Source organism: Dryas octopetala, chromosome 2, assembly GCF_963921425.1.
Source record: "Dryas octopetala chromosome 2, drDryOcto1.1, whole genome shotgun sequence".
NCBI classification, from domain to species: domain Eukaryota; kingdom Viridiplantae; phylum Streptophyta; class Magnoliopsida; order Rosales; family Rosaceae; genus Dryas; species Dryas octopetala.
The window spans coordinates 9,980,218-10,052,306 of NC_141367.1; the positions used below are offsets into that span (position 1 = coordinate 9,980,218).

Here is a 72,089-nt window from a genome sequence, read left to right on the forward strand (position 1 = left end):
TCTTTCTTTATTCATTCTTTATCATATTACCAAATTATAGGGAAGACATTTTCTAGATAGTCTCTACACCTTTAAGCAAGAAAAAATATCTAAAATTATCCTTATGTTTTTTCTAATCTGTAACATGCCAGTATCAAGTCTGTTTAGTTAAAATCTTTGAGAAATAAACTATTAATTTGATATTGCAAGTTTGATCTGAAACTGTAATCTCTAAAAACTGCAACTGAATTATATTGCTTTGGCAGTGCTAATCAATTTAAATTTAGGATTAAGATCAAGAGATTCTATAAGCATCATATATGGCAGTCGATTGCATATAAACAAAAAAATTGCTTAAATAGATATATTCAGTCATGCAAATATGCAGACATCGCAGCATATGACAGAATAATATAATGAGATAATATTAGGATAATATTAGAATTTAAATCTCATTAATTTTAAAGTAAATTACTCTAAAATCCATTTTACAGCTCTAAATGATAAATAAACTCACTTAAAAAGTTACAATAATAAATAGATTCAATTTGTATAAATAAAGCCCACTTTATATCTTCTTCCTTGTTTTTTTTTTTTTTAACTGGAAAAATTGCCACTGTCCAAGTGCTCGATGAACAGTACCGAGTGCTCGGTGAACAGTATCGAGTGCTCGGTGAAAGTTCCTAGCACTCAGACCGACCTGTCACCATGTTTTGCAAATGAGTCGGCCGATCATGGGCTTTTTAATTTTGCACTTTAAAAAAAAAAACCAAGTTCATATCTTTCAGCTATTATCATAAATAAAAAACAAAAATAAACCAGATTAACCAAAACCATACTGATCAGTGTTAATAACTTGTTTGTATATCACATATTCATACTGGACATGTCTACAAAAATTTCACAAATAAAATTTGACTATCAAGTTCCTAGTTACGCAATAAAACCCACCAAAAACCAATCAGACAAATATATATAATCTTTTGTCTTCCAACCTTACACGAAAAGGGTACCCAAGGTATCTTTATGCACAATATGATGAAGAAAAATGTGTATGGTGGAATAAACACATTCAATTCGCATGTGGTAAGAAAACATGCATATATATAATCAGAAATCAACAACAACAATTTTAGTAACTAAATACATATATATTATTGAGGAAGAAAAAGTGGACAGATTTCATGGAAAAATAGCACATCCAAATGAAAGAGCCATAGGGAACAGCTTCGATGCATCAAATAAGTTAAAAGCATGGAGTAGAAAACAAATTCAAATTTTGGCATTCTAGAGCTACAGCCTAAGATTCTTTGTCAGCTTTAATCTTCAATCAAGAGCCACTGCTAATTCTTTTGACTGAATTGCAAAACTTTTATGCAAAAAATATATATAAATATATATATATATATATATATATATTACATGTGTTCCATCAGCTTATGATCATCTTGTTGAGAAATTCAGCTTTCTTAGGTAAATATTCCATCACTTCATCCTTGGTCACCCAAACAAAATCCTCACACTTCCCAATTTTCAATTTATTGGTTGCAATCACTTGAGACTTGAAAAAGAATTGTTGACAAAAGGGAGAAAATGAAAAAAAAAATTACATTAAATTTCAAAAAAAGAAAAAAGAAAAAGAAAAGAGGAAGCAGTCCTTAATATTTTGTATTTGATAATAGGAATCATAGGCAGCAACAAATAGACATTTATTAGTTATGGGCTGAAGCCAGTATAAGACAGAAAAATAGATTTCCAAAAGCATACCTTAAAAGATGGAGAGTCTGGCACATTGTGTGTTGACTGTATACCCGTATGGGCCATAGGAGCATTTCCAACAAAATATGTGTGGGACAGATCTCCTAGGACAGATTTTAATGGAAATTCTGCACACTGAAAATTCATGGGATTTATATGGAAGAATAAGGAGAAGAAATAGAAATATATGGCATCATATACCAGCCATTACCTTCAGCAATGTCTCCTCAGACTCATAAACGTTTTCCGAAAAATGCCACACTGGTTTCCCACTAGGAGATCCAGATGTGTTACCATAGAGAAGAAGATATAGTCTTGTGTCAAGTGCTCTCTGCAATGACCTAATGAACAAGAAGATTGTAAGAAGGGTTATATAAAGAATATGAGGATCCCACAAATTTATAAGCAATAAGAATTGATCAATAACGTGGGAGTTCTGGCGCATGATTTCAAGGAGGCTAACAAAAGAGATGTATGCTCGAATTCACCGTCAACCACTCCGAGGTGGGTGTGCCCGCCGTCAGGTTGGGTGAAAGTTAATGTGGATGAAGCAGCTACGACCTAGTCAGGTGTCCGAAGTGTCGGAGTCGTGATCCATGATGAAACTGGAAAACTCATGGCGGCCAGAGCAAACCAAGTGCATGTTGGAATTAATGCACTCTAAGTGACTTTTTAAAACATTTATATTTATGGTAGCAGCCATGTTAGCTAGAGCAGACAATGCATGGCTCATCTTTAGAATTCCTAGGCAAAGTCCTTTCAGCTTTCTTGTAAAGAAATCTCTAGAGCTATATGCTTTTATATTTATATTAGATGTAATTAATAGTCAGTAAGCTAATTAATCAAACACTCAAGAGCTCTACTGTAGCAACTCAAACCTTTGTGTTCTATGCATAATTTTTCTACATAAATCTCATGTTTTGTTTCTTATTTTCATTCCTCATCCAACAAATTGGTACCAGAACAAGTTCTTTCAATCATACTGGGAGAATAACAAGCTACATCGTAGGATATGTCTTCAAAAGAAGGCGGATCAGTTTCTTTCTCTTTTCTTCCCATCTTTGGAGGAGAAAACTATGATTTTTGGAGAGTAAAAATGAGGACTTTGCTTCGGTCAAAAGGAGTTTGGAGCATTGTTGAGAAAGGCTTTAATGAACTAGCAAATGAAGCCGAACTTACACAGCAACAAAGAGAATGTATGAAGCAGATGTGATAAATGATGCTAAAGCTCTCTCAAAAATTCAAAACGGAGTCACCTCAAACATTTTTCCAGGAATCACAACAGCTCAAACCGCAAAGGAAGCATGGGAGATCTTAGAACGAGAGTTTCAAGGAGATGCCAAGGCAAGAACTGTAAGGCTTCAGACTTTCACAGGGAATTCAAAAATCTCAAGATGAGTGAATCTAAATGCATCAAAGATTACTCATCAAGAGTAAGTGAAGTTGTCAATCAAATAAAAACATTTCGTGAAGCAATCTCAGACTAGAAGGTTGATGAGTGTGCATTTTGCATCACTTTATGATACTAATTCCTTAACCTAGAGTGTTAGAACTCGATATTTTGTGTTTCTTGTCTTGTTTTTGTGTTTTCGGGTCAAATGAAGCAGAAATGAGAAAAAGAAGCAAATGGAGCCATTTTGGGACATTTCCTAGTCAAACCAGGAAAACGAGTGAAATCCTGGTCAAACCAGGAAAAGTGCAGAAATCCTAGTCGACTGAGGATTCCTAGTCACACTAGGAAACATCAAGTTCAGAACCATCATTGCGGAGCCAGAAATGTGAAATCCTGATTCGAACAGGAAATCCTGGTTGAACTAGGAAACCTAACCCAACTAGGGAAAGGAGTCCTAATGACACTAGGAGACCCCAGGGGCAATATGGTCATTACGAGAAGTCGAAATGGATAAAGAATCTCTCATTTTCAAGGAATCCTAGTTGCACTAGGAAATGTTGGTCACAGTCAACTCTACAAAGTCAAGGTTCCAGAAGCTTCTAGAAGGTGGTGGACATCCATGGAAATGAATGGAGGAAAGAAATGAATTTGAATTCAAATGCAAATGAGGGGCAAAATGGGAAGTCAAAAGTCAAGGGCCCATGGGCCTAAGGGATGCCGAACCGAAGATGGGCCATGCATGCACATGCAGGGGCCCAAACCCTAGCAGCCTAAAGTCCATGCGTAAGGAGCAAGATGGCAGCTCATGCATGCGCATGCATGCCATGCAAACCCTAGCAGCCAAGGAGCCCATGCGCAAGACCCATGCACAAGCCTAAGATGCAAGCTCAAGGTGGCAGCCCATGAAGTGAAACCCTAGCCCACCTTGTGCAAGCCCAATGCACCTAGTCCAAGATGGCAGCCCATCACGTCAGCCCTAGCAGCCATGCAGCCCAAGACCAGCAGCCCAATGCGTCAAGACCTGGAAGCCCATGCGCAAGCAAGGAAACCCTAGGGCCTTGCGTGACTCACTTAAGCCCAAAGCCAAGCCTTTGCCGCAAGCCCATAGGTCTCCTAAACCCTAGCTGCAGCCGCACCTTGTTTTTCCTTGCCTCCCAAGGATTCCTCCCTTACACCTCTATAAATACATCATGTTCTCTCAAACTTCAGGACTTTTAATTCCCATAATTTTCAGAGAGGCCGAAATCAGAGAGAGAGAGAGAGGAAGGGAGTGGCGTGGCAGCAAGGAAGGAGGACCCTTTGCCGCAAGCCCTAGCTCACCCTAGCCGTGAGCCACTTGCTTGTGTAGGGGTCCCTTCTCTTCCTTGCTCTGCTGCAGCCACTCTCCATTGTTTGCTTTAATTTTTCTTCTAGAATTCTTCTTTTAATTTGGTTTTGTGTTTCTGATTGCATTATTAATATGGATTGGGATTTTATTTATGTAATTCAGATTTCGTTTATTTATTTTAGTTTTCTGTTTATTATTTTAATTATGTAGGTTCATTTATTCTATCTTGCATGTTAGTTGTAGGTTGATTAATGGATTTGCATGCTTTAACAAATCGTTTATCCGTCTCTTGGTCTGTTAGTTTGATGTTTGCATGTATTAAATTTCCACTATCTATTAGAACCCGTCACTAGTTGTTTGCATCCTTTGACTGGCCACCTTAGGGTAATTGCATCTAGTTTATTTGTTAGGTTTAGCTGTGAAATAGTCAAAGACACTAAACCACAAGTAACAAGGGAATAAGGGATTATTCTTGGTAGTGGGGTTGGGCGACCTCTATAAGGAAATAGTCAAAGCTTATATGTTGTTCATGTTTGACGTTCTTACAAAACTTAATGACTCCTGCATGGGTAACAGCTGTCTTAGCTTGAACTAGGGAACATGTAGGTTAACTGGCTAAGGAAGGCCCAAGAAGCTCTTAGTTTATGCATTAGGAGAACAATTGCGAGAAAGTAACTAGCCAAACCTTTTTAGCAGTCAAACTTTAATATGTTGTGTTCAAATTAACTGTCATTAGCCTTGGATGGTTATTGCATGCTTATCTGATTTGAAACTGAAAACTTAACATTGCAAGATAGAATAAAGGGTGTGTGCGTGTGGTGATGTGTGCGTGTGTTTCCATCTTTCCAAAACCCCCCATTTAGTTATTCTAGTGATTAATTGAATTGATTTGTTGTGTATTAACCATTCCCTGTGAGATCGACCTCGTGCTTGTACGCTTTGCTATTGATGCGATTCGTGCACTTGCGAGTAAACTTAGAATGAGATAATTGCTTATTTTGTTCTAAGAAAACACATCAACAAAGGTAGTTGAGAAAATACTAATCAGCTTGCCTGAAAAGTATGACCACATTGTTGCTGCAATAGAAGAATCCAAGGATATCACCACTTTATCAGTTGAACAATTGATGGGCTCTCTAAAGTCTCATGATCAGCAGAGAAGACTTAGACGAAATGACCAAGTTGTTGAAAGTGCTTTCCAAACGAAGCTCACTTATAAGCCACATAAGTTCTACAAGAAAGAAAATCCAAAGGGTAACCAACAGTTTGGAGATCAAAGAAGATGGAAAAAGGGAGTCGTCAGCAGGGAAGAAGAAACTAAAAATGACAGATGTATGACTTCTGATTACAATAAACCTCCTTGCAAAATTTGCAATAAACCAAATCACTCTATTGCTAGCTGTTGGCATCGTGGAAAACCCAAATGCAATTTATAGTAAGAAATTTGGGTATCTTGAAAAAGATTGCAGATTCAAGGCCACTAACTAAGCAAATTTTTCTGAAAGTAAAGATGATGATGATGAAGATGAGAACCTATCATTACAAGAAAAAAGAGTTTGGGCGACGAATCTCGTTCCTCTTCCAAAGTTGATTTTCGTCACCCAATGTTTTGGGTGACGAAATGTATTCGTCGAGAGTTTGGTCGCCCAAGCCATGACGCCCAAGACTTTGGGCGACGAAGAACCCCTCGTTCAAGAAAAATCAACAAATAAAAATTATGCTAAAACGATCACTTGTGTATGGTTTTAAAAGCCAAACACTTCACATCTAAACATCAATTCCTCAGTTAAAATCGACATCATAAAATAATTAAAATTATGCAATTTTCATAATTCATTAAGTATTAAACAACCAACTCAAAGAATAACTAGAAAACAAGTATAAATTAAATTATAAACTTTCATAAACATTTTCAAAAATAAAAGTCCATTCACAGTGAGAAATATAGCTCCGATTCTCCATCGGATCGTCATGCACCTCGGTAGTGTCACCTGAAAATAAGTTGGATGGAGGCCAGAGGTGGTTGAAATCCGGGGAGATAGAGGGGGGTTGCAGCTGGAATTTCTGCATGCAGGGGAGCTGCCCAGCGAGGAGGAAGGCCAGGCTGAGCTGATCGGCCAAAAGGGAAGGTCGCTGGCAAGTCTAGGTGGTCGGAGAAGGTCGACGCTGGCTGGTTGTGGTGGTGGCTGGTCGATGTGTGACAGGACCGCCCCCGGATTCCACCCTGAAACCCGGAGAGGTCCTGCGGGAATCCAAATTCAAGGAAAATCCTACCGAAAATTCGGCAGAACCTCCCCTGAAAATGGACTAACCCAGAAATTTTAAACCTGTTAAAAACACTTCTAAACAGCAACCACCTCTACCACAACCAAATAGGGTCTCAGACCCAACAATTTCACAGAGAATCCAACTTAAAATTTTTAGAGTGGTTATCAGAGCTCCTATCCTATTACAAGGAAATTTTATATAATAAAGTGTCGCCTACAGAGTCCGACTAGGGAGATGGACGCGAATGCCTCGACGTTATTGGCTCGACCTCCACCAAAGCCACTACCTGGGGGACAATTTAAGACAAAACAAAACAAACCGTGAGACAGGCTCAGTGAGTGGACACTTAAATGGAAATGAAATCAAGTCTAAATATTTTTAACTCTAAAACCTCACGTCGCTCTTTGAACACCCCCAGTTTTAAAATCATTTTCAGGCTTAAGAGTATTGTAAAACTAAACCAAAGCACCAACTCTTTATCGAATAAAACTTCAAACATTAAAAGTTCTGAGTAGTTTATAAATTTAAAATAAAATATCGAAATAAGACTGTATAATACATTTGTAATAAAATAATTTAAACTGAAAACTTCTTTCTCAAGCCACTCTCAACATACGAAAAAAATTTATAAAACTGTTCAACTGAAACCGTCATACTTAAAAACCTTTTTTTTTTCTGCCATAAACCCATCACTTAAAATACTTAACAGTTGAAAACACACACCAGTCAGTTACCCGGAGAATCTGTCATACATGCGCAGAGCCGAGAATCTGTCATACACATGCAGAGCCTAAAAATCTGTCGTACGTGCACGCAGAGCGGCCCCCAAAGGGCGAAACATCCCGACACACGGCCCAAAGCCTATATGTGCATCGTGATGGGTCCCAAAGACCTATTAAATCTGATAACCTGGAGGGTACTGCAAAGGTGGTTTGAAAACCATTTTTCCATAAACCAAATACATCCTTTTTCCACCAAAAATAAATATCAAGGTACTTCCCCAAAAGAAACTTAAATTCCATAAGCCAACATACGAAATCCGAATTAAATTCAATATACATAAATCAAAATAATACTTTTCGACAAATTTGAAATATTAAATGAACCTTGTATATAAAATGAGAAACTAAATTCTTTTTCCAAAACCCAACAACTCACTAAAATCAACATGTAAATATATGTTTTAAAAACTTTCTTATAAAGCATTTGAAATCCGAAATCTAACATTTTTATCAAACCCCAAATCAAATTCAATTAACCAAGATAAAAATGCAAATTTCATAAATCATTTTAAGGAAGTAATGTCCACTCACAGTGAGAAAATTCTAACTTCGATCCTCCGCCGGATCGTCACGAACCCCAGTCGTCTCACCTAAAGAATAAACCATAAATTTCAATTAGTCTTGACTCGATAATAATTAAAGTGTGTACAAGAATTATTGAACCTAATTGCCACGCCCATTTATCAATTAACCCGAGGATTTATTTACTTAATGCACAATAACCCCGTAAGCACTACTTCCTTCTTCGAATCTCCTTGGCTCAATCCACCCTCAACCACAACACCAAAACACATCATAAACTAAAGAAAATCAGCGGAAGGTCTTACCTTGATCGGAAAATTCTTCCTAAGATGAATTTTGTATCGGCAAGGTCACAAATTTATGTCCAATACTTCTCGGCTTCTCCAACAACTCCGGACCTAGCCAAAACAACAACCTACTTAGAAATTGCTCTTGGAGCAAATCTAAATTTCACGTTATGACAGCGGTGAGCACGACTACCACTAGTGCCGCCCAAAGTGGCCATTTTCAAGGCTAAAATAACCAAATAAGGATGACTTCAACAAGGCCCAATCAATTTCTCAATCCTAAGCATAAATTGAAATTTCTAGAAATCAAATTGTCCCAAAATAACAACAATATTTCGCTCCCAATTGAAAATCCAACTTGAAACCCGAAATGGCCCTAAAACCCCAATTTTAATTCTCTACAATTACTCAAAATAAAACATCCAAAAAAAACTGGGAGATTGGCAGCCCATACCTTAATGAGAAAACCCCATTTAAATCCTCGAAAATTGGTGGTGAAAACTGGCCGGAAATTGGAGGATGAGGCCGGCGGTTTTGAGGTGGTTCTTGAGTCGTTTCCGACCCGTGGGAGCTGCTCGGTGCAGGAGGAAGGCCAGGCTAAGTTGGTCGGCTAAAGGAAGGGTCGCCGGAGGTCTCAGGTGGTTGGAATGGCCGGCGACGTGAACGGAAATGGTGACTAGGTGCAGAGGTTGAGTGCGCACAGAGGAAAAGGGAGAGAGAGAGACTAGGCTCGGGGGGCTGGTCGGCACTGGGGGGTGCGATGGGTGGCCGGTGATGGTGGCTGACGGTCGCTGGTGGTGGCTGGTGGTGGCTGATGATCGCTGGTGGGGGCTGGTGACGCGCGCAGGGGAGGGTACGGTGAGGGAAGAAGATGAAGAGAGAGGGAGAGAGAGTTCTAGAGAAAGAGAATGAGGAGAGAGAGAGAGATGGCTGATTTTAAATGGTGGTATTTGGGCTTGAAATTACCCAATTGCCCCTTTCTAGAAAATTCTCCACCCTTCTACTAAAATTCTCAAATTAAACACTGTTTTTGTCTACGCGTTTGGAAACTAGAGTTCTAATTCACCGTCTCGAACTTAAAGGCTACAAATTTTGAATTAAAACACCCCTCTAAATGCTAGAATTCCCTTCCAAAACTTTGATAAGGTCCGTCCGAAAGATATATATATATATATATATATATTTTTTTTTTTTTTTATTAAAGAATTAAGACTTGGGTTCGGGTCGTTACAACCTCCCCCCGTTTAGAAAATTTCGTCCTCGAAATTTGTACCTGTCATGTGAAGAGTTGTGGATATTGAGCTCTCATTTGTTCCTCCGGTTCCCACGTCGCCTCTTCCACTGTGTGATTTCTCCATAGAACTTTAACCAGAGGAATGGTCTTAGTACGAAGGACCTGTTCTCTACGGTCCAAAATTTCAACAGGTTGCTCCTCATATGACAAATCCTCTCTCAACTCAACAGGCTGGTTCTCCAAAATATGAGAAGGATCCGGTCTATACTTACGCAACATAGACACGTGGAACACATCGTGGACCCGAGAGAGCTCTATAGGTAAGGCAAGTCTATATGCAACTGGACCAATTCGCTCCGAAATCTCATATGGTCCAATGAAACGAGGACTTAACTTCCCGCGCTTCCCAAAGCGCACTACACCCTTCCAGGGTGATAACTTTAGGAAAACTTGATCACCCACCTCAAACTCAAGATCCTTCCTGCGTGTATCAGCATAGCTCTTTTGTCGATCTTGAGCCGCCTTCAACTTGCTCCTAATAACTTGTACTTTCTCTGATGTCATTTGTACAAATTCCGGCCCAATAAGTTTCCTCTCACCGACTTCGTCCCAACAGATAGGTGTCCTACACTGTCGCCCATACAAGGCCTCATAAGGAGCCATACCAATACTCGAGTGATAACTATTGTTGTAGGCAAACTCCATCAATGGTAGGTGAGAATCCCAATTGCCCTTAAACTGCAATACACAAGACCTCAACATGTCCTCCAAAGTCTGTATAGTTCTTTCTGATTGTCCATCGGTCTGTGGGTGGAAGGCGGTGCTAAAATGTAACTTTGTACCCAAAGCCCGCTGTAAGCTCTCCCAAAACCGAGAAGTAAATCGTGAGTCTCTATCTGACACAATAGTCACGGGGGCACCATGCAATCTCACAATCTCATCTACAAATAATTTTGCCAGTTTGTCCAAAGAGTGAGTCTCACGAACAGGTAGAAAATGCGCAGACTTAGTGAGTCGATCAACAATCACCCAAATACCATCGTGCCCACTCTGAGTACGTGGGAGTTTGTATACAAAGTCCATGGTGATGTGCTCCCACTTCCACTCGGGAATCGGAAGTGGCTGCATGAGTCCTGAAGGCTTCTGGCGTTCCGCTTTTACTTGTTGACAAATCAGACATCTTGCAACAAATTCTGCTATTTCTCTTTTCATTCCTGGCCACCAATAATGTTCTCTGAGGGTACGGTACATTTTGGTGCTGCCCGGATGCATGGCATAAGCTGAACTGTGAGCTTCCTCCAGGATCTCTCTCTTGAGCACCTCATCTGCAGGCACACATAACCTCGTACCCATGACCAAAACTCCGTCATCTCTGACCGTATAATCAGCTCTCAACCCACTTCCCACTTCATCCCTAAGCTTCATCAACACGGAATCCTGGAGTTGTGCCTCTCGTACCTTATCAAGCAATACTGGTCTTACTCGAAAACTAGCTAGCAAGGCTCCAAAATGATCTACACCCAAGGTAGCTCCTGTAGTCCTCAACTCAACTAATAAAGGCAAGCGTACCGCCTTAAGATGTGCCAAAGAGCCTGAAGTCTTTCTGCTAAGAGCATCCGCCACCACATTAGCTTTTCCAGGGTGATACTCTATAGTGCAATCGTAATCCTTGATCAACTCTAGCCACCTTCTCTGTCTCAAGTTCAATTCTTTTTGAGTGAACAAGTATTTGAGGCTCTTATGATCAGTGAAGATCTGACAAGTCACTCCATATAAATAATGCCTCCAAATCTTAAGAGCAAACACGACTGCAGCAAGTTCCAGGTCGTGGGTCGGATAGTTCAACTCATGCTTTTTGAGTTGTCTAGATGCGTAAGCAACAACCTTACCATGCTGCATCAACACACAACCCAGGCCTTGACGTGAAGCATCACTGTAAATCACAAATCCACCGCTGCCATCAGGAAGTGTCAAAACAGGAGCAGACGTCAGTCGGTTCTTAAGCTCTTGGAAACTCTGCTCACACTCATCAGTCCACACATACCTCACTCCTTTCCTGGTCAACCGTGTAAGGGGGGCTGCTATCTTGGAAAACCCTTCTACAAAACGACGGTAATAACCCGCCAAGCCAAGGAAACTCCTCACCTCAGTTACACTAGTCGGTCGCTCCCAATTCATGACTGCCTCAATCTTCTGTGGGTCGACAAAAACACCCTCAGCTGAAATCACATGTCCCAAGAATCCTACTCTATCCAACCAAAATTGGCACTTGCTGAACTTGGCATACAACTGATGCTCTCTCAAAGTCTGCAAAACCATCCTCAAGTGCTCCTCATGATCTCTGTCGCTACGAGAATACACCAATATGTCATCAATAAAAACAATGACGAATCGATCTAGGTAAGAACGGAAAACCCGATTCATGAGGTCCATGAACGCTGCTGGGGCATTAGTCAGCCCAAATGGCATGACCAAGAACTCATAATGTCCATATCGAGTTCGAAAGGCAGTCTTGGGTACGTCCGTCTCTCTAATTCGCAATTGATGATAGCCCGATCTCAAATCAATCTTAGAGAATACCCTAGCGCCCTGCAGCTGATCAAACAAGTCGTCAATACGAGGTAAGGGGTATCGATTCCGCACCGTGACTTTATTAAGTTGTCTGTAATCGATGCACAACCTCATAGTTCCATCCTTCTTCTTTACAAACAACACAGGTGCGCCCCAAGGAGAAACACTAGGTCGAATAAACCCCTTCTCGATTAATTCCTGTAATTGAGTTTTCAACTCTTTCAACTCGGCTGGAGCCATTCTGTATGGTGCCAAAGAAATAGGTGTCGTGCCAGGAACCAAATCAATAGCAAAGTAGATCTCTCTCTCTGGAGGTAAACCTGGAAGGTCGTCTGGAAATACGTCCGGAAAGTCTTGTACCACCGGTATGTCCTCCAGTCTCACCTCACTAACTCGACTATCAATGATGTGGGCTAAGTACCCCGTACATCCCTTTCGTAACAGACGTCTAGCAGTTAGAGCTGAAATCATACAAGATGGAAGGATTCGACGCTCACCATGAAAAACAATCTCCGGTCGCCCTGGGGGTCTGAATGTCACTATCTTCCGAAAACAATCAACAGAGGCGTGGTGAGTAGCAAGCCAATCCATACCCAAAATAAGGTCGACGTCAAAAATATCCAAGGGAATCAAATCTGCCTCCAGTTCATGACCGTCAATTAAGATGGGGCAGCCCCTAAAAACTTCACAAGCTAAGAGTGAAACCCCGGCTGGTGTAGCTATAACTAACTCAGATTCCAACGGGGTCGGCATCCTATCGGCAGATAAAGCAAGTCTACGTGCAACAAAAGAGTGTGTGGCACCAGGGTCCATCAATATATGTACATTTCGTCCAAAAATAGAAATCGTACCCATAATGACGTCCGGTGAAGCCAAAGCGTCCTGCTGTGTCATGGCGAAAACTCTGCCCTGGGATCTGGGACGTCCTGGCTGACTCCTCTGCTGTCCTCCGCCTCTGCCAGCATGACTAGACTGAGCGCCACTACTAGAAGTGGCACCCCCAGTCTGAACGGCCCCCTGACCCTGACTCTGTGCCCCAAAAGTCTGTCCCTGATGGATGGCGGGCCCTGCAGCTCTCCCATCACTCTGTCGCGACCTCGGACAATCCCTCCGAATATGGCCCATCTGTCCGCACTGATAACAACCAGCACTACCCCTCTGACAAGGCCCACTATGAAATCTACCACAACTGCGGCATTGGACATGTGAACTCCCACCAGTCTGACTCTGATGTCTGCCCAAAATTTCCTTGTTTCGGGCTGAACTACCCCCTGCAGGATGACTCGAGCTCTGACTGTACCCAGATCCTCCACTGCCCCCAGAACTCTGTCTGTCAACTCTGAATCCTCCACTCCCAGAAGAACCAGAGCTGAAACTACCCCTCTTAGATGGTCCCTGACTAGGGCCACCCACAAAGGTACTCTGGTGAGGGCGACGTCTCACCTCACTCCTATTCCGCTCCGCTAAAGATCTCTCCACCCTCATGGCAGCATCCCGTAATGAACTAAAGGTGGAATGGTTAGCTGCAGTAACCACTGTGCGAATAGAGTCTCTCAGACCCTCCTCAAATCTCGAGCATCGGTCTGCCTCGTCTGCCACCAGTGCTGGGCAAAATCTAGAAAGTTCAGTAAACTTTCTCTCATACTCTGCTACTGACATAGACCCCTGTCTAAGCCTCAAGAACTCAGCCCTCTTCTCATCACAATAAACTCGGGGATAATACTTCTCATAGAAGACTCTCCTAAATCTATCCCAAGTGATGTCAGCTGCCGTGAGTCCCAAGCGCTCGGAGTCCCACCAGTGATAAGCGTCACCCACTAGCAGGAAGGTAGCCAAGACTAACTTTCGGTCATCAGGGCATCCCATAACCTCGAAGATCCTCTCGAGTTGTATCATCCACTCGTTAGCCACACTGGGATCTGAAGTACCCGAAAAATTTGAGGCCCCGAGCTTACGGGCACGCTCAATGCTGTACTCTCCCTCAGGAAACGCTCTAGTACGAACAGCAGTAGTCACTGCCTCGGCTAGCCTATCAATAGACTGCTCAAAACCTTGTGTCGTCTCATCGACACCTTCTGCTACCCTATGGTGGGTCCCCGGTGGTCGGCCACGTCGTCGAGGAGGCATGATACCTATAAGAAAACAAAACTCTTATCAATAATGGGGATGCACATTCAGTGCAGAACTGAGGAATCTAAAACCTAATGCTCTGATACCAAGTTGACAGGACCGCCCCCGGATTCCACCCTGAAACCCGGAGAGGTCCTGCGGGAATCCAAATTCAAGGAAAATCCTACCGAAAATTCGGCAGAACCTCCCCTGAAAATGGACTAACCCAGAAATTTTAAACCTGTTAAAAACACTTCTAAACAGCAACCACCTCTACCACAACCAAATAGGGTCTCAGACCCAACAATTTCACAGAGAATCCAACTTAAAATTTTTAGAGTGGTTATCAGAGCTCCTATCCTATTACAAGGAAATTTTATATAATAAAGTGTCGCCTACAGAGTCCGACTAGGGAGATGGACGCGAATGCCTCGACGTTATTGGCTCGACCTCCACCAAAGCCACTACCTGGGGGGACAATTTAAGACAAAACAAAACAAACCGTGAGACAGGCTCAGTGAGTGGACACTTAAATGGAAATGAAATCAAGTCTAAATATTTTTAACTCTAAAACCTCACGTCGCTCTTTGAACACCCCCAGTTTTAAAATCATTTTCAGGCTTAAGAGTATTGTAAAACTAAACCAAAGCACCAACTCTTTATCGAATAAAACTTCAAACATTAAAAGTTCTGAGTAGTTTATAAATTTAAAATAAAATATCGAAATAAGACTGTATAATACATTTGTAATAAAATAATTTAAACTGAAAACTTCTTTCTCAAGCCACTCTCAACATACGAAAAAAATTTATAAAACTGTTCAACTGAAACCGTCATACTTAAAAACCTTTTTTTTTCTGCCATAAACCCATCACTTAAAATACTTAACAGTTGAAAACACACACCAGTCAGTTACCCGGAGAATCTGTCATACATGCGCAGAGCCGAGAATCTGTCATACACATGCAGAGCCTAAAAATCTGTCGTACGTGCACGCAGAGCGGCCCCCAAAGGGCGAAACATCCCGACACACGGCCCAAAGCCTATATGTGCATCGTGATGGGTCCCAAAGACCTATTAAATCTGATAACCTGGAGGGTACTGCAAAGGTGGTTTGAAAACCATTTTTCCATAAACCAAATACATCCTTTTTCCACCAAAAATAAATATCAAGGTACTTCCCCAAAAGAAACTTAAATTCCATAAGCCAACATACGAAATCCGAATTAAATTCAATATACATAAATCAAAATAATACTTTTCGACAAATTTGAAATATTAAATGAACCTTGTATATAAAATGAGAAACTAAATTCTTTTTCCAAAACCCAACAACTCACTAAAATCAACATGTAAATATATGTTTTAAAAACTTTCTTATAAAGCATTTGAAATCCGAAATCTAACATTTTTATCAAACCCCAAATCAAATTCAATTAACCAAGATAAAAATGCAAATTTCATAAATCATTTTAAGGAAGTAATGTCCACTCACAGTGAGAAAATTCTAACTTCGATCCTCCGCCGGATCGTCACGAACCCCAGTCGTCTCACCTAAAGAATAAACCATAAATTTCAATTAGTCTTGACTCGATAATAATTAAAGTGTGTACAAGAATTATTGAACCTAATTGCCACGCCCATTTATCAATTAACCCGAGGATTTATTTACTTAATGCACAATAACCCCGTAAGCACTACTTCCTTCTTCGAATCTCCTTGGCTCAATCCACCCTCAACCACAACACCAAAACACATCATAAACTAAAGAAAATCAGCGGAAGGTCTTACCTTGATCGGAAAATTCTTCCTAAGATGAATTTTGTATCGGCAAGGTCACAAATTTATGTCCAATACTTCTCGGCTTCTCCAACAACTCCGGACCTAGCCAAAACAACAACCTACTTAGAAATTGCTCTTGGAGCAAATCTAAATTTCACGTTATGACAGCGGTGAGCACGACTACCACTAGTGCCGCCCAAAGTGGCCATTTTCAAGGCTAAAATAACCAAATAAGGATGACTTCAACAAGGCCCAATCAATTTCTCAATCCTAAGCATAAATTGAAATTTCTAGAAATCAAATTGTCCCAAAATAACAACAATATTTCGCTCCCAATTGAAAATCCAACTTGAAACCCGAAATGGCCCTAAAACCCCAATTTTAATTCTCTACAATTACTCAAAATAAAACATCCAAAAAAAACTGGGAGATTGGCAGCCCATACCTTAATGAGAAAACCCCATTTAAATCCTCGAAAATTGGTGGTGAAAACTGGCCGGAAATTGGAGGATGAGGCCGGCGGTTTTGAGGTGGTTCTTGAGTCGTTTCCGACCCGCGGGAGCTGCTCGGTGCAGGAGGAAGGCCAGGCTAAGTTGGTCGGCTAAAGGAAGGGTCGCCGGAGGTCTCAGGTGGTTGGAATGGCCGGCGACGTGAACGGAAATGGTGACTAGGTGCAGAGGTTGAGTGCGCACAGAGGAAAAGGGAGAGAGAGAGACTAGGCTCGGGGGGCTGGTCGGCACTGGGGGGTGCGATGGGTGGCCGGTGATGGTGGCTGACGGTCGCTGGTGGTGGCTGGTGGTGGCTGATGATCGCTGGTGGGGGCTGGTGACGCGCGCAGGGGAGGGTACGGTGAGGGAAGAAGATGAAGAGAGAGGGAGAGAGAGTTCTAGAGAAAGAGAATGAGGAGAGAGAGAGAGATGGCTGATTTTAAATGGTGGTATTTGGGCTTGAAATTACCCAATTGCCCCTTTCTAGAAAATTCTCCACCCTTCTACTAAAATTCTCAAATTAAACACTGTTTTTGTCTACGCGTTTGGAAACTAGAGTTCTAATTCACCGTCTCGAACTTAAAGGCTACAAATTTTGAATTAAAACACCCCTCTAAATGCTAGAATTCCCTTCCAAAACTTTGATAAGGTCCGTCCGAAAGATATATATATATATATATATATATATTTTTTTTTTTTTTTTTTTTATTAAAGAATTAAGACTTGGGTTCGGGTCGTTACAATGTGTGGTGTGCGCAGGGTGGGTTGCCGGAGAGAGAGAAAGAACACAGGGAGAGAGAGAGAGAGAGAAGAATGAGGAGAAAGAGAGAGAGTGGGCTCGGGGGAGGTGGTCGGAGTCGGGGAAGGCTTGTCGGTGGTCTATGGTGGTGGCTGTGGCAGCTGGTGGTTGCGGGTAGGGGTTGTGGGTGAGAGAAGGAAAAATGGAGAGGGAGAGAGAGAGAGAGAGAGAGTGTGGGTCCGAGGGAACCAAGAGAGAGAGAGAGGGGGCTGATTTAATTAAGGTGTTTGGGTTTTTGAAATTACTCAAATCCCTTTTCTAGAAAAATCTCTACACTTCCCACAAAATTTCCAATTAGAACACTGTTTTCGCCTACGCGTTTGGACACTCGAGTTTCTAGTTAGCCGTCTCGACCTTAAAGGCCACAAATTTGAATTTTTAAAATGCCCCTCTAAATACTAGAATTCCCATTCAAAATTTCAATAAAGTCTGTTCAATAAGATTAAATTTTTATTTTAAAAAAATAAGACTTGGGAGTCGGGTCATTACAAAACATTACGCAAACAATAGAATTAAAAGAATTATTATAATATAAATCACAACCAAGACCAATCATTTCAACATGTTCATTAAGCGTCTTTGGTCATAACCCTTTCCCTTAATAGGTTTGCAACATAAGCTTTGTCCGTATAGACACCCGTTATTTTAATTCTATTATGTGTAGCATCCTTAGAATACCTGTCGCTCTTGAAGAAAATGACAGTTTCGGTATCAAAATAAATTCTCAGTGACTTGGTAATAGGATCATAAACACTAAGTCCTAAGATAAATTTCGCAACTCCAATTCATGAATTGTGACCTTAAAGCATGCCAAAATTCCTACATTAGATGCATAAGGAATCGTTCCTATGTTCATATGTTCCAGTTGATCTTTAAGAGATTGCATAAGGCTAAACATATCCCCTTCCTAATCTAGAGCAACATTGAAGGAACATTTTCCTTACCGAATCTCTCAAAAACTTGTTTCAATATGCTTTCTAAGGCAAACATGAGTATCCATGTGATCAGTTATGGAATATTTCAATTCCTATCACTTTAATTAGTTGCCTCTCATCAATTCAAAGTTAATAGAGAGAAATCAAGACAATTACTAGCAAGCAAAATATTATCCATATACATAATAATAAATATAAACTTACTCCCACTAATCTCTAGAATATCACAGATTAACTGTCTTCATTAAACTAAAGGCAATTAGGATATCATTGAACTTAAGATACTATTTTTTGGGAAGCTTGTTTAAGTTCGTATATTGAATTCTTAGTGTACAGATAACACGTTTCTTTCTATCAATGGGGAGCCTTCAAATATCTTTGTAGACTTCTTATTCTAAACTCCCACTCAAAAAATGGTTTTCACATTCATTTGATGCAAATATAAATCATATTGAGCCACCAATGCCATAATGATCCCCAATGAGTCCTTCTTAGCTTCAGAAGAGAAGGTCTCTTTGTAATCAATGTCTTCTTTCTGAATATAAACCAATAAAGTAACCAGTAGTCGTTCTAAAATCCAATTTCTTTTCATACATATTATATTATTACTTCTGTTGTGCGACCCTGATATGCAATTACCTTAAACTAAGTTTCCTTCGTATCCATAGTTCAAAAAGAGGTTTTGAACTACTTTAACTCAGTTTAATACATATGTAGTGGTCTTAAGATCTTGCATTCACAATGATATAGGTAATCCTAACCATATATATCCATAATAGTTGGGTGTACATTACATACTATTTCCAAGAGTTTGGAAAGGAAACCAAAACATTGACCTAAATCATCATATTTTTCATAAAAATCACAATAAGATGAATCATAAAAAGGTTCACAAAAGTCTGTATGAATCATTCAAGAAGCTTTAAATTTCTTATGGCACATTTCTTGGTGTGTTTGGTTTGTTTTCCATAATACAATTCACATACACACACCGAGATTAATAAAATCCAAGTTCGAAACAACCCCCATTCCTTATGAATCTTTTCAACTTTTCTCTAGATTAAGACCCAGTCAATAATGCCACAAGAATAAGGAATTTGAATCTATTAAGCTATGTTTAGTTCCAACATTGAGATGCAGAGTCAAAAGAGTTTCAGTAAATATAACATCAAACTTTAATTATTATAAACCATCACTACAAGAATTAACCCCTATTGTGACTGGGTGAGAAGAGACAGATCTGCATCTGTCACCCTTGTTTACTTAATGGGTACTCTTATAGTTACAAGTTGGTTTTGATGCATATGGACACTCTTACTTGTTAGTATTATATATACTAATTCATAGATTAATTTTCAATTCAATATAAGAACTCACACATCCGTTTGTTGCTTTTTATCATTTCAGTTATTGATTATTTTTAACACTTTTTGTGATTTACAATAGCTGAGTTGACACATGCGGGTCCCAGCTATAATGAACCTCCTTTTTTTCTTTAACAAATATGAAATACCATCTCTTTACACTGTTGGATCCGACTCTTAGTTAAGTTGAAAGTTGAAACCCACAAATTAACTCAACTGACTCTTTGGGTTTTTCATGATAAAAGCTCTCAAACCCTCTGGGCAAAAAAAAAAAGCTCTCAAACCCTCTCGATCCCTCGATCTGCTCTCTCTCATTCTCTCTTTCTCTCAAACCCTCTCTGCTGGTCTATCTCCTTCTCTGGTGCTCTCTCTTTCTCACAAACCCTCTCGATCTGTGCTCTCTCTGTCTCTCTCAAAGCCTCATACACTCTTAAAATTAAAATGCCCAAATCGAACTCCACCTCCTCCCTCAAGAGATTAGGAAAAATCACCGTCCTTTCAAAGCTTTGCGTGAGTTGCAGAGCCTTTGTGTTACGCTCTCACCCATTATGGTCCTTTCATTCCCATTGCAAAGGACCCATCAGTATTGTCCTCTCTGAACATTGTGGGTAACTGCCTAAGGTGCGTCTGTGCTTTTTTCTTAAGCTGATCTAGGGTTTACAAATGTGTTGATGATTTAAGGTTTATAAAGCAATACTAGATTTTTGACTTTTTTCATAAGCTGATCTAGGGCTTTTATAGATTTCATTCTCATTTGATGTTTTTTTAATTTTTTTTTTCAATTTCTTTCTCATTATTTGAAAATCTGAAGGTTATGGTTGAGGTTTAAATTTATTCGTTTATGTTGGAACTAACGGTATCAGTGCTATTAAGAAATTACACTACTGCTAAATGCTTTTATTGTATTATTATAGAAATTCTGTGAATCATTTTTCAAAGTTGTATTCAAAACCTCATCTGTAATAGACATTACCTACTCAAACACATAGCTTACAATTATGTGTATTATGGATATAGATCTACAAATTTTGACTCATGGATATCTGAGCAGCTGAGAACGATGAGCTTTGGGGGAAACAACCAAGCACAGCTTTTATTTAAGCAGCATGGATGGGCTGATGGAGGCAAACTTGAGGCTAAGTATACATCAAGAGCTGCTGAGTTATACAGGTAGATACTTTATATATCAAATTGGATACTTCATGTTCTTTATATCAATTCAGTTTTGATTGATTTCGATAGTCCTAATAAATTAGCTAAACCCATTGTATTTATTCAATTATTTTATCTTAATTTCTCTTTTTAATTTCTTGTAGCTGCTATATGCTAATTATTATGCATGTTTTGTTCTCAACACTCTCACTCTATTTCAGGTAACTTCCAATACAATATCAGTAAAATTTAGCCAATTATGAATGATTATTGCAATTATCATTTCAGTAAATGTGTTGTTCTTCTGTATTGAGAACTAAGTAATCTTATTTTTTCACAGGTTTATCTAGATGAAATCAAAGAAGTGGCTGGTCCAAAAGTTGGTGAGTCTCTCTCTCTCTCTCTGTCTCCCCACACACACAGAAGTTGAGCATTACAATATGAAAGTTGGTTGGACTTTTTTAAGAATAAATATTTAGCTAAAAGGATTTTGTTTATATTGGTAATTAACTTAGTTTTATTTTAAAGTATTATCAACTTATTATATGAAGCTTAATCCTGGATTGTCATATATCAAAATTTTCACCCTTATGTTGCTCATGCTAAATAGATACTTTTAATGTGTTTTCAGCACTTAATCCCAATAAGTGGATTGAATTTAAGTTGCAAGACACTTCAAGGGTTAGCCACAATACTCAATTATTCAGGTATAGTTCCTAGACTCTATCTCTCTCTTTCTCTCATTCGTTTGCTTACTCACTCATGAGGTGAAATGGGGGGTGGGTTAAAAATTAAGTTGCAATTTCTATAACCAACTCAATCTGGTCATTTGAAATCCCAACCATTAATGACTATGTTATACACATGCAATTAGATGTTTTATATTCCTAGTAACAGATTTCTTGTAGTTTTCTCCCAAAATTGGCAGATTTATGTTTGATCCTACTGCCAAGTTCGGTTTAGATGTTGCTTCATGCATCATTACGAGGTATACTTTGCTGTTTATAAGTAACTCTGCTTAATCATGAAGTTCCAATTTATAGGAAGTGTATTACTGAAATTAACTTTTCTGATGTGTTCTTCTAACTCTAGGGCTCCAATAGGACAAGATGTTGGAGGGAAACCAAAATATGTCATACGCCCCTAAGTCTTTCTGTCCAAGTGTCAATATGCTTGATTTTAAATTTTGAACATTGTGGGTAACTGCCTAAGTTCTGAACGGTCCTTTTTTTGTCCAGTCTCTTAGTTGTTGAAAACAGTGACTGTAGTTTTTCATGTCAAATTGGATACCTCATGTTCTTTATATCAATTTAGTTTTTCATTGTTTTCGATAGTCCTAATAAGTTAGCTGCTATATTGATTTCATTGTGTTTATTCAATCATTTTATCTTGATTTCTCTTTTTAATTTCTTGTAGCTGCTATATGCTAGCTAATGATTAGGCATGTTGAATTCTCAACTTGCTCACTCTATTTCAGGTAAGTTCCAATTATAATATCAGTAAAGTTTACTCAACTAAGAATGATTATTGCAATTATCTTGTCATTCTTGTATTTAACAAATGAAATGTTAACAATAAAATGAAAACTATTTTGTTGATCATTGTAGTTCAAAGAAGAATCATGCAAAACCCAAGAAGAAATCCATGCAGTATGAATGGAGCTTTTACAAGTGCGTTGATTTAAGATTACATTGAACATGAAACTGTTTGTAATTTATTTAGTTTTTTAATATGTTCTCGATATCTTTTGTTTTTTTGTTTTTACTCCACTTTTGATGTAGTTGAATTTTGGTCCTAATATTTTTAATCAATTTCTGATGTTTGTGGCGTGTATTTAGGAGTTTGTTATGTTTTGATGAAGTGGATGTCCATATTTTTTTGCCTAAAATTCTAATGGAAATCCATTTGCCCAAATAATAATTTAATGCTGCAATTTACTTCAACCTAATTAATTTTTTTTTTTTAAAACTGGTTTAATGCATGGGACTGATAGATGATTCTAATGAGTGTTGCAATCACATGTGGACGCATTACAACATAAGTCATGTATGTTGCCGACAAGACCTGACTGCTGCCTGACAACTTGGCAGCCAAATTAATAGATAAAACACTCTTTCTGGAAATAAACGAAGGACGGATGCTCTGGGGGTTGGGATAGTGCTGTACCGACCCCATCCTGTGCGACTGTCATTGCTTTGGTCGCTGCACTGTGGCCATTGCTGGTTTGTGATTGATAACAGTCTTTGCTAGAGAGAAAGGGGACTGTTATATATCAGAAGCAAAAGCATGTTATTGTTGTAGTGCATTAAATAGAATACCAAAATTAACGTAAGAGGCATTCTTAAACAATCTGAAACATTCTTTATGAAACTTCAAGCTAAATATGTTAGGGTTAGATACAAAAAACTTAAATAAGTTTCAAAATAATTAGGAACATAAGTGTTTGGAATAAAATGTAAAAGTGTGGATTTTAAAGGATCACTGCATCCAATTAGCAATATAAATTGTATCACATAATTCAACTCACCAAGTATTAGAGCCAGAGAGGTGATCAAGGATGGAGGAGTAAGAAGAGATATGGGAGAGAGAACACCATGGGGAGGGAGAGGAGGAATAGAGGGAGAGTTTGGTGGTGGTCTCGCCGCCTAGCTCGCTTGCGTGACGCCGAACTGAGGAGAGAGAAAAAAAAAAAGGTTTATGGATGATTGGGGTTTGAGAGATTGGGGTTTGGGGCCTTTAGTCAATTGGAGAGGAAAAAAAAAAAAAAAAACAGGGTTTAGGGCCTTTGGGCAATTGGAAAGAAATGGTTGATTGGGGTTTGGGGCCTTTGGGCAGTTAGGGTTTGGTAGGATTAGGGTATTAACAATTTAAGCTTATAACTTTATATAACTACTAACTAGTTTATAAGTTTGTATATAACTATATATACATAAACAATGTTAGCTAGGTATATATAACATTATAGAGTAATTAATATATAATAATAGACTTAGTGTATAGGTTTAGGATCATACAAAATATATTTTAGGGTCTAAAATATAGCTAGGTTAATATTAATTTTATTATCTATAATGTGTATAAATATGTACATTGGAAGATTAAGTACGTTCACAAGAACTTGTTGGCCTAGTGGGTGAGGTAAAAAATAAAATAAAATAAAATAACGTACAAAAATCCAAAAAATCAACATCAAACTTCTAGATTCTCAGTACACCTCAAACTTCGAGATTGTGCCTGATTTTCAACTTGGACCAATACTCCAACTCGAAGAATATCGACTTGTTCGTCCAATTTAGATGTGCAGGTGACCTTGGCATATTTCGTTCTTTGTTAGAGGAATGTTTACCAATCCGGCCAAATTCTAAGTTATTCAACTGCCTCAAGATGTCATCACCAGATAATTCTTTAGGTTTCACGCCCATCTCCTTTTTTCTGTCAAAGGCCTCTTTACTGTGACGCCATTTATGATCCATCGACAACCATCTTCGGTGGCCCATATAACATACTTTACCACTGTGCCAAGCGGAAGTTATATCGTTATTACAAGTAGGACATGCCATATAACCCTTGGTGCTCCAGCTTGATAGATTCCCATAAGCTGGGAAATCATTTATTGTCCACATGACTGCCGCATGTAAGGAAAACATTGTTTCGGTGGACTTATAATATGTCGGCACACCATTTTGCCATAATTCTTTTAGCTCATCAATCAACGGCCGCAAATATACATCGATCTCCTTGCCAGGGGATTGCGGTCCCAGAATTAATAGCGTCATAATTGTGAATTCTTTTTTCATGCATTTCCAGGGAGGCAAATTATAAGGAACCACGACCACTAGCCAAGTGCTGTAAGATGTGCTCATATTTTCGAATGAATTAAATCCATCAGTAGCAAGTCCTAATCTGACATTTCGTGGATCTGCTGCAAAATCCGGATATATCTTGTCAAATTCTTTCCATGCGCTTCTGTCTGCAGGATGTCTCATCACATCATCCTCAACCCGCTTATCTTTGTGCCATCTCATGTCACTTGCAGTATGTGTCAACATGTACAATCGTTGCAATTTTGGCTTAAGTGGGAAATAACGCAACACCTTTTGCGAAATCTGTTTCTTTCTCTCTACAGACTTGTTTTTATATCTCGGCTCATTCACAGGGCATTTATCCTTCCCTTGGTGTTCTTTGTAAAACAATACACAATCATTCTTGCATGCATGAATCTTTTCATATCCCAAACCGAGATCTTTCAACACCTTATTTGCAAGATAATGGGTTTCAGGTATATGATTGTTCTTTGGAAGCATTCGTTTCAAAATCTCCATCAACTGATCATAACTTCGATTCGAATGTTGATTAAGTACTTTCTAATGCATTAACTCCACAACAGCAGTTAGCACTGAGAACTCTTCACAACCAGAGTACAATTCCCGCTGAGCTTGTTTCAATAATCTCTCGTACTTATCAAACTCTTCTCTTTAGACTTCGGGCAACCCATCATCTTCATCCATATTATCACTCTCTGTATCATCCTGATTGACTTCGTGATCAAACGATGCATATGGATAAGCATCGTTTATTATGCCCATCACTTGTTCATTATCATCACCAACAGATTCAGTAGGCTGCAGAATTGTTCGAGTATCCGAGGAAGTCGAAGCATAAACTCTCGGTTCACCATGATATTACCATGTCGTATAGTTGTGTGACATCCCATATTTCACCAAATGAATTCTGACTTCACGCACTGTCTTCCATAAAGTGTTGTTACTGTCACGCCCCGAAACCCAAGTACGTAACAGAGGCACCTATCTTGAGAATACCTGAGACTACAACAACCAATCCCCCGGTGTTATAATCCCAAATATCCACAAAATAGGTTAAGCCTTTTGGTTTAGTAAAAATGGGTTGGATCAGAGTGCATGAGTTTGCAGCGGAAAATTTATTCCGAAATAGTTAATTTAGAATTAAACCAACCCTCGGAGCTACTATTGTTTAGAGTAACTTCAAAGAAACTGTTTATATAAACTCGATAGTTTAAAAGTAGACAACCCAAGGACTCAGTGTATATACAAGATATGACCAAGGGTATATAAAGATAGTAAAAGGACACCAATGACCTGCCCAAGGAAAATATACTGACTAAACAGGAACACATGAGTTGACAAGCTCGAGACCGCACCACCACCCCCTCAATCGAGGCCGTCAAAGTCCACACGCGCAGCACCTGAGAAGGAGAAAAACAACAATGTAGGGGTGAGCATCACATACGTTCATTGCTCCCCCTCAGGGAACTCCCTGCTAGGTTTGAAAAATAGTTTGAGGTAATTTAAAATCAAATGCACAACACAAACCAGTTGTCAAGCTTTGTAAAACGAGTAGCATGCTCATACAATTTTCAAAATACAGTTTTTCGGGCCCAAGTTCATAATCATACCTGTTGACCAGCCGTTAGGGCTAACTACCCTCTCACAAAAGCATAACAAAGTCCTGCAGTCATTTGACTGGGACATGGTAGCGAAAGTGGCCATTTCATGGTTGTACCGCCTAGACTTGCCTCCCAAGAAGGAAAATCGACCAGTCCGTCCGTACAACCCCTCATGAGGTTTTGGGGATCGAAACCCAGGGTCTACCGTAAGGGACCTTTCACTCTCAAGTCAAACACAATAACAATCTCACGAGAATATGCATAACAGTCATCATTCTCATCATTATAAAACCAAGCAGATATGCCAATCAAAAACATGCATCTTTATCACACAGTATTTATTATATAGTACATGCAGGAAATCCACTAGTCAGAGTGTGTTGTCCCCCTACCTAGGGTCCAAAGCTTTTGCTTGTTTTCGAGTACAAATCACAATTTGCCACGTCGCAACGATCTCCTTTAGGTAACTGGAGTTCCTAGTTTGACAACAACTGGTGTTAAAAACGGTCTTCATATAAATCGATGACCTTGTCTGTTAAGACCAGGTATAATTCAGAGGTTTGGCACTAGCGTAACTGCTAGGCTTCTCTGAATTCTTAATCCGATATGACCTTGCACCCCGAGGCAAACAGTCATGTCAGACCGTGTGGTTTCTATATCTATTTTAATTCATTGTCGAGGAGGTTGATCAGATATGAACCTACAACGTGACCAGGTCAGTGCATGGGGAAACTGAGGGAGCTCTGGCTCAGTACCCAACGCCTGTATGCTCATGGACTGACCTTAGTCATCACGTTATTTGGTTACCACTGATATGGCCTCAATATTTATTAAGTTCATTTGATAACAACAGTTAAACAGCGTTCCGTCTATAACCACAACTTAAATAACAGCAGGTTAAATAAGCTGGGTTAAGGGTATACCTGTTGAAGACTTCCCACGGGCAGAGTCTCGGTACTACTAGACTTGCTAAGTAATAAGATTAAAATAGTCTAATTAACAAGAGATTAATTTAACAAAATTTTAGCAGAAATTCGACAGGGATCAAGAAATTACCTATGGAGTTCAGAAATGATTTTTTTAAAACTTCACCAAAACATAGCCTTCACACTACTAGAATTGAAGAGCTCGTCGCCACGATCGCGTAGGCGAAATCGGATCCTCGATCGGAGCTCCAGAACTCAAGATAAACTCGAAACAAGATTGAAAAAGAGAGAGAAAGGAGGAGAGAGGAGAAAGAAGCTCTCTCTTGGGAAGCGTGCGGCTGAATTGGTGAGGGATCAGCTGGGATGTGCGGCACTATTTATAGGGAGAGTGAGTGAGTCAACTCGGTTGACTCATCCGAGTTGACTGGGTTGACTCAAGTCAACCGTCACAAAATGGGCCAATGAGGAAGTGACACGTGGCATGTGCACTAACACTTGGCTGCACATGCAGCCATCAGATCTTGCTGCCATGCAGCGATGGACGCTCCAGATCGTGCCACGTGGCGCGATCTGGTGATTTCCTATTTTATTTTTCTTTTTCATATATTCCCCAACTTCAAAAATTAATTAAAAATAGCTCGGGACTCAGAAAAATATCCCGAAAAATACTACGGACTCGTATCGACTAGTACTAATTAACTATGAGGTCAAATTACGAATTTTCCCTTTAGAAAAATTTCGAAAATTTCAAGCTCCACAAACTAAGAAAATTTAGGAAATTTATAAAATAATCTCCCGGACTCGGAATAATACGAGACTTGCACCGTTGGGTTCGTGAGTAAAAGTACTACCTTTTAAAGGTCTAACTTGGGTCAAAACCCTAGTCAAAATTGGTCAAACAATTTAAAGCTCAAGGTGAACAAAATTAGATTTTCTAACAAATAAATTCTATAAAACCTTTTTTGAAAATAAGGAAAAATCACAAAATAAATTTGAAAATTTTCGGGTCTCACAGTTACAATTCCAGCATAGACACTTTATATTATTCTGAGCATTGACATGTTCCTGTGCAACTTGAATAAATAACTCGATCCCATACAAATATTCATCATTAACACGATTCGTATTACGTATCCACTATCGGTCTATGATGCCTGTTTTCATATTACACGACAATTAGAAAAAGATTTGTCACCCTTCTTCGTCTCCTTATGCCTCCGGTAAGGGCCCTATCCCATTCGAGAATGCACATATGTGTCGTGGTTGTTGGCTCGCACGACATAGTTTCGATCTGGGAAAATTTTAGCAGCAACTCCCTATGGTTCTCTAAGTGCACGACGTAGATATTTAAAACAAATATCTGGTATGCACTCGAAGAACACATAGGGAGATGTTGCCAAAATTTTCTCAAATCAAAACCACGTCACATGAACCGCTAACCACAACACATAATTGTGCACTCCCAAACTATCCATGGGTAATTTGGACAATTCAAGAATCATATTGAAGCGCAGTCACGCCCAGCGTCCATGCGCGCGTCCAACAGACTTTCGAACGGGTCTAAGGTGAATTTAAGTTTAGTGTACAAAGTTATTCACTGATAACTTCGCACGACTAGTTGAATGTACAAAGTTATCGACTGATAACTTCGCACAGGCGATTCGTGCCACATGACCTAACCCAGTACTCGAAGAGTGCTGGACTACGTCATCGGGAATTTTGCAATTACAACTAAATTAAATGTAACATACAAACTAAACTATAATTAATCTAACAATATACATATAAGCATACAAACAAACTATTAAATTTTAGCATTTAAGAACATACAAACTAACTAATCAATTTTATAATTAATTTTAACATACAAACTAATTCATTAAAAAAGTTTAATACAATTATATATGAAACATTAAATACTAAAACTTAACTAAAAGATAGATTAAACACATACCTCACCAAAAATGCAATTATCTTTCACAACAAATGCAACACTATCCTTCCTTCACCAAAAAAATAAATCATTGTCAAATATTTGCCCAACATCAATCTAAATTCAGATTTCACAACCAAACCACTAAATAAAAAAAAACCACAACATTAACTAATTACCACTAAAATCAGAAATTTCACAACCAATTTATGCAAAATCCACAACAAGTGCAAATTGTCCAATCCTACAAAAGCAAAATCCACAATATTAGAAAACATAAAAAACAGAAAATAACAAAACTTAATTAAAATAACATAAATTTAAAAAAAATTACCTTGTGTTTCGGTGAGTTGGTTTCGGGTGGGCGGGGGGGGATTGGGTTTGAGTGGGGTGGGTTTTCGGGGGAGGGTGGGTTTCGGGGGGGTGGGGGGGTGGGTTTCGGGGGAGTGGGTTTTCAGGAGGAGGGAGGAGGAGTGGGTGGGTTTTCGGTTGGAGGGGGTGGGTTTCTGGGGGGTGGGTTTTCGGGAGCAGGGAGGAGGAGGGGGGGTTTTGGGTTTCGGGGGAAGGATGAGGGAGGAGAAGGGAAGAGACGGCAGCCGAGAGCAAGGAGGAGCGCGGCGAGAGCTGAGAGGGATTGAGAGTGAGTGAAGTGTGAAGTGTGAAGTGTGAAGTGAACCCAGAACTGGGTTAGATTGAACGACTTTGGGCGACGAACATGATTCTGTCACCCAAAGAACCTTTAGGCGAGGAATTCATTATTTCGTCGCCCAAAAAGCCTTTGGGCGACGGAATCATGTTCGTCGCCCAAAGTCGTTAACTTTAGGGCACCGTTTCATCCCGCCACAATTTCAGAATTTGGGCGACGCACCGTTCGTCGCCCAAAGTTGATTTTTGGTATGAACCACGATCGTTCATACGTTCGAGGTCCAATACCAAACTTCTAGATCTCCAATTAACCTAATTTTTTAGAGGAATGATCTTTGAGTGGGAAACTAATAAATGAACGGTTCAGATCGTTAAAAACACAATCGACATATAAGGTTCTACATATAAATCAGTAGATTTTACACTTAAATAATAAAATTCTATTAACTATTTCGTTCAAACCTTGTCGATTCAATAATTGTGAAGACAATAACGTCATTACAATAATTATAGTCGTTCATCATCTATGTTCATACGCAAAGATCATCCCTGCAAAAAATCCGCTCAATCAGAGTTCATCTAGCCATTCGATTATGATTATAAAAACCATGATCTTTCATACACACTAAATGCTAAACCTAACTTCTACTTCTCCGATTGAGATAATTTTTTGTATGGATGATCTTTGAGTGGGGGACTAGCCAATAATCGGTTCGGATCGTTAAAAACATAATAGAAATCTGAGCTTCTACATATAAATACACTTGAAGAGTATAATTCTATTAATTTTTTTGTAGAAATTTTGGCGATTCAATAGTTTGTGAAGACTACAATGTGATTTTAACGATCGGAACCGTTCATTTTATTCGTTTATTTTGGAAGATCATCCCTGCAAAAAATCGGCTAAATCGGAATTCATCTCTTCCTTCGATTAATATTAAAAAATTCACGATCGTTCATAAGTTCAACCACCGTTACCTAACTTCTACATCTCCGATTGAGCTAATTTTTTGCAGGGATGATCCTTGAGTGGGAAATTAAAAAATGAATGGTTCTGATCTTTGGAAATACAATCGTATCGTATGCTATTACATATATAAAATTGTAAACAAAAAAGTATTAGTACTTTGGGCGAGGAACTACAAATTATAAATTCGTCGCCCAAGGTCCCTTTGGGCGATGAAATGTTAAGTTCCTCGCCCAAACCATTATTATAAAACGATCATTCCTACATTCGAGCTCCGATACCAAATTTTTACATCTCCAATTGACCTAATTTTCTGCAAGATTAATCTTTGAGTGAGAAACTAATAAATGAACGGTTCGGATCATTGAAAACACAATCGACATATGAGGTTGTACATATAAATGAACGGTTTTTGCACTTGAAGAATAAAATTCTATTAACTCTTTCGTTACAACCTTGTAGCTTCAATAATTGTGAAGACCACAACGTGATTATCACGATCAGAGCTATTCATCATATACGTTCATACTCAAAGATCAACCCTGCAAAAAATCGGCTCAATCGGAGTTCATCTACCCGTTCGATTATTATTATAAGAATCAAGATCGTTCATACATCCTAAATGCCAAACCTAACTTCTACATCTCCAATTGAGATAATTTTTTGCATGGATGATCTTTGAGTGGGGCACTAAGAAATGATCGGTTCGGATCGTTAAAAATACAATACGAAAGTGATCTTCTACATACAAATACACTTGAAGAGTATAATTCTATAGTTTTTTCGTTGAAACTTTGTCGATTCAACAATTGTAATTTCAACGATCGGAGTCGTTCAATTTATTCGTTTATACTCAAACATCATTCCTGCAAAAAATCGCCCAAATCAGAATTCATCTACTCCAATGATTAGTATTAGCAAATTCTTGATCGTTCATACATTCGAGCACCGTTACATAACTTTTACATATCCAATAATCCTAATTTTTTGCAATGCTGATCTTTCAATGAGGAATTAAAAATTGAACGGTTCGGATCGTTGGAAATACGATCGCATTGTATGAATAACATACATATAATTGTACCAAAAAAAAAAAAGGAATGACCCTTTGGGCGACGAACAAATTCCTCGCCCACAATCACTTTGGGCGACGAAATATTTTGTCTCCCAAAGTACCTTTGGGCAACAAATTTAGGTTTTCCTCGCCCAAAGGTACTTTGGGCGAGGAACATGCATATTCCTCACCGAATGCATTTCTCAATTAATATTTTGGCGTGTGAGTTGAGGCGACGAGATCATTTCGTCGCCCAAAGTAACTTTAGGCGAGGAACATGTTATTCGTCGGCCAAAGTCCGTCGCCCAAATATGTATGACATTGAGCGACCAATGTTCTTTTTCGTTGCCCAAAATTACTTTGGGCGACGAATATAGGTTTGTCGCCCAAAATTTCGTCGCCCAAATATGTTTTTCTTGTAGTGATATAACTACTAACTAGTTTATAAGTTTGTATATAACTATATATACATAAACAATGTTAGCTAGGTATATATAACATTATAGAGTAATTAATATATAATAATAGACTTAGTGTATAGGTTTAGGATCATACAAAATATATTTTAGGGTCTAAAATATAGCTAGGTTAATATTAATTTTATTATCTAAAATGTGTATAAATATGTATGTTGGAAGATTAAGTACGTTCACAAGAACTTGTTGGCCTAGTGGGTGAGGTAAAATAAAATAAAATAAAATAACGTACTAAAATCCAAAAAATCAACATCAAACTTCTAGATTCTCAGTACACCTAAAAAATCTAAAATAATTTTCAGATAGACAAAAAAAAACAAAAAAAAAAAAAAGAACCCACCACTCCTACACCGCACAGCCCCTCCCTCTTTCCCACTTTCATCGGCAGGGCTTCTTTTCTAGCAATATCTCCTCGCCAATCCGATGATCAGCACACACACACACACACACACTCTCTCTCTTTCTCTCTCTCTCACTCACTCATTCTCTCTCTACGTGCGCAATTTAGGGGTTCCACATATCTGTTGAATGTACTGAATGAATATACCTGGAATGTGACCAGGAATGTAAAACAAGAATGGTACTGGGGTTACAGAGAGGATTTCAGAGTGATGAGAGAAAGAAGAGGATGATTCACGAGAAAGGCATGCTCACATGTGCAAGATGCACACACCAGCAACCATATATTCCATTACAAATTCTGTTATACAAAACGACATAGCATTGATCAAATATGACCGTTGCCACACATGAGCCTATGAGCTCTTACAGCAATGCAAGCACTACCCTATGAGGCAATGCCAACTAAGCAACTATACTTTAATTAACAAACTAAAACATGAAACTTGCTTATCAGGCAAATGCCTTAACTAACTCTAATACTCCCTTCTAAGGATTTGACTGATAGCACTCCAAGTTGATTCCTCAATTCACAGAATCTTTCTCTAGGAAGAGCCTTGGTGAAAATGTCAACCAATTGTTCCTCACTCTTGCAATACAGTAATTCAATTTCTCCTTCATTAATGGCATCTCTAATGAAATGGTACTTCCTCTTAATATGTTTGGACCTCTGATGAAAAACAGGATTCTTAGTCATAGCTATAGCAGATGTATTGTCACACATAAGTGGGGTTGCTTCCATTTGTTCCTCACCAAAATCATGTAACACAAATCTCAACCATATGGCTTGTGTTGTTGCTTCTGCAGCACTGACATACTCAGCCTCTGCTGTTGATAGTGCCACACTGTGTTGCTTCACAGATGCCCAAGAGAAAGCTCCACTTCCAAATGAGAATGCATAACCTGAGGTAGACTTCATGTCATCCTCATCTCCTCCCCAATCACTGTCACAATACCCTATTAGGACTGCAGCAGTGTCTTTCTTGTACTGGATGCCAAAGTCCAAAGTTCCCTGTATATATCTCAGCACCCTCTTTGCAGTACCAATGTGCTTCATTGATGGACAATGCATGAATCAAGCTAAGAGGCTTGCAGCAAACATGATGTCTGGTCTTGTAGCTGTCAAATAGAGTAAACTTCCCACCATTCTCCTGTATTGTTCTTCATTAGCTGCCTTGCTTCCATCATCCTTCTTGAGTTTATCAGATGTTGCTAGAGGTGTAGAGACAGCCTTGCAATCTCTCAAACCAAATTTTTCTAACAAACTTTGAGCATACTTCTTTTGGTGAATGAAGATGCTCCCTTCTAATTGGATTACACCAATTCCTAGAAAATGATGTAGCAGTTCCCAATCAGTCATCTCATACCTATTCATCATTTCTGCCTTGAAGTCTTCAAGCATGTTCATGCTACTGCCAGTATAGACTATGTCATCCACATAAAGTGAGACAATGAGTGTTCCCTGGTTTTCTTTGTTCTTAACATAAAGGGTAGCTTCACTCGGGCTCTTCTCGAATCCACACTGCATCAAATATGAGTCAATATTGCTGTACCAGGCCCTTGGTGCTTGCTTTAGACCATAGAGAGCCTTGTGTAGCCTATATACTTTGTCTTCCTGGCCTTTAACAGTGAAACCATCAGGTTGATCTACATAAACTTCCTCTTCTAACTCTCCATTTAGAAAAGCAGATTTGACATCTAATTGATAGAGCTTCCAACCCTTTTGAGCAGATAAGGCAATTAAGGTTCTAATGGTGTCAAGTCTTGCCACAGGGGCAAATGTCTCATTGAAGTCAATCCCTGGTTTTTGTGTATACCCTTTGGCTACTAACCTAGCCTTGTGCTTCTGTATTGACCCATCAAGATTAAGTTTAGTCTTGAATATCCATTTTACACCAACAATTGGTTTGTTCCCTGGCCTATCAACCAGCTGCCAAGTTTGATTCTTCTCAATCATTTCAATTTCATTTTCCATAGCCTTCTGCCATGCCTTGTCTTTAGCTGCTTCAATATAGGTTTCTGGTTCCACAATGCTCATTTTACAGTGAGCAAATACTTCATCTAGGCTTCTCCACTTCTTTGGTGTTGAGTCATATGTGCTTGCAAGGTCAATTTCAGTTGCTGCAGCAGGTGATGTAAGTGAGGTACTAGGACTTGGATTAGCATTAGGAGATGCAGTTGGATTGAAGGGACTCTGTGGTGTTGGACACAAAACTTCATGCTCAGAATCAGTTTCTGCAACAAGAGAATCCTTTTCATCACTCCATGGAACTGATATGTATTTAGTAGACTTTGATTCCCAATTCCACATTGCTGTTTCTTCAAAAATCACACTTCTAGAGACTATCACCTTATTGCTTTTGAGATCAAACACCCTATAACCCTTCTCTATAGTCCCATATCCAACAAAGATTCCTTTCTGACTTGTATCATCAAGCTTGTGTCTCAATTGAGTAGGAATATGTGTATAGCACATTGAACCAAAAATTCTCAGATGCTTCACTCCTGGCTTTCTTCCACTGAAAACTTCAAATGGAGTTTGACCAATCAAGGCTCGAGTAGGGCATCTATTTAGAAGATACACAGCAGTGTTAACTGCTTCCCCCAAAAAATAAGTAGGTAGTTTCTTCTCTTGCAACATAGCCCTTGCCATCTCCATGATTGTCCTATTCTTCCTCTCAGCCACTCCATTCTGCTGAGGAGAATAAGCAACAGTGAGTTGCTTTTCTATTCCAAAATCTTCACAGAACTTCTCAAACTCCATTGAGGTATACTCTCCCCCTCTATCACTTCTTACTTTCTTCATTTTGTAACCACATTGAAGTTCCACCATTGCTTTAAACTTTCTGAATACAGTGAACACATCTGACTTTTGTCTCAAAAAGTATACCCAGCACATTCTTGACTTGTCATCAATGAATGTGAGGAAATACTTGTTTCCTCCCAAGGTTTCCGACATTGGTCCACAGACATCTGTGTGAACCAATTCTAGCAGATCAATAGCTCTAACAGTCTTCCCTTTATCAAATGCTTCCCTGTGACTTTTGCTCAAAGCACATCCTTCACAGACATGCTCTCCTTTTGTGAGTTTTGGTAAGCCAATCGCCATTTCTTTGTCCTGCAATTGCAGCATGCTCTCGAAATTCAAATGGTCAAGTCTTTTATGCCATTTCCAGTTTGAACCAGTCACTGTGGCCTTCTTTGCCATCATTGGACTTATGTCCTCGAGTACAAGTGGGAAACTTTTATTCCCTTTCATTTGAACTGCTGCCACAGAAGCTTTCATACTCTTATCTTCATAAATGGTCACCATGTACTCACCAAACACCAGCCAATAACCATGCTCCACCATTTGTCCAACACTGAGAAGATTTTCATCCAGTCCTGGCACAATCATAACTTCTGTGATGTACCTTGTTCCTCCTTTGGTTTGCACAGGCAAGACTCCCTTCCCAGTTGATTCCACAATGTCTCCAGTCCCCATCTTTATTTTGCATTTCATACTTCTGTCAATGTTGATCATAAGTGACTCATGGCTAGTCATATGATTGCTGCAGCCACTATCTAAATACCAAACCCCTTGCTCTTTCTCCACAGAGGCTTTGTGGCATGCATAGAACATGGTGGCAGGCTCATGGACCTGGTTTGCATAATTAGCAACCTGTCCCTTCTTGTGTGGTTGATGGCAATCCTTCATTACATGCCCAAACCTATCACAATTGTAGCATTTTACTTTTCCCTTGAACCAGCACTCTCCATAGTGAGTTTTGTCACACACTTTGCACTTCGCCTTCCCAGTGTCACCTCCTGGTCTCAAATTAGATTGCAGCTTGTTGTCCCATTTCTTTGGTTTTCCCTTCCAACTCTTGAAGTTTCTTTTTCCCCCATCATGATTGTGAAATTTTGCTTGATTGTTCTGTCCTTTGGAGCCAACATTCATACTAGCAAAAGCCCTTTCCACCTTCTCATCATCTTCTTCATGCCTGCTTAGCCTTAACTCATAACTTTTGAGAGAGGCAAATACTTCATTTACAGACACAGAATTTAAGTCACTAGTTCTTTCGAGCACCACACACATAGGATCATAGACTTTAGTTACACTGATTAAGACCTTCTGCACCATTCTTTGTTGAGACAAGCATTCACCATATTTTTCCATTTGGTTAGTTAAATCAAAGAAACGAGTAGAGTATTCAGACAATGCTTCACTCTCCCTCATTCTCATGTATTCAAATTCTTTCCTCAGACTTTGCAATTTAACTGACCTGGATTGTTCATCACCATGGTATTCTGTTTGTAGAAGATCCCAAGCTCCCTTGGCAGTGTCTTGGTTGATAATCCGAGAGAAAATCTCTTTGGATACAGCCCCTTGAATGATGCCCAATGCCTTTGCATCTTTCATATTCTGCTCCTCCATGTAAGCTTCCAGTTCATCTTCCTCATCGATGCTGGAGTCTCCTTCCTTCTTAGCCTTCTCCTTCTTCTTCTTTGCTTCTGGGATTGTAATCCCTTTTTCTACTAACTTCCAGATGCCATGTGACTTGAAGATAGTCACCATGCGCACCTTCCAGAACTCATACTCAGTACCATCAAAAATGGGAGCTCGTAGCTCACCACTCCCAGACCCAGCCATGCCTAGATCTAGATGGATTTGTTCCTCTGTTTCACTCTAGCTCACACACACAGTACAACGCCCAGTCACAGAACCAACCTGGGCTCTGATACCATGTTGAATGTACTGAATGAATATACCTGGAATGTGACCAAGAATGTAAAACAAGAATGGTACTGGGGTTACAGAGAGGATTTTAGAGTGATGAGAGAAAGAAGAGGATGATTCACGAGAAAGGCATGCTCACATGTGCAAGATGCACACACCAGCAACCATATATTCCATTACAAATTCTGTTATACAAAACGACATAGCATTGATCAAATATGACTGTTGCCACACATGAGCCTATGAGCTCTTACAGCAATGCAAGCACTACCCTATGAGGCAATGCCAACTAAGCAACTATACTTTAATTAGCAAACTAAAACAGGAAACTTGCTTATCAGGCAAATGCCTTAACTAACTCTAATAATATCTACAACAATTTCAAACACAAATAGAGAGAGATGACGGTGGCTGACCTTGGATGATGTCATTGCGTCGGGAATGGTAGTCGGTGAGGGAGGCGACGGCGGTGAGGGGTGGGGGTTGGTCGGCGATGAAGGAGGATGAGAAACTAGCAGAAAGAAGAAGAAGAAGAAGAAGAAGAAAAATAAGAAAAGTTGCTCCGGGTTTGGGATTGCTGGATTTCGTACTAGGGGTAGGTGAAGTGATGATGATGACAATGAGAGTATAACAGGAAGAAGAAGAAGAAGATCATCGATCTGCAAAGGGTGGGATTTGGGTGGGTGTTTTTTTTTTTTTTTTGTGCTTTCACTTTAGTATGGTTTTTTTTTTTTTTTTTAAATTAATTAATTATGAATTTTGGCTCATATTATCTCCTAAAATTAAGATAATTAATATGAATTAATTTTAAGAATTATGGAATTTTAAAGATAATTTTAAGATAAATAATATTAATTTTAAGAATTATGGAATTATGGAATTTTGGCTCATATTCCATAATTTTAAGAATTATGGAATTTTGGTTCATATTAATTTTAAGATAATTAATATTAAATTTAGGAATTAATATTAAAGATGTCCTAATTTTTCCATTAGGACATCTTTTATACTTACACTTTTTAATTAAAACAACTATTCAAAATATATCAATTTTTATATTTTTTTAATTTAAAATTATTTAAGATAATTTCCGCTTAGGTAATATTATGTTTGAGATTTAGGGTTTAGGGTATAGAGTGTATAATGTGGCATATTAGGTTTTAAGATCACTCAAAATCTCTGACTTAAAACCTAACGTAAAGCCGACAAACCATGCACAAGAATAAGACTTACGGGATTAGGGTTTAGATTTAGGGTATAGGGGTTTAGATAGGATAATGTGATAATATTAGGATAATATGATATGATAATACTAGAATAATATAGTAAGATAATATTAGGATAATATTAGAATTTAAATCTCATTAATTTTAAAGTAAATTACTCTAAAGTTCATTTTACAGCCCTAAATGATAAATAAACTAACCTAAAAAGTTACAATGATAAATAGGTTTAATTTGTACAAATAAAGCCCACTTTATATCTTCTTCCTTGTTTTTTTTTTTTTTTGAACTGCAAAAATTGCCACTGTCGCACAGTGGTAATTAGTAACAGTATAACACGAGTATTTTATACAATTCAAATAGTGAAAATTGACGAGCACTCGGTGAACAGTACCTACCGAGTGCTCTGTGAAAGTTCTGAGCACTCAGACCGACCTGTCACCATGTTTTGCAAATGGGTCAGCCGATCATGGGCTTTTTAATTTTGCACTTTAAAAAAAAAAACCCCTTCAATTTATGATGATATTAGACTAGTTTTGAAATAAAAATATTTGGACAATATTTTGGACTTTAGTCAAAATTTAAAAAGTAAATGATTATAAAGCCCAATTTTGAGCTTTCACTACTTTTAAGACCCATGTCTTTTTTTGGTTTTTGAAGGAGGCCCAATTTATACTAAACCGGTCCTCTTTTTCGTCTCCCTCATTTTTCGTCTCTCACTCCGTCTCTTTCTGTCTCTCTCTCTCTCTCTTTCTCCGTCTCACAGATCTGAGGGATCGCACCTCTCTCTCCTTTGTCTCCATCTTCGTCTCTCTCCCTCTACCTCTCCATCTTCATCAATCCAGCCCATGGCCACACTGCCGCACTTGGGCAGCGCCACCACCTTGGAACCCAACGACGACGTGGTGGCCGACCGCCTCATCATCTGCTCCTGTAGAATCGCGTCGACGTTCATTCTGGTGCAGTAGCTTCTGGCAGAGGCGACTCTGATCAGCTTCAAGAAATCGTCAGTACCGTCGCTGGACCGAGACGACAACCTGACACAAAAGCTTTTGGGCAAGCTCGACGAGAATTGGCCACCTGGTGCCGTAGCTTCTGCCAGAGGCGGCTCTGATCGACGGGAATTGGCAAGCTTTTGGACCGAGACGACGACTGTAGAAGTCCTTGGCTTTGCTCAGAGCTCTGATGGGTACAGTGAGAATTCTCATGAACTTATTTTGGTTGTTTATTCTTGCAGGGTCATATTTAATGTTTGGGTGGCTTAGAGTACTATTGGAATGTTATTGTTTTGAAATTGGTGGTAATTGTGATGAGTAGTAGGCAATATGGGGTTTGTATTCAAATTGATTTGCTTGGAATTCATTATATGGGAGCAAGTAATTAGAGATTTTGAAATTGTCAGTGTTTTTGGGGTATGAATTGGGTTGGGTTTGTTGTTGTTGGGGGATGTGAGAGGTGCAAAGGTTGAGAGTGGTGATGAAGGTTTCCGTGGAGGTGAATTCATTGGCGAGGAGGTGTTGCCTAATCAGATTTAAAGTTGAAGCTTCTTTAGAAGCTGTGGCCATTTTCCAAAGATGAGTGGATATTCAAATTCAATTCAAAGTGAAGAATAGTAGTACAGGTAGTTTTAAGTGGAAAAGAAGAGTGTGAGAATGACTATATATAAAGTTTGGGAAAGGAAGATTAGAAGGAATTTGTAATTGGGTAAGGTGTGGCTTCACACTAAGCTCCTGGATAGAGATAGGAAGCAAGCATCATTTTTCATTTGGTGTTGTATAAATCAATAGTGGACTGTGGACTAATCTGGATTCATGTGGAGTGCATATATTACTTTATTGTTTTTCAAGGTCATGTACGTTTCCAATTAACTAATTTCCAGGGTACTTCCAGCTAAAGCCTTAGTGGGAGTTCAAAATGAATTAACAAGTGAAACTCCCTTGGACCTTAGTTAATTGTTTAAGGCACAACTCATGGTTTTTCTGGTTTTTTTTGTTTTTTCCTCTTGTTGGCTTAGATAAGGAGAAATTATATTTTCCTCTTGTTGACTTAGATAAACCCATAATTTTTATTTTAGTTTGTTCTTTGGTTGTTTATGCTTTGACAAGGATTGTACTAGGTTTAAATTATATTTTCTAATTTATTGTTACTATCAAACAATAACAATACTTAATTGCCACTGTCGGGCAGTAACAATAGATCATTGTTACTGTCGAACAGTAACAATAAGTGATTTTTGGATTTGGTTTTGATGTGTTTCTTGCATTTTTGAACTAATTTTTATGTGATTGCCACTGCCTGCCTAATAGTGACAATTGTTAAATAGTATTTTTTTTACAGTGGCTATTTTTTTGGCAGTGACTATTGTTAAAAAAAAAAATAGAAGACACACGGCAACTTCAACAAAAAAGAAAAAAAGAAGAAAAGAAGAAGACACATGACAACTTCATAAAAAAAAAAAAAAAAAAAGAAGGAAGTACATGCCTGCTTCAGCAAAAAGAAAAAAAGAAGAAGACAAAGATTTTTGTTTTTTATGTGTTTATGTTCGAAAAATACATAAGATTTGTATATATATATTGTTTATGGGTTTTTTTTAGCACAGTGAGAATAATCATTGTTCGATAGTGGCAATAAATAATAATTGTCACTGTGACAGTAGCAATTAGGTGATTGTTACTGTGTGATAGTAACAAATTAGCAATCAGGTGATTGTTACTCTCTGAATTTTGTGATTTTCTATGGTCTGAATTTTGGTGATTGTTATTGTATGACAGTAACAAAATATATTAGTTATCTTCAATAGGTGATTGTTACTGTCAAACAGTAGCAATATGTGATTGTTACTATCAGACAGTAGCAATAGGTGATTGTTACTTCAAATAATAACAATACCGGATTGTCACTGCCAGAAAGTAGCAATAAGTGATTGTTACTATCAAATAATGATAATACTTGATTGCCACTGCTCGACAGTAGCAATAGGTGATTGTTACTATTCGATAGTAACAATTATATTTACTATTAAAACGTAAAAGATTATGAATGCCTCATCTTGATTTTTTTTTATTTTATATTAGTTATTATTTAACATGTTTATGAAATGAAAAATATCTAAATTATATATATTTTTGGATTAGTTTATGTAGTTATGTACCATTTGGCATTGAAATGAAAAAAATAATAATAAAGAAAGGAAAAAATGGAATTTTAAAAAATACTGTAGCGCTACAGTAACGGCGTCACTGTAGCGCTGTTACTGTAGCACCGAGTTTTTAAAAGTGGGCCGCTACAGTATTTCACTGTAGCGTTTTGGGCCGGATGAATAGTAAATTTTAAAAAATGGACTTTAAAAAAAAAAAACCCAAATTTAAATACCCTTATGGTTTTAGTCTAAATATAATTGATAAAATGGACCAAACTGTGAATCATGGGATTTTAAAATGAGAAAATATTAAAAAAAAAAAAATTTCAAGAGTGGTTTTAACTTTTAACAAATGTCCCCCCTTCTCGTTTTCCTAGTTCACATTGGTAAATTAATTTTTTAACAACCGTTCTATTTTTAACCGACTGATCACAATCCAAATCCAGTTCAGAATGTTGTTAATGAGAAAATTGAGAAGACTATTGAAGGCTTGAAGCAAAGGTATGTATGGTTGGATAAGAAGCTTCAAACTCCTGAATATTCAGTCATTCTAATGATTCTCCACCAATATTGTAAGTTTAAGTCTCCAAATTGATATTGAAACATACAAATTGATTAATTATAGTCTAAATTTTGAGCTTTCAAATAGAGACCTTTAGAGTCATATCATAAGCAAAAAGAAGACAGTTGAACAAGTTTGTCCCACATCGCTAAAATGAAATTTGACATTACGCTTTATAAGCCTAGTACAAGAATGTTGTATCGCCGAGCTTAGCAACGCAAGCTTGTAACCCAAGTGGGGGCATTGAGGTGTTGGGACATTGACTCAGCATTTGCTGGTCGGGTTTGGTGTGGCTTCAATCTGGCCCGCCCATTCCAAGCGAGGGGTTGAGCTTTGTGGCTTGGGCGAAGGCTCGGGTCACACGGCTTCTAGAGTGGAGGGCACAGCGTGAGGCTGGCTTCACAGAGCAACGATTACCTCCCGCTCTTTGCAGTGGAAGGATAACGGGTCGGTGCCACCCTGACCCATCATGGTCTGCCGGGCTCTGCCAATTGGACCAACACCTTTTTTTATTTTGCTTCTCAGCAAAAACAACCTTCCATTTCGTAAGTGGATTTTTGGCTTTCTGATGGGTAAGATAATGAAAATTTCGTGTAGATTTTAGTGGTTAATCAAAGTGTGTCTTCTATTTCTTATGGGTAAGTGGATTTTTGGCTTTCTGATGGGTAAGATAGTGAGAATTTCGTGTAGATTTTAGTGCTTAATCAAAGTGTGTTCTTGAAAATTATTATTTGGGAACTGAACATTTTGCTTGTTTCGAAGGCTTCAATAGCCTTCAAGCCTTCAATAGTCTTCGAAAGATTAGGCAACTTGTTTTGTTTTAATGCCAATGAGCTTATGTTGCGACAGTTTGTTTTTATTTTGGTTGGAAGTGCTAAGGATTTTGAACGCTATTCATTCAGTTTTGTTTTGATCGAGATAATTTAATATTTGAATGGTTATTTAACTAGAAAAACTTTATATGATCATTCAAAATTTAGGCCTTTTAATTTTATAATTTATCGACAGTCTTATGGCTTTTAAAATTCTAACTAAAGTCTCATAATATTGTAACTATTTCATGTTACATAATATTGGTCCATTAGTTTCTATTTTTTTCACACACACTAGATGCCGAGCGCTCGGCAGCCATTTTCCAGTGTTCAGCAGTGCATTTTTACTTCTTCCTTAAGCCCTGGTTTGTCAGTTTTATATTAGGTTTTAACTTTGAGATTTTGGACTCCACAAAACTCATTCTATACTCATTCTATACTCTATTAAGATATGAGGTGAACTCGTATCCCTATACCCTCAAAAAATAAAAAAATAATGACATATTTATTTGACAAGGCAATGGTCAAAGGGCTTTATTTGAAAAAAAAAAAAAACAAAATCATAAGGTTTTTTTTCAAATAAGAAATGTTAGAATTACTAAACTCTAATTTTTTTCTTTTTCTAATCAGAGGTGGTATTTGGGGTTATGGTTACCATGAGCGGGTGAGGCCCAGACCTCCTGATTGTATTCCTTGTAGCCTGGAAGAGGATAGATTGGGCTTGGTGAGGCCCAAGCCTCCTGATTGTATTCTATTTTTTAGATGTGAGGTTACAACCAATAAAAGAGATATCTTGTACGCTCAAATTAACTTATTTGATAACTTTAAATTGAGATTTATAAATAAAAAGAGAAAATTAGGTGTAAGTTCAATTTTGGAGTGTCTTTTGGACTAAAACCATATAGCTTTTTTTATTTGTACTGAAATCCATTTTTTTAGGCTAAAGTTCAAAAAATGGACCCACATATATGTCGCTTTTTTGAATTTTGGCTCATATTATCTCCTAAAATTAAGATAATTAATATGAATTAATTTTAAGAATTTTGGAATTTTGGCTCATATTCCATAATTTTAAGAATTATGGAATTTTGGTTCATATTAATTTTAGGAATTAATATTAAAGATGTCCTAATTTTTCCATTAGGACATCTTTAATACTTACACTTTTTAATTAAAACAACTATTCAAAATATATCAATTTTTATATTTTTTAATTTAAAATTATTTAAGATAATTTCCGCTTAGGTAATATTATGTTTTAGATTTAGGGTTTAGGTTATAGAGTGTATAATGTGGCATATTAGGTTTTAAGATCACCCAAAATCTTTGACTTAAAACCTAACGTAAAGCCGACAAACCATGCACAAGAATAAGACTTACGGGATTAGGGTTTAGATTTAGGGTATAGGGTTTTAGATAGGATAAAGTGATAATATTAGGATAATATAATATGATAATACTAGAATAATATAATAAGATAATATTAGAATTTAAATCTCATTAATTTTAAAGTAAATTACTCTAAAGTTCATTTTAAAGGCCCAAATGGTAAACAAACTCACCTAAAAAGTTACAATGATAAATAAGTTCAATTTGTACAAATAAACCCCACTTTATATCTTCTTCCTTGTTTTTTTTTTTTTTTTAACTAGAAAAATTGTCACTGTTGCACAGTGGTAATTAGTAACAGTATAACACGAGTGTTTTATACAATTCAAAGAGTGAAAATTGACGAGCACTCGGTGAACAGTACCGAGTGCTCGATGAAAGTTTCTAGCACTCAGACCGACCTATCACCATGTTTTGCAAATGGGTCGCCCGATCATGGGCTTTTTGATTTTGCACTTTAAAAAAAAAAAAACCCCTTCAATTTATGATGATATTAGAGTAGTTTTGAAATAAAAATATTTGGACAATATTTTGGACTTTAGTCAAAATTTAAATACCCTTATGGTTTTAGTCTAAATATAATTGATAAAATAGACCAAACTGTAAATCATGGGATTTTAAAATGAGAAAATATTAAAAAAATTCTCTTCAAGAGTGGTTTTAACTTTTAACAAATGTCTCCCTTTATCTTTTTCCTAGTTCACACTGGTAAATTAATTTTTTAACAACCGTTCTATTTTTAACCGACTGATCACAATCCAAATCCAGTTCAGAATGGAATAGCCAGCCCTAAACGGGAATTAAACTTTTCCATATAAGTATAGCCAGCCCTAGCTTTCAAGTTTCAACTCACAAACAAATTTCTCTTCTCTCTTTGCGTACTGCATGTGTTAGTGCGTGTGAAAGCTCTCCATCCCATCATGGCAAGGATTTTGAGGCCTCTCTTCTTTCTTTCCCTCATTCTCAGCTCGTTTTTTATCTCAATCACTTCACAACCACAACCCTGCACTACCCACAAATTCCCAAACAAGAAAACCTTTGCTGCTTGCAATGACCTACCAGTCTTGAATTCGACCCTACACTGGAATTTCTATCCATCAACAGGAACGGTTGATGTTGCTTTCAGACAAACCGTGGTTGGCGAATCGAGATGGATTGCGTGGGCTATTAATCCAACCTCAACAGGCATGGTGGGTTCACAAGCCATCGTTGCTTTTCGAAGAACCGACGGAAGCATGTCGGTTTATGCATCACCCATTAGAAGCGATGTGACTCTGTTGGAGCAAGGAAATCTCAGCTTTCCTGTACATGATGTCTCTGCAACCTATGAGAATAGCCAAATCACTATATTTGCCACCATAGGGCTGCCAAACAATGTCAGCATTGTGAACCATGTTTGGCAGGAAGGACTGTTGTCCAGAAACACACCAACAATGCATTCACTGTCAGGACCAAACGTCAAATCATTTGGAACTCTAGACTTTATTTCTGGACAGATTAAAGCAAGTAGACCCGGAACAAAATCTAAGTTGCAATATGCCCATGGAATTATTAATACAATCAGTTGGGGTATACTTATGCCTGTTGGGATCATTATAGCAAGGTATGTCAAAGAATTTAGAGTAGCAGATCCGCTTTGGTTCTATCTTCATAGAGCATGTCAGTTTATCAGTTTTCTTGTCGGGTTTGCTGGCTGGGGGACGGGGATTTTTCTCGGTCGACTTAAGTTTTCGAGAATTCTATACAAACCCCACGGATGCATAGGTTGCACTCTCTTATGTCTTGCTATAATTCAAGTCCTTGTAGGTAGTTTGTTTAGGCCCAAGAAAGACCACAAGAACAGATTCATCTGGGAGTTGTTTCACTATGCCTTTGGTTATGCAACAATCATCCTCGGCATAATAAATATCTTTAAAGGGTTTGATATATTGGAACCAGAAAAGATGTGGAAACTTGGTTATATTTTGATTATTGGAGTTCTGGGGTGCATTGCTGCAGGCTTGGAAGCAATTAAAATTTACAACTGGTTTTTCGGGTGGAAAATGAGAGATGTAGAGAAGAAGACACGGCAGGAAATACGTGCAACGAAGATGGGTGATGATGTTACTGCACCACCGGAGATTTATGTCTAGAGATATATATATTTTCTTTCTTTACTGTTTTACTATTCTAGCTTAAAGTAGAATCGATCACCACTTAAACATGATTAATATTTGTATTTGTTTTTAACTTTTTACTTAACTTCCAAATATATATACCACTTATTTCTGTAAATTTATTGCGGAGACAATTTAAATTTCAATGGCCATTCACACACAAGCATGCTACTTTTCAATTTGATGTTATGACAAGTAAAATCTTTGAACGCTTGATATATCACGGTAACAAAATCCCTCTACTTTGTATGTATCCCAAGTTCATATCTTTTAGCTATTATCATATATAAAAAACTAAAATAAAGCAGATTAACCAAAACCATATTGATCAGCTTTAATAACTTGTTTGTATATCACAGATTCATATTGTTATATTGGACATGTCTACCAGGGCCGGTTCAAGGATTTAGGTGGCCCTGGGCGAGAAAAAAATTTGAGGCCCTTTGCCCATTCAATAACTAAAATTAATTGACCAAAAAATCAATAAGCAATTTCTAACTTGATACCCATCAATTTAGTAAGAGAAATTTAAAAAATAGAACTGAATTGAATTAATTGAAAATCTTTTTTTTTTTGCCAAGGAATTAATTGAAAATCTTTAAGTACACAAAAGCTGGAGTTAGTTTTAAAGATAACTAATACATGTAGCGAGATTTAGGCTGCAAGTAACAAGCTTCTTGGCAATCTATATTCCAAATTCTCTGCTAACAAACCTTTGTTATCAAATTAGAGAGCTTCCTTACTCCTCGATATTAATTAAAGGAGGCAAAGTTGAAAGCAACTAAGAGGAATAGTCAAATGAATGAAAGAGGCCCTGGACTGTGAGAATGAGAGTGACGAAGAGGAATGAATAGTCAACAAGGAATAGTTAGAGAAGAAAAATGATTAGAGGAATAGTCAATAAATGAAGGAGGCCTACACTAAAAGTAGGAATAGTCAAAAAAATTTTGTTTTTTGTTTTTTTTAATTAAAAAGCCCAACTTAGAAGTTGGAGGCCCTTTGGGTGGGTGGGCCCTAGGAGGTTTTTTTTTAATATTTGTATTTGTTTTTAAATTTTTACTTAACTTCCAAATATACCACTTTTTTCTATAAATTTATTTCTGTAAATTTATTGCGGAGACAATTTAAATTTCAATGGCCATTCACAGAAAAACATGCTACTTTTCAATTTGATGTTATGACAAGTAAAATCTCTGTGGTTCAATTAAGTAACATCTCCACTTATTTCTGTAAATTTATTGCGGAGACAATTTAAATTCCAAAGGAAAAACTCAAGGCTAATAGAATTTGATTTGATTAGTAATGTTGCACTATTTTAGAATAGATTTTAATAAGGAGCCAAGCATTTTCTTCTAATAAAGTCTAGTGAACGGGTGCCACCAAAGTAGTGAAGGGAATAGGAGATCACATATTCAGGCTACAACATCTTATCCTTTCAAAACTTGGAAAAAAAGAATGCTACAAAGACATGAAAAAGAAAGGACTTCTACAGTAATTCTTATTTTATCATATATATAGTCAAGTTGATTAGTTGCCTGAGGACCTTAGCCCATGCAAATCTGACCGAACGCTTGATATATCATGGTAATTAACAAAATCCCTCTACTTTGTATCCCAAGTTCATATCTTTCAGCTATTATCATAAATATAAAACAAAAATAAACCAGATTAACCAAAACCATACTGATCAGCTTTAATAACTTATTTGTATATCACAGATTCATACTGCCATACTGGACATGTCTACAAAAATTTCACAATAAAATCAGACTATCAAGTTTCCAGTTACACAATAAAACTCAAAAACCAATCAGACAAATATATATATAATCTTTTGTCTTCCAGCCTTACACGAAAAAAGATACCCAAGGTATCTGTATGCACAATCGGATGAAGAAAAGTGTGTATGGTGGAATAAACACATTCGCATAAATGAAGCTACAAGAGATCGACTGTGGTAAGAAAACATATATATAATCAGAAATCAACAGCAACAATTTCAGTAAGTAAATACATATATATTATTGAGGAAGAAAAAGAGGACAAATTACATGGAAAAATAGCACATCTAAATGAAAGAACCATAGGGAACAGCTTCAATGCAGCAAAAAAGTTAAATCAAATTAAAAAGAATCCTCACACTTCCGAATTTTCAATTTGTTGGTTGGAATCACTTGAGACTTGAAAAAGAATTGCTGACAAAAGGGGAAATAAAAAAAATAAAAAAAAAGAGGAAGCAGTCCTTAATATTTTGTATTTGATAGTAGGAATCATAGGCAGCAAGAAATAAACATTTAATAGTTATGGGCTAAAAGCCAGTACAAGATAGAAAAATAGATTTCCAAAAACATACCTTAAAAGATGTAGAGTCTGGCACATTGTGGCCATGTTTGTTTCACCATGCTAGCTAGTGTCACTATAAGAAAAAGAGTTTGGGCAACTAACCTCGTTCCTCTCCCAAAGTTGATTTTCGTCGAGAGTTTGGTCGCCCAAGCCGGCCATGACGCCAAGACTTTGGGCGATAAACATGTCAATTTTGTCTCCCAAAGATATCTGGGACGACGAATTTGGTTCGTCTGCTAGGTAACTTTGGGCGACAAATCACATGTCCGTCGCCCAAAATATGTTTAGGTGACGGAAGTGTTCGTCGCCTAAATATATTTTGGGTGACGAAATTATTGTTCCTCTTCCGAAGCATGTTTAAGCGGGGGAATTTTTTGTCGTGTAAACATACTTAATTTGGGAGAGGAAATTAATGGTTCCTCGCGCAAAGAATGTTTAGGCGACGAACAATCGGAACCATTAATTTCCTCTCCCAAAGTATGTTTAGGCGACGAACAATTTCGTTGCCTAAACATATTTATTTTTTATTTAGATTATACATTTAAATTTAATATTTTTTTTAAAAATCTTTATTCAAAAACTATATAACACAAAATTAATAAATTTATATATCAAAATATCTATACAAAGTAACAACAATTTAATATATATTCAAATACAATCGGTACAAACAATCACTAATGGCCCCCTAGTGCAGTAACATCATTGGCACTGGTAGAGGAGGCTGGCATGCACTGGTCAATGTTCGGTGGCAGCACAAACCCAGGTACGATCTTGGTCAACTGGTCGAACATATGCTTCATCTGATGCACCTAGCTTACTCGTCTGTTGTGCATATGCCACTCTCGATTCTTCTAGCTGACCCCTTAACAGCTGCACTTCAATGGACAGGTTGACGAATTCTGTAGATGGCTGAGACGAAAACGAGGAGGCGCTGAGGTCACGAACACGACCCGCTTCCATTCCGCGAATTTTCCTACCACGCCTAACACCCAGTGTCTATGTCATAATCTCTGGGGCTCAAGTAAAAACTCCACGCATTTGCTTTAAATTCACATTAATCTAAAAGAATGTTTTAATCCACAAGTAAAATTAATTCCATTACAAAATAATCACACAATGAATACATATCAACCTCCTTTCCCAAGTTCCACTTGTTTTCTGCTATCAAGCCTGCAGAGTGCAGATACCCTTCTTCTCCAAGTAGGAAATTACGGTTTTGGCCATATCACTCGGGCAGACACAGTCCCTCCCTTTATGCTGCAATACTATTTGCAAAATTAGTAAGTCGAAGTCTAATTTTAGACATTAACCTCAGAAAATGAAAGTTAATTAAAAAATCAAAAAGCATTTCAAAACAAGGAATATAAGGACATGAATAACAAAGGGAAAACTCAAGGAAAATAGAATATGATTTGATTAATGATGTTGCACTATTCTAGAATAGATTTTAATAAGGAGCCAAGCATTTTCTTCTCATAAAGTCTAGTGAAAGGGTGCCACCAAAATAGTCAAGGGAATAGGAGATCACATATTCAGGCTGCAACATCTTTATCCTTTCAAAACTTGGAAAAAAAGAAAAAAAAAATGCTACAAAGACATGAAATAGAAAGGACTTCTACAGTAATTCTTTATTTTATCATATATATTGTCTAGTTCATTAGTTGCAAGAGGACCTTAGCCCATGCAAATCTTACTGAACGCTTGATATATCATGGTAACAAAATCCCTTTACTTTGTATGTATCCCAGCCTAAGATTCTGTGTCAGCTTTAACTCTTCAATCAAGAGCCACTCCTAATTCTTTTGACTGAATTGCAAAAATATTAAGCAAAAAAAAAAAATATGTATTACATGTGTTGCAACAGCTTATGATCATCTTGTTGAGAAATTCAGCTTTCTCAGGTAAATATTCAATCACTTCATCCTTGGTCACCCAAACAAAATCCTCACACTTCCCAATTTTCAATTTATTGGTTGCAATCACTTGAGACTTGAAAAAGAATTGCTGACAAAAGGGGGAAAATGAAAAAAAAATTACATTAAATTTCAAAAAAAGAAAAAAGAAAAAGAAAAGAGGAAGCAGTCCTTAATATTTTGTATTTGATAATAGGAATCATAGGCAGCAACAAATAGACATTTAATAGTTATGGGCTGAAGCCAGTATAAGACAGAAAAATAGATTTCCAAAAGCATACCTTAAAAGATGGAGAGTCTGGCACATTGTGTGTTGACTGTATAGCCGTATGGGCCATAGGAGCATTTCCAACAAAATATGTGTGGGACAGATCTCCTAGGACAGATTTAATTTAATGCAAATTCTGCACACTGAAAATTCATGGGATTTATATGGAAGAATAAGGAGAAGAAACAGAAATATATGGAATCATATACCAGCCATTACCTTCCGCAATGTCTCCTTAGACTCATAAACGTTTTCCGAAAAATGCCACACTGGTTTCCCACTAGGAGATCGATCCAGATGTGTTACCATAGAGAAGAAGATATAGTCCTCTGTCAAGTGCTCTCTGCAATGACCTAATGAACAAGAAGATTGTAAGAAGGGTTATATAAAGAATATGAGGATCCCACAAATTTATAAGAAATAAGAATTGATCAATAACGTGGGAGTTCTAGCGCATGATTTCAAGGAGGCTAACAAAAGAGAAGTATGCTCGAATTCACCGTCAACCACTCCGAGGTGGGTGTGCCCGCCGTCGGGTTGGGTGAAAGTTAATGTGGATGGAGCAGCTACGACCTAGTCAGGTGTCCGAAGTGTCGGAGTCGTGATCCATGATGAAACTGGAAAACTCATGGCGGCCAGAGCAAACCAAGTGCATGTTGGAATTAATGCACTCTAAGTGACTTTTTAAAACATTTATATTTATGGTAGCAGCCATGTTAGCTGGAGCAGACAATGCATGGCTCATCTTTAGAATTCCTAGGCAAAGTCCTTTCAGCTTTCTTGTAAAGAAATCTCTAGAGCTATATGCTTTTATATTTATATTAGATGTAATAGTCAGTAAGCTAATTAATCAAACACTCAAGAGCTCTACTGTAGCAACTCAAACCTTTGTGTTCTATGCATAATTTTTCTACATAAATCTCATGTTTTGTTTCTTATTTTCATTCCTCATCCAACAAATTGGTACCAGAGCAAGTTCTTTCAATCATACTGGGAGAATAACAAGCTACATCGTAGGATATGTCTTCAAAAGAAGGCGGATCAGTTTCTTTCTCTTTTCTTCCCATCTTTGGAGGAGAAAACTATGATTTTTGGAGAGTAAAAATGAGGACTTTGCTTCGGTCAAAAGGAGTTTGGAGCATTGTTGAGAAAGGCTTTAATGAACTAGCAAATGAAGCCGAACTTACAAAGCAACAAATAGAAATGTATGAAGCAGATGTGATGAATGATGCTAAAGCTCTCTCAAAAATTCAAAACGGAGTCACCTCAAACATTTTTCCAGGAATCACAACAGCTCAAACCGCAAAGGAAGCATGGGAGATCTTAGAACGAGAGTTTCAAGGAGATGCCAAGGCAAGAACTGTAAGGCTTCAGACTTTGCACAGGGAATTCGAAAATCTCAAGATGAGTGAATCTGAATGCATCAAAGATTACTCATCAAGAGTAAGTGAAGTTGTCAATCAAATAAAAACATTTGGTGAAGCAATCTCAGACTAGAAGGTAGCTGAGAAAATACTAATCAGCTTGCCTGAAAAGTATGACCCCATTGTTGTTGCTGCAATAGAAGAATCCAAGGATATCACCACTTTATCAGTTGAACAATTGATGGGCTCTCTAAAGTCTCATGATCAGCAGAGAAGACTTAGACGAAATGACCAAGTTGTTGAAAGTGCTTTCCAAACGAAGCTCACTTTTAAGCCACATAAGTTCTACAAGAAAGAAAATCCAAAGGGTAACCAACAGTTTGGAGATCAAAGAAGATGGAAAAAGGGAGACGTCAGCAGGGAAGAAGAAACTAAAAATGACAGATGTATGACTTCTGATTACAATAAACCTCCTTGCAAAATTTGCAATAAACCAAATCACTCTATTGCTAGCTGTTGGCATCGTGGAAAACCCAAATGCAATTTATAGTAAGAAATTTGGGTATCTTGAAAAAGATTGCAGATTCAAGGCCACTAACTAAGCAAATTTTTCTGAAAGTAAAGATGATGATGATGAAGATGAGAACCTATCATTACAAGAAAAAAGAGTTTGGGCGACGAATGTCGTTCCTCTTCCAAAGTTGATTTTCGTCACCCAATGTTTTGGGTGACGAAATGTATTCGTCGAGAGTTTGGTCGCCCAAGCCATGACGCCCAAGACTTTGGGCGACGAAGAACCCCTCGTTCAAGAAAAATCAACAAATAAAAATTATGCTAAAACGATCACTTGTGTATGGTTTTAAAAGCCAAACACTTCACATCTAAACATCAATTCCTCAGTTAAAATCGACATCATAAAATAATTAAAATTATGCAATTTTCATAACTCATTAAGGATTAAACAACCAAATTAAAGAATAACTAGAAAACAAGTATAAATTAAATTATAAACTTTCATAAACATTTTCAAAAATAAAAGTCCATTCACAGTGAGAAATATAGCTCCGATTCTCCATCGGATCGTCATGCACCTCGGTAGTGTCACCTGAAAATAAGTTGGATGGAGGCCAGAGGTGGTTGAAATCCGGGGAGATAGAGGGGGGTTGCAGCTGGAATTTCTGCGTGCAGGGGAGTTGCCCAGCGAGGAGGAAGGCCAGGCTGAGCTGTTCGGCCAAAAGGGAAGGTCGCTGGCAAGTCTAGGTGGTCGGAGAAGGTCGACGCTGGCTGGTTGTGGTGGTGGCTGGTCGATGTGTGGTGTGCGCAGGGTGGGTTGCCGGAGAGAGAGAAAGAACACAGGGAGAGAGAGAGAGAGAAGAATCAGGAGAAAGAGAGAGAGTGGGCTCGGGGGAGGTGGTCGGAGTCGGGGAAGGCTTGTCGGTGGTCTATGGTGGTGGCTGTGGCAGCTGGTGGTTGCGGGTAGGGGTTGTGGGAGAGAGAAGGAAAAATGGAGAGAGAGAGAGAGGGGGCTGATTTAATTAAGGTGTTTGGGTTTTTGAAATTACTCAAATCCCTTTTCTAGAAAAATCTCTACACTTCCCACAAAATTTCCAATTAGAACACCGTTTTCGCCTACGCGTTAATTTGGACACTCGAGTTTCTAGTTAGCCGTCTCGAGCTTAAAGGCCACAAATTTGAATTTTTAAAATGCCCCTCTAAATACTAGAATTCCCATCCAAAATTTCAATAAAGTCTGTTCAATAAGATTAAATTTTTATTTTAAAAAAATAAGACTTGGGAGTCGGGTCGTTACAAAACATTACGCAAACAATAGAATTAAAAGAATTATTATAATATAAATCACAACCAAGACCAATCATTTCAACATGTTCATTAAGCGTCTTTGGTCATAACCCTTTCCCTTAATAGGTTTGCAACATAAGCTTTGTCCGTATAGACACCCGTTATTTTAATTCTATTATGTGTAGCATCCTTAAAATACCTGTCGCTCTTGAAGAAAATGACAGTTTCGGTATCAAAATAAATTCTCAGTGACTTGGTAATAGGATCATAAACACTAAGTCCTAAGATAAATTTCGCAACTCCAATTCATGAATTGTGACCTTAAAGCATGCCAAAATTCCTACATTAGATGCATAAGGGATCGTTCCTATGTTCATATGTTCCAGTTGATCTTTAAGAGATTGCATAAGGCTAAACCTATCCCTTTCCTAAACTAGAGCAACATTGAATGAACATTTTCCTTACCGAATCTCTCAAAATTAAAACTTGTTTCAATATGCTTTCTAAGGCAAACATGAGTATCCATGTGATCAGTTATGGAATATTTCAATTCCTATCACTTTAATTAGTTGCCTCTCATCAATTCAAAGTTAATAGAGAGAAATCAAGACAATTACTAGCAAGCAAAATATTATCCATATACATAATAATAAATATAAACTTACTCCCACTAATCTCTAGAATATCACAGATTAACTGTCTTCATTAAAACTAAAGGCAATTAGGATATCATTGAACTTAAGATACTATATATTTTTTGGGAAGCTTGTTTAAGTTCGTATATTGAATTCTTAGTGTACAGATAACACGTTTCTTTCTATCAATGGGGAGCCTTCAAATATCTTTGTAGACTTCTTATTCTAAACTCCCACTCAAAAAATGGTTTTCACATTCATTTGATGCAAATATAAATCATATTGAGCCACCAATGCCATAACGATCCCCAATGAGTCCTTCTTAGCTTCAGAAGAGAAGGTCTCTTTGTAATCAATGTCTTCTTTCTGAATATAAACCAATAAAGTAACTAGTAGTCGTTCAAAAATCCAATTTCTTTTCATACATATTATATTATTACTTCTGTTGTGCGACCCTGATATGCAATTACCTTAAACTAAGTTTCCTTCGTATCCATAGTTCAAAAAGAGGTTTTGAACTACTTTAACTCAGTTTAATACATATGTAGTGGTCTGAAGAGCTTGCATTCACAATGATATAGGTAATCCTAACCATATATATCCATAATAGTTGGGTGTACATTACATACTATTTCCAAGAGTTTGGAAAGGAAACCAAAACATTGACCTAAATCATCATATTTTTCATAAAAATCACAATAAGATGAATCATAAAAAGGTTCACAAAAGTCTGTATGAATCATTCAAGAAGCTCTAAATTTCTTATGGCACATTTCTTGGTGCATGTGTTTGGTTTGTTTTCCATAATACAATTCACATACACACACCGAGATTAATAAAATCCAAGTTCGAAACAACCCCCATTCCTTATGAATCTTTTCAACTTTTCTCTAGATTAAGACCCAGTCAATAATGCCACAAGAATAAGGAATTTGAATCTATTAAGCTATGTTTAGTTCCAACATTGAGATGCAGAGTCAAAAGAGTTTCAGTAAATATAACATCAAACTTTAATTATTATAAACCATTAAATAGAATACCAAAATTAACGTAAGAGGCATTCTTAAACAATCTGAAACATTCTTTATGAAACTTCAAGCTAAATATGTTAGGGTTAGATACAAAAAACTTAAATAAGTTTCAAAATAATTAGGAACATAAGTGTTTGGAATAAAATGTAAAAGTGTGGATTTTAAAGGATCACTGCATCGAATTAGCAATATAAATTGTATCACATAATTCAACTCACCAAGTATTAGAGCCAGAGAGGTGATCAAGGATGGAGGAGTAAGAAGAGATATGGGAGAGAGAACACCATGGGGAGGGAGAGGAGGAATAGAGGGAGAGTTTGGTGGTGGTCTCGCCGCCTAGCTCGCTTGCGTGACGCCGAACTGAGGAGAGAGAAAAAAAAAAAAAGGTTTATGGATGATTGGGGTTTGGGAGATTGGGGTTTGGGGCCTTTAGTCAATTGGAGAGGAAAAAAAAAAACAAAAAAAAAAAAAAAAACAGGGTTTAGGGCCTTTGGGTAATTGGAAAGAAATGGTTGATTGGGGTTTGGGGCCTTTGGGCAGTTAGGGTTTGGTAGGATTAGGGTATTAACAATTTAAGCTTATAACTTTATATAACTACTAACTAGTTTATAAGTTTGTATATAACTATATATACATAAACAATGTTAGCTAGGTATATATAACATTATAGAGTAAGTAATATATAATAATAGACTTAGTGTATAGGTTTAGGATCATACAAAATATATTTTAGGGTCTAAAATATAGCTAGGTTAATATTAATTTTATTATCTATAATGTGTATAAATATGTACATTGGAAGATTAAGTACGTTCACAAGAACTTGTTGGCCTAGTGGGTGAGGTAAAAAATAAAATAAAATAAAATAGCGTACAAAAATCCAAAAAATCAACATCAAACTTCTAGATTCTCAGTACACCTCAAACTTCGAGATTGTGCCTGATTTTCAACTTGGACCAATACTCCAACTCGAAGAATATCGACTTGTTCGTCCAATTTAGATGTGCAGGTGACCTTGGCATATTTCGTTCTTTGTTAGAGGAATGTTTACCAATCCGGCCAAATTCTAAGTTATTCAACTGCCTCAAGATGTCATCACCAGATAATTCTTTAGGTTTCACGCCCATCTCCTTTTTTCCGTCAAAGGCCTCCTTACTGTGACGCCATTTATGATCCATCGACAACCATCTTCGGTGGCCCATATAACATACTTTACCACTGTGCCAAGCGGAAGTTATATCTTTATTACAAGTAGGACATGCCATATAACCCTTGGTGCTCCAGCTTGATAGATTCCCATAAGTTGGGAAATCATTTATTGTCCACATGACTGCCGCATGCAAGGAAAACATTGTTCCGGTGGACTTATAATATGTCAGCACACCATTTTGCCATAATTCTTTTAGCTCATCAATCAACGGCCGCAAATATACATCGATCTCCTTGCCAGGGGATTGCGGTCCCAGAATTAATAGCGTCATAATTGTGAATTCTTTTTTCATGCATTTCCAGGGAGGCAAATTATAAGGAACCACGACCACTGGCCAAGTGCTGTAAGATGTGCTCATATTTTCGAATGGATTAAATCCATCAGTAGCAAGTCCTAATCTGACATTTCGTGGATCTGCTGCAAAATCCGGATATATCTTGTCAAATTCTTTCCATGCGCTTCTGTCTGCAGGATGTCTCATCACATCATCCTCAACCCGCTTATCTTTGTGCCATCTCATGTCACTTGCAGTATGTATCAACATGTACAATCGTTGCAATCTTGGCTTAAGTGGGAAATAACGCAACACCTTTTGCGAAATCTGTTTCTTTCTCTCTACAGACTTGTGTTTATATCTCGGCTCATTGCACACAGGGCATTTATCCTTCCCTTGGTGTTCTTTGTAAAACAATACACAATCATTCTTGCATGCATGAATCTTTTCATATCCCAAACCGAGATCTTTCAACACCTTATTTGCAAGATAATGGGTTTCAGGTATATGATTGTTCTTTGGAAGCATTCGTTTCAAAATCCCCATCAACTGATCATAACTTCGATTCGAATGTTGATTAAGTACTTTCTAATGCATTAACTCCACAACAGCAGTTAGCACTGAGAACTCTTCACAACCAGAGTACAATTCCCGCTGAGCTTGTTTCAATAATCTCTCGTACTTATCAAACTCTTCTCTTTGGACTTCGGACAACCCATCATCTTCATCCATATTATCGCTCTCTGTATCATCCTGATTGACTTCGTGATCAAGCGATGCATATGGATAAGCATCGTTTATTATGCCCATCACTTGTTCATTATCATCACCAACAGATTCAGTAGGCTGCAGAATTGTTCGAGCATCCGAGGAAGTCGAAGCATAAACTCTCGGTTCACCATGATAATACCATGTCGTATAGTTGTGTGACATCCCATATTTCACCAAATGAATTCTGACTTCACGCACTGTCTTCCATAAAGTGTTGTTACAATTCCGGCACAGACACTTTATATTATTCTGAGCATTGACATGTTCCTGTGCAACTTGAATAAATAACTCGATCCCATACAAATATTCATCATTAACACGATTCGTATTACGTATCCACTGTCGGTCCATGATGCCTGTTTTCATATTACACGACAATTAGAAAAAGATTTGTCACCCTTCTTCGTCTCCTTATGCCTCTGGTAAGGGCCCTATCCCATTCGAGAATGCACATATGTGTCGTGGTTGTTGGCTCGCACGACATAGTTTCGATCTGGGAAAATTTTGGCAGCAACTCCCTATGGTTCTCCAAGTGCACGACGTAGATATTTAAAACAAATATCTGGTATGCACTCGAAGAACACATAGGGAGATGTTGCCAAAATTTTCTCAAATCAAAACCACGTCACATGAACCGCTAACCACAACACATAATTGTGCACTCCCAAACTATCCATGGGTAATTTGGACAATTCAAGAATCATATTGGAGCGCAGTCACGCCCAGCGTCCATGCGCGCGTCCAACAGACTCTCGAACGGGTCTAAGGTGAATTTAAGTTTAGTGTACAAAGTTATTCACTGATAACTTCGCACGACTAGTTGAATGTACAAAGTTATCGACTGATAACTTCGCACAGGCGATTCGTGCCACATGACCTAACCCAGTACTCGAAGAGTGCTGGACTACGTCATCGGGAATTTTGCAATTACAACTAAATTAAATGTAACATACAAACTAAACTATAATTAATCTAACAATATACATATAAGCATACAAACAAACTATTAAATTTTAGCATTTAAGAACATACAAACTAACTAATCAATTTTATAATTAATTTTAACATACAAACTAATTCACTAAAAAAGTTTAATACAATTATATATGAAACATTAAATACTAAAACTTAACTAAAAGATAGATTAAACACATACCTCACCAAAAATGCAATTATCCTTCACAACAAATGCAACATTATCCTTCCTTCACCAAAAAAATAAATCATTGTTAAATATTTGCCCAACATCAATCTAAATTCAGATTTCACAACCAAACCACTAAATTAAAAAAAACCACAACATTAACTAATTAACACTAAAATCAGAAATTTCACAACCAATTTATGCAAAATCCACAACAAGTGCAAATTGTCCAATCCTACAAAAGCAAAATCCACAATATTAGAAAACATAAAAAACAGAAAATAACAAAACTTAATTAAAATAACATAAATTGAAAAAAAAAATTACCTTGTGTTTCGGTGAGTTGGTTTCGGGTGGGCGGGGGGGGGGGGGGGATTGGGTTTGAGTGGGGTGTGTTTTCGGGGGAGGGTGGGTTTCGGGGGGGTGGGGGGGTGGGTTTCGGGGGGAATTAAGGTGGGTTTTGGGGGAGTGGGTCTCCGATGGGGGGTGGGTTTTCGGGAGGAGGGAGGAGGAGTGGGTGGGTTTTCGGTTGGAGGGGGTGGATTTCTGGGGGTTGGGTTTTCGGAAGCAGGGAGGAGGGAGGAGGGTTTTGGGTTTCGGGGGAAGGAGAAGGGAGGAGAAGGGAAGAGGCGGCAGCCGAGAGCAAGGAGAAGCGCGGCGAGAGCTGAGAGGGAGTGAGAGTGAGTGAAGTGTGAAGTGTGAAGTGAACCCAGAACTGGGTTAGATTGAACGACTTTGGGCGACGAACATGATTCCGTCGCCCAAAGAACCTTTAGGCGAGGAATTCATTATTTCGTCGCCCAAAAAGCCTTTGGGCGACGGAATCATGTTCGTCGCTCAAAGTCGTTAACTTTAGGGCACCGTTTCATCCCGCCACAATTTCAGAATTTGGGCGACGCACCGTTCGTCGCCCAAAGTTGATTTTTGGTATGAACCACGATCGTTCATACGTTCGAGGTCCAATACCAAACTTCTAGATCTCCAATTGACCTAATTTTTTAGAGGAATGATCTTTGAGTGGGAAACTAATAAATGAACGGTTCAGATCGTTAAAAACACAATCGACATATAAGGTTCTACATATAAATCAGTGGATTTTACACTTAAATAATAAAATTCTATTAACTATTTCGTTCAAACCTTGTCGATTCAATAATTGTGAAGACAATAACGTCATTACAACAATTATAGTCGTTCATCATCTATGTTCATACGCAAAGATCATCCCTGCAAAAAATCCGCTCAATCAGAGTTCATCTAGCCGTTCGATTATGATTATAAAAACCATGATCTTTCATACACACTAAATGCTAAACCTAACTTCTACTTCTCCGATTGAGATAATTTTTTGTATGGATGATCTTTGAGTGGGGGACTAGCCAATAATCGGTTCGGATTCTTAAAAACATAATAGAAATCTGAGTTTCTACATATAAATACACTTGAAGAGTATAATTCTATTAATTTTTTTGTAGAAATTTTGGTGATTCAATAGTTTGTGAAGACTACAATGTGATTTTAACGATCGGAACCGTTCATTTTATTCGTTTATTTTGGAAGATCATCCCTGCAAAAAATCGGCTAAATCAGAATTCATCTCCTCCTTCGATTAATATTAAAAAATTCACGATCGTTCATAAGTTCAACCACCGTTACCTAACTTTTACATCTCCGATTGAGCTAATTTTTTGCAGGGATGATCCTTGAGTGGGAAATTAAAAAATGAATGGTTCTGATCTTTGGAAATACAATCGTATCGTATGCTATTACATATATAAAATTGTAAACAAAAAAGTATTAGTACTTTGGGCGAGGAACTACAAATTATAAATTCGTCGCCCAAGGTCCCTTTGGGCAATGAAATGTTAAGTTCCTTGCCCAAACCATTATTACAAAACGATCATTCCTACATTCGAGCTCCGATACCAAATTTTTACATCTCCAATTAACCTAATTTTCTGCAAGATTAATCTTTGAGTGAGAAACTAATAAATGAACGGTTCGGATCATTGAAAACACAATCGACATATGAGGTTGTACATATAAATGAACGGTTTTTGCACTTGAAGAATAAAATTCTATTAACTCTTTCGTTAAAACCTTGTAGCTTCAATAATTGTGAAGACCACAACGTGATTATCACGATCAGAGCCATTCATCATATACGTTCATACTCAAAGATCAACCCTGCAAAAAATCGGCTCAATCGGAGTTCATCTACCCGTTCGATTATTATTATAAGAATCAAGATCGTTCATACATCCTAAATGCCAAACCTAACTTCTACATCTCCAATTGAGATAATTTTTTGCATGGATGATCTTTGAGTGGGGCACTAAGAAATGATTGGTTCGGATCGTTAAAAATACAATACAAAAGTGATCTTCTACATACAAATACACTTGAAGAGTATAATTCTATAGTTTTTTCGTTGAAACTTTGTCGATTCAACAATTGTAATTTCAACGATCAGAGTCGTTCATTTTATTCGTTTATACTCAAACATCATTCCTGCAAAAAATTGCCCAAATCAGAATTCATCACTCCAATGATTAGTATTAGCAAATTCTTGATCGTTCATACATTCGAGCACCGTTACATAACTTTTACATCTCCAATAATCCTAATTTTTTGCAATGCTGATCTTTCAATAAGGAATTAAAAATTGAACGGTTCGGATTGTTGGAAACACGATCGCATTGTATGAATAACATACATATAATTGTACAAAAAAAAAAAAAAAAGGAATGACCCTTTGGGCGACGAACAAATTCCTCGCCCACAATCACTTTGGGCGACGAAATATTTTGTCTCCCAAAGTACCTTTGGGCAACAAATTTAGGTTTTCCTCGCCCAAAGGTACTTTGGGCGAGGAACATGCATATTCCTCACCGAATGCATTTCTCAATTAATATTTTGGCGTGTGAGTTGAGGCGACGAGATCATTTCGTCGCCCAAAGTAACTTTAGGCGAGGAACATGTTATTCGTCGGCCAAAGTCCGTCGCCCAAATATGTATGACATTGAGCGACCAATGTTCTTGTTCGTCGCCCAAAATTACTTTGGGCGACGAATATAGGTTTGTCGCCCAAAATTTCGTCGCCCAAATATGTTTTTCTAGTAGTGATATAACTACTAACTAGTTTATAAGTTTGTATATAACTATATATACATAAACAATGTTAGCTAGGTATATATAACACGTACATTATAGAGTAATTAATATATAATAATAGACTTAGTGTATAGGTTTAGGATCATACAAAATATATTTTAGGGTCTAAAATATAGCTAGGTTAATATTAATTTTATTATCTAAAATGTGTATAAATATGTATATTGGAAGATTAAGTACGTTCACAAGAACTTGTTGGCCTAGTGGGTGAGGTAAAATAAAATAAAATAAAATAACGTACTAAAATCCAAAAAATCAACATCAAACTTCTAGATTCTCAGTACACCTAAAAAATCTAAAATAATTTTCAGATAGACAAAAAAAAAAAAAAAGAACCCACCACTCCTACACCGCACAGCCCCTCCCCCTTCCCCACTTTCATCGGCAGGGCTTCTTTTCCAGCAATATCTCCTCGCCAATCCGATGATCAGCACACACACACACTCTCTTTCTCTCTCTCTCTCACTCACTCATTCTCTCTCTATGTGCGCAATTTGGGGGTTCCACATATCTACAACAATTTCAAACACAAATAGAGAGAGATGACGCTGGCTGACCTTGGATGATGTCGTTGCGTCGGGAACGGTAGTCGGTGAGGGAGGCGACGGCGGTGAGGGGTGGGGGTTGGTCGGCGATGGAGGAGGATGAGAAACTAGCAGAAAGAAGAAGAAGAAGAAGAAGAAGAAGAAGAAGAAAAATAAGAAAAGTTGCTCCGAGTTTGGGATTGCTAGCTGGATTTCGTACTAGGGGTAGGTGAAGTGATTATGATGACAATGAGAGTATAACAGGAAGAAGAAGAAGAAGATCATCGATCTGCAAAGGGTGGGATTTGGGTGGGTGTTTTTTTTTTTTTGTGCTTTCACTTTAGTATGGTTTTTTTTATTTTTTAAATTAATTAATTATGAATTTTGGCTCATATTATCTCCTAAAATTAAGATAATTAATATGAATTAATTTTAAGAATTATGGAATTTTAAAGATAATTTTAGGATAAATAATATTAATTTTAAGAATTATGGAATTATGGAATTTTGGCTCATATTCCATAATTTTAAGAATTATGGAATTTTGGTTCATATTAATTTTAAGATAATTAATATTAACTTTAGGAATTAATATTAAAGATGTCCTAATTTTTCCATTAGGACATCTTTTATATATACTTACACTTTTTAATTAAAACAACTATTCAAAATATATCAATTTTTATATTTTTTTAATTTAAAATTATTTAAGATAATTTCCGCTTAGGTAATATTATGTTTGAGATTTAGGGTTTAGGGTATAGAATGTATAATGTGGCATATTAGGTTTTAAGATCACTCAAAATCTCTGACTTAAAACCTAACGTAAAGCCGACAAACCATGCACAAGAATAAGACTTACGGGATTAGGGTTTAGATTTAGGGTATAGGGGTTTAGATAGAATAATGTGATAATATTAGGATAATATGATATGATAATACTAGAATAATATAGTAAGATAATATTAGGATAATATTAGAATTTAAATCTCATTAATTTTAAAGTAAATTACTCTAAAGTTCATTTTACAGCCCTAAATGATAAATAAACTAACCTAAAAAGTTACAATGATAAATAGGTTTAATTTGTACAAATAAAGCCCACTTTATATCTTCTTCCTTGTTTTTTTTTTTTTTTTTGAACTGCAAAAATTGCCACTGTCGCACAGTGGTAATTAGTAACAGTATAACACGAGTATTTTATACAATTCAAATAGTGAAAATTGACGAGCACTCGGTGAACAGTACCTACCGAGTGCTCTGTGAAAGTTCTGAGCACTCAGACCGACCTGTCACCATGTTTTGCAAATGGGTCAGCCGATCATGGGCTTTTTAATTTTGTACTTTAAAAAAAAAACCCCTTCAATTTATGATGATATTAGACTAGTTTTGAAATAAAAATATTTGGACAATATTTTGGACTTTAGTCAAAATTTAAATACCCTTATGGTTTTAGTCTAAATATAATTGATAAAATGGACCAAACTGTGAATCATGGGATTTTAAAATGAGAAAATATTAAAAAAAATAAAATTTCAAGAGTGGTTTTAACTTTTATCAAATGTCCCCCCTTCTCTTTTTCCTAGTTCACATTGGTAAATTAATTTTTTAACAACCGTTCTATTTTTAACCGACTGATCACAATCCAAATCCAGTTCAGAATGTTGTTAATGAGAAAATTGAGAAGACTATTGAAGGCTTGAAGCAAAGGTATGTATGGTTGGATAAGAAGCTTCAAACTCCTGAATATTCAGTCATTCTAATGATTCTCCACCAATATTGTAAGTTTAAGTCTCCAAATTGATATTGAAACATACAAATTGATTAATTATAGTCTAAATTTTGAGCTTTCAAATAGAGACCTTTAGAGTCATATCATAAGCAAAAAGAAGACAGTTGAACAAGTTTGTCCCACATCGCTAAAATGAAATTTGACATTACGCTTTATAAGCCTAGTACAAGAATGTTGTATCGCCGAGCTTAGCAACGCAAGCTTGTAACCCAAGTGGGGGCATTGAGGTGTTGGGACATTGACTCAGCATTTGCTGGTCGGGTTTGGTGTGGCTTCAATCTGGCCCGCCCATTCCAAGCGAGGGGTTGAGCTTTGTGGCTTGGGCGAAGGCTCGGGTCACACGGCTTCTAGAGTGGAGGGCACAGCGTGAGGCTGTCTTCACAGAGCAGCGATTACCTTCCGCTCTTTGCAGTGGAAGGATAACGGGTCGGTGCCACCCTGATCCATCATCGTCTGCCGGGCTCTGCCAATTGGACCAACACCTTTTTTTATTTTGCTTCTCAGCAAAAACAACCTTCCATTTCGTAAGTGGATTTTTGGCTTTCTGATGGGTAAGATAATGAGAATTTCGTGTAGATTTTAGTGGTTAATCAAAGTGTGTCTTCTATTTCTTATGGGTAAGTGGATTTTTGGCTTTCTGATGGGTAAGATAGTGAGAATTTCGTGTAGATTTTAGTGGTTAATCAAAGTGTGTTCTTGAAAATTATTATTTGGGAACTGAACATTTTGCTTGTTTCGAAGGCTTCAATAGCCTTCAAGCCTTCAATAGTCTTCGAAAGATTAGGCAACCTGTTTTGTTTTAATGCCAATGAGCTTATGTTGCGACAATTTGTTTTTATTTTCGTTCGAAGTGCTAAGGATTTTGAACGCTATTCATTCAATTTTGTTTTGATCGAGATAATTTAATATTTGAATGGTTATTTAACCAGAAAAACTTTATATGATCATTCAAAATTTAGGCCTTTTAATTTTATAATTTATCGACAGTCTTATGGCTTTTAAAATTCTAACTAAAGTCTCATAATATTGTAACTATTTCATGTTACATAATATTGGTCCATTAATTTCTATTTTTTTCACACACACCAGATGCCGAGCGCTCGGCAGCCATTTTCGAGTGTTCAGCAGTGCATTTTTACTTCTTCCTTAAGCCCTGGTTTGTCAGTTTTATATTATGTTTTAACTTTGAGATTTTGGGCTCCACAAAACTCATTCTATACTCATTCTATACTCTATTAAGATATGAGGTGAACTTGTATCCCTATACCCTCAAAAAATAAAAAAATAATGACATATTTATTTGACAAGGCAATGGTCAAAGGGCTTTATTTGAAAAAAAAAAAAAAAAAACAAAATCATAAGGTTTTTTTTCAAATAAGAAATGTTAGAATTACTAAACTCTAATTTTTTTCTTTTTCTAATCAGAGGTGGTATTTGGGGTTATGGTTACCATGAGCGGGTGAGGCCCAGACCTCCTGATTGTATTCCTTGTAGCCTGGAAGAGGATAGATTGGGCTTGGTGAGGCCCAAGCCTCCTGATTGTATTCTATTTTTTAGATGTGAGGTTACAACCAATAAAAGAGATATCTTGTACGCTCAAATTAACTTATTTGATAACTTTAAATTGAGATTTATAAATAAAAAGAGAAAATTTACTACTATAATAATGTAAATAGACATCGGTCAATAGACAACGATTTGTGTTTTGTCCGTTATCTTAATTTACTACACAACGGTTTTTACAAAACCGTTATATGGACGTATAATATCCAATGGTATTTGGTTTTGAGATTTTTCTTAAATTATTAAACACAATAGTTTTAGACAAAACTGTTGTATTGGTTAAGTTACAAGAAAATAAAGAATTTGCGGTTCTTTGTATTTGGCCAAAAGCGGAGGCGCGCTAATGAACAGTCCTCTCCTTAAGTCTAATTTGGTCAAAGCCCTCTGACTTCACCTACTTTCAGACACTCATCCCCCATTCGATTTCCATCTTTGCCGTCCTCAACTCCTCATCGCGCAGAAATCTCTCATAGCTCGATCTCTTTCCTTTTGCATTATCCAAATTTTCTCCCTCTCTATCTCTATCCTCTCTCTACGTCTATCAGTGTCTCTCTCGCTCTCTCTCCATTTCTGCTACTGACCGTTCTCGGCTAGATTTGGGAGCCCAACCAGTAAAGCTCATACAAGGTTTCGCTCTAACTGTAAAGCCCATCCCTATCTAATTATGATTTTAATGTTGGTTAGATTTTCTTGATTTAGGATTTAGGGTTTCATACAAGGAAGCTCCTCCCTATCTGATGAGGGTTTTTAATGTTTATTTGATTTTCTTGATTTAGGATTTAGGGTTTCATACAAGGAAGCTCCTCTATGAAAAGCATAATTTCTCTTTTCGTCAGTTCTTTTCTTTTGTTCAATTTCGGTGAGTTCTTCAACTGGGTACCTGTAATTTTTCCTTATATTCACTTTTATATGATGAGTTTTCTCTTTCTTTTAAGTTTGAGATTTCTATCTTTTCTTACATTTTGATGCATCTCTCCCACCTCCCACCTACATACCCATTCTGATTTTTTTTTTTTAAAATCTGTGGTAATACATGAGTTGGTGAATATTGTGTCTATGTATCTGTGAGAGAGAGAGAGAGAATGGAGAGGGTGGTATAACCATCAAAGTTTGTTTAAGAAATTAATAAAGGATGTGTTTCTATGAGCAAAGAAAAAACAATGCCATTCTAAAATCTCAAATTAAGCTAGACTCTTTATCCAATTATGTTTTTAGAGGACTTGGTAATTTTCTTTGTTCTGCTTATTTTGTGCTTTTAGAGTAGTTTGTAATCTCTAATGACTAATCTATTCTTTTGAATACTTGTTCTACTAGTTTTGTGCTTAATAATTTACTTTAATTTTCCATTACTTGAATCTCACTCTAGGCAAAATCTAAGAGAAAAAAAAATTAATTAGTATATAGGTGTTTTTCATTAATGAGTTATACATGGATGCAGAAAATGTTGTTGTGGGAGATGCAGGCTATTCATCTTGAAGCTCATGTTGAACAGATGTTTGATGGTTTGGATGATGCAGATGGTGCAGAGGATGTACCCTTTGATGAGCTCGTGGGCATGCAAGGACCTGTGTTTCATTTAATTAGTTGAAAATGCATTCACTGTAAGTTGGTTGTCACTGATTTCCCCTGCCCCCCTCCTTTTAATTTATGGTTGCTGATATATTGTTTCTCAGGTTTTACAGTCTTTTCCTAGTTGCTCTCCCTGTAATCTTTATCTTTTGTTCTTATATTTTTACCAGTCTCTATTTGTATTCTTAATGAAAGAAATTTTCTTATTTATGTAATTAATATTAACGTGTTGAGTGAATGAGGGACCCAAGTTTTGTTTGAACTTCTAAATTTATCATGTTTTTCCAGCATATAAGTTGTTGTTATATATTGTTAATATATTTGTTTTCCTTTCTCTCCTTGTTTTTAGATCCATCTGTTGCTTTATTACATCATCTTGGACAGCAATTGAAGCAGGTGACTAATGTTAATCTCTTTGATGCTAAGGCTTTGGAATCGATCAAATCAACCAGTTTATATGTAAGCTCTTGACCTTTTTTGTTTCTTGCTATACATTTTGTTAGGGGTACTTTGATATATCATAGATTCTTGCTTTATCTTAGTCAAACCCAAGTTTGTTATTGCTGCAATTCATTGTTGCAGAATACATCTACTCGATCACTTTTTAGTGTTGGGAATAGGATTCTGGATGACAACATTGAGAGAAATAATGGCAATGTACCTCATGTATGGCAGTAAGAGGATACATGGATCCGATACTGTTGAAGCCTTCATGAATCCATGCACATTTATAATTTAATTCCTTGTTCTCTGCTGTACATTTTATTTTGTATCCTTCATTAATCACTATTGGAATTTTAAATGGACCTGTTTGAAGCCTCAGGTCTTTTATTAGTGACATGACTAGGAAAAAAGGAGAAAGAATGGCTGAACAGGTCTCTTTCAGATTGTTCTTGGTTGCAATTCATTCTATGTCTTCTGCTTTTTTGTATTTTATAACTTCTTTTCTCTTTTATTAATTTTCTGCTTCTATAGAATGGGGAAACTAAATACATAATGTAGTTATATAATTTTTTTCTTTCTTAAATTATATATGGTTTGGCAAGGTGGTTATCTTTCTCAATTGCTTTCTCCTTAACAATATTGTAGAAATATGTTTGTAGAAACATTTCTGTTGGGCCTCTAACAGTTGCTAACATCTGTAAATCTCTTGAAGAAAATTATTAAATGGCTTGTACATGAGTAGGAGTCTTGAAGATGTAATTTTTTTAATCAATGTGTTCCGTTGACCTAGGAATTGTATGTTCTCTGGGTCCTAAGGTTGGTAGTCGATAACCAGGTGGTAATAAAAGAGGAAAATGGATTGTACATACATCAGATGGCCAATATTTTAGTTCTTTGGTAGTTGTACTGCTTTCCACCATTTAACAATTATTTTATAGTGTTTCCATGGTCTATGTGGCTTTCATGTTAAAGGTTAGCCCTGTCATTAGCTGCTAACTTATTTTAGTTTGTCTGCAGAGTTCCTAAGTAGAGCTTTACATTTAGTGTAGTGTGTAGTGCGAAAATCTTGGTATTTAGAAATGGAAGTTCCAATTTTATGTTTTACTAACTAACCATTTTGGTCAATATATTGTCTATTGATTCTATGTCCATTTTGTCTGCTCGTAGAATTTTGTTTTCAAACCTAGCTTATTACCTCAAGAGGGAAAAGCAGAAGGCTTTAGAGAATATGGAAAGAACTTCAGCTCAGGTATGGTTATCCATATTTCTGACAGAGTTATGCTTAGTGCATGCTTAGGCTTTGGAATGCATAGTTTTAGTAATTATTGTACTAAATCTTTGGTAAATCTTAGGTTATCCATATCTCTAGCATCACTATTTTTATTTATTTAGCTTTCAATTAAATATTTGGTAAATCTTTTCTTGACATTTTTGAAATTGTAATAAACCATCCATTGCTGTTTAAAGGGTGTTTTCCTTCTCAAATGACTCATAAAGAATTTTAACAAAAAGAGATTGTACGTGAAAGACTTGACTTGACTTGACTTTCAAAAAGGTTTTTATGTAAGCTTTGATGTATATATATGGACAATTGGAATGTGCATATATTGATGGTTTTGTTTATCCTTACAAATGGAAAGGATGCTGAAGAAGGGAGATGGCCAGAAAGTGGTTATGGATGGTTATTGATTTTACAAGAGAGGATCATTCACAAGCTGTGCTTTTTGTGTGTGTCAGTTCTTGACAAGTAAATATATACATATGCCTTTTAATAAACCCCCCTTTTATAGGCATAATATATCTGCATCAGCTAATTGGCCCATGGATGATGGCCTTCAGTTTCTATGCTCATTGTAGGAAATGGGAAATTGTGAAATAAACTTACAAAGTTTTGTAAGCATAATGATTATGTGATGAAAAACTCATAGCTGTAGCAAACTTACATTATTAACAATTGACATGCAGGAACTTGAAAGGCAATCAATTATGAGGCTTTGTTTCAAATGCTCTTTTGGAAAGATCAGAAGCTGGATTACTTGTACAGAGGTACACCTTCCCATCTCAAAATATTTAAATGTCACATTTTATGGTTGCAGATAGAAGCTCAAAATGTGTCTTTATTTTCACATATTTTGATTTTTCTTTAATTAATGAGTCCATTTGCCTATTTTTCTGTAGGGATTCAAAGACGGGAGGAGCTCAAAATGCTTTGGTTGTCGGTCCATCTACACCAAAGGCACAATGAGTAGTCTCTTGCTCTCTCAGTTTATTATTCTCTTATTATCTTCATGAAAGGTCTTTGGAGGCAACAATGGTTTCTCATGTTTTTATTTTATCTATGTTGTACATGTATTGACTTGTTGGTCATTTGGGGCAGCAAGACATTTTATTTTGTGAGGGAGGAGAGTAGTATACATGTATTTCTTTGATACATTATGACTTTGTACATTGAAAAGGTTGAAAATATTATTGATTACTTTGTATCTAGATGTTAACAAGTAAATAATACAACAAATTCTCTATCAAAAGTGTTGTATGTACCTTTGATTTATAATGGTTCAATATCAGAAATCATTCTCTAATCCATAAGCATACCACGAAATCCTTAAAAAATTGTTGTACTAAATAACTTCATGCAACAGTTTCCAACACAAAATCGATGTATCAAAGAATTATATACATCTAAACAAACTTGAAATAAATAGGCCACACAACGGTTATATACTAAAAACCGATGTTCTTAATAACTTTATGCAACGGTTTATTATTAACACCGTTGTATGAAAAAGCTATAGACATGACAATTGCATGTTTATGAATACCATACACAACGGTTTATATATAGCAATACATTGTTGTCTTGAAGGGTATTTTAGCTCGAGTTTCTACTTAAAATAGTTGTAAAATACATATGTTTAGTAATCATAACCGTTGTCTAAATTGCTTTTACACATCTGTCTTTAAGGATAAACCGATGTATAAGTTAGTGCTCAACAACAGTTTTCTCTAAACTATTGGTTTTGAGGGTGTATATACAACGGTTTTACACCTAAAACCGTTGTGTTAATGTCATCAACACAACGGGAAAAAACCGTTATCTAGTTGTACCCCAATAGACGTCAGTCGATTAGACGACGGTATTTAGGAACACTAGACAACGGTTTTTACCCATTGTCTATTAGCTTTTTTGTAGTAGTGATTAGGTGTAAGTTCAATTTTGGAGTGTCTTTTGGACTAAAACCATATAGCTTTTTTTATTTGTACTGAAATCCATTTTTTTAGGCTAAAGTTCAAAAAATGGACCCACATATATGTCGCTTTTTTGAATTTTGGCTCATATTATCTCCTAAAATTAAGATAATTAATATGAATTAATTTTAAGAATTTTGGAATTTTGGCTCATATTCCATAATTTTAAGAATTATTGAATTTTGGTTCATATTAATTTTAAGATAATTAATATTAATTTTAGGAATTAATATTAAAGATGTCCTAATTTTTCCATTAGGACATCTTTAATACTTACACTTTTTAATTAAAACAACTATTCAAAATATATCAATTTTTATATTTTTTAATTTAAAATTATTTAAGATAATTTCCGCTTAGGTAATATTATGTTTTAGATTTAGGGTTTAGGTTATAGAGTGTATAATGTGGCATATTAGGTTTTAAGATCACCCAAAATCTT

General features: G+C 37.1%; 2 protein-coding genes, 1 long non-coding RNA gene, 2 other non-coding genes and 1 pseudogene across 16 annotated transcripts; 5 read left to right on the forward strand and 1 right to left on the reverse strand.

Moving 5' to 3' along the window:
• The first annotated feature begins 19,820 nt into the window (after positions 1–19,820).
• On the forward strand, positions 19,821–22,583 carry LOC147292974 (uncharacterized). Of its 3 annotated transcripts, none has more exons than XR_015120741.1 (8): positions 19,821–20,219; positions 20,616–20,768; positions 20,915–20,971; positions 21,091–21,133; positions 21,382–21,457; positions 21,659–21,738; positions 22,167–22,227; positions 22,358–22,583. It is a non-coding gene; the product is annotated as an uncharacterized LOC147292974 (long non-coding RNA). The 3 variants fall into 3 exon arrangements; XR_015120739.1 differs by having other exon boundaries at positions 20,650–20,768; XR_015120740.1 differs by having other exon boundaries at positions 20,650–20,768; positions 21,679–21,738.
• Positions 22,584–42,421: 19,838 nt separating this feature from the next.
• On the forward strand, positions 42,422–42,726 carry LOC147292975 (signal recognition particle RNA). The gene has a single exon (XR_015120971.1).
• Positions 42,727–45,340: 2,614 nt separating this feature from the next.
• LOC147292976 (cytochrome b561 and DOMON domain-containing protein At5g47530 pseudogene) lies at positions 45,341–46,552 on the forward strand (annotated as a pseudogene).
• Positions 46,553–56,853: 10,301 nt separating this feature from the next.
• LOC147292977 (uncharacterized) lies at positions 56,854–58,539 on the reverse strand. The gene is made up of 2 exons (XM_086230983.1): positions 58,133–58,539; positions 56,854–57,703 (listed from the first exon to the last, which is right to left on the reverse strand). The coding sequence occupies exons 1-2, from the start codon at positions 58,537–58,539 to the stop codon at positions 56,854–56,856; spliced, it is 1,257 nt and encodes a 418-aa protein (XP_086087109.1).
• A 6,464-nt stretch (positions 58,540–65,003) lies between these two features.
• LOC147292978 (signal recognition particle RNA) lies at positions 65,004–65,308 on the forward strand. Its single transcript, XR_015120972.1, has one exon.
• Positions 65,309–66,779: 1,471 nt separating this feature from the next.
• LOC147292979 (uncharacterized) lies at positions 66,780–70,749 on the forward strand. 10 transcript variants are annotated; one of them, XM_086233936.1, is made up of 8 exons: positions 66,780–67,026; positions 67,162–67,244; positions 67,824–67,986; positions 68,304–68,413; positions 68,537–68,620; positions 69,566–69,647; positions 70,364–70,444; positions 70,577–70,749. In XM_086233936.1, exons 4-8 carry the CDS (start codon positions 68,358–68,360, stop codon positions 70,688–70,690), a joined length of 417 nt encoding a protein of 138 aa, XP_086090062.1. In that variant the 5' UTR covers positions 66,780–67,026; positions 67,162–67,244; positions 67,824–67,986; positions 68,304–68,357; the 3' UTR covers positions 70,691–70,749. The 10 variants fall into 10 exon arrangements, 7 of the variants coding, with proteins under 7 accessions (XP_086090062.1, XP_086090065.1, XP_086090061.1 ...); XM_086233939.1 differs by having other exon boundaries at positions 67,903–67,986; XM_086233935.1 differs by having other exon boundaries at positions 66,780–67,012.
• The last annotated feature ends 1,340 nt before the right edge of the window (positions 70,750–72,089 follow it).

Bases quoted from the DNA above. Each gene is read 5' to 3' on its own strand.
- LOC147292977 (XM_086230983.1), bottom strand. From the start codon at position 58,539: ATGGACCGACAGTGGATACGTAATACGAATCGTGTTAATGATGAATAT. The intron at 57,704-58,132 runs GTTGTCCGAAGT...ACTTAAGCCAAG, and splicing joins AATATGGATGAAGATGATGG to ATTGCAACGATTGTACATGT.
- LOC147292979 (XM_086233936.1), top strand. From the start codon at position 68,358: ATGTTAATCTCTTTGATGCTAAGGCTTTGGAATCGATCAAATCAACCA. The intron at 68,621-69,565 runs GTATGGCAGTAA...GTCTGCTCGTAG, and splicing joins ATAATGGCAATGTACCTCAT to AATTTTGTTTTCAAACCTAG. The intron at 69,648-70,363 runs GTATGGTTATCC...ATTGACATGCAG, and splicing joins TGGAAAGAACTTCAGCTCAG to GAACTTGAAAGGCAATCAAT.